At 37.8% G+C, this 72,089-nt stretch overlaps 3 protein-coding genes and 1 long non-coding RNA gene across 4 annotated transcripts in view; 1 reads left to right on the top strand and 3 right to left on the bottom strand.

Annotated features, from left to right (window-relative positions):
- Nucleotides 1-6,137, bottom strand: part of LOC104115870 (protein MICRORCHIDIA 7-like) — a 6,926-nt gene extending 789 nt beyond the window's left edge. Inside the window, exons 1-17 of the mRNA XM_018777574.3 lie at nt 5,586-6,137; nt 3,680-3,754; nt 3,517-3,551; nt 3,367-3,445; nt 3,060-3,152; nt 2,857-2,941; nt 2,672-2,747; nt 2,310-2,438; nt 2,050-2,148; nt 1,868-1,969; nt 1,539-1,700; nt 1,339-1,434; nt 1,080-1,131; nt 839-950; nt 463-757; nt 103-155; nt 1-8 (exon numbers count right to left, since the gene is read on the bottom strand). The exon at nt 1-8 is cut by the window's left edge and continues 56 nt beyond it. Coding sequence (XP_018633090.2) covers nt 1-8; nt 103-155; nt 463-757; nt 839-950; nt 1,080-1,131; nt 1,339-1,434; nt 1,539-1,700; nt 1,868-1,969; nt 2,050-2,148; nt 2,310-2,438; nt 2,672-2,747; nt 2,857-2,941; nt 3,060-3,152; nt 3,367-3,445; nt 3,517-3,551; nt 3,680-3,754; nt 5,586-6,066 — 2,032 coding nt within the window. The 5' untranslated portion in view covers nt 6,067-6,137. The remainder of the gene's footprint in view (nt 9-102; nt 156-462; nt 758-838; nt 951-1,079; nt 1,132-1,338; nt 1,435-1,538; nt 1,701-1,867; nt 1,970-2,049; nt 2,149-2,309; nt 2,439-2,671; nt 2,748-2,856; nt 2,942-3,059; nt 3,153-3,366; nt 3,446-3,516; nt 3,552-3,679; nt 3,755-5,585) is intronic.
- Nucleotides 6,138-19,209: 13,072 nt separating this feature from the next.
- Nucleotides 19,210-23,761, bottom strand: LOC138900919 (uncharacterized). Its single transcript, XR_011412268.1, has 4 exons — nt 22,710-23,761; nt 21,442-21,775; nt 21,031-21,098; nt 19,210-20,030 (listed from the first exon to the last, which is right to left on the bottom strand). It is a non-coding gene; the product is annotated as an uncharacterized lncRNA (long non-coding RNA).
- Nucleotides 23,762-27,434: 3,673 nt separating this feature from the next.
- Nucleotides 27,435-27,881, top strand: LOC117281366 (auxin-induced protein 10A5-like). Its single transcript, XM_070189622.1, has one exon. The coding sequence runs from the start codon at nt 27,435-27,437 to the stop codon at nt 27,879-27,881; it is 447 nt and encodes a 148-aa protein (XP_070045723.1).
- A 5,882-nt stretch (nt 27,882-33,763) lies between these two features.
- On the bottom strand, nt 33,764-34,976 carry LOC138901826 (uncharacterized). The gene is made up of 3 exons (XM_070189621.1): nt 34,805-34,976; nt 34,203-34,688; nt 33,764-34,086 (listed from the first exon to the last, which is right to left on the bottom strand). Exons 1-3 carry the CDS (start codon nt 34,974-34,976, stop codon nt 33,764-33,766), a joined length of 981 nt encoding a protein of 326 aa, XP_070045722.1.
- Nucleotides 34,977-72,089: the final 37,113 nt, after the last annotated feature.

Raw genomic sequence — 72,089 nt, 5'->3', positions numbered from 1 at the left:
GTTGTAAACTGCAGGACGAAAACAGATAATCCACACGACTATTCTCCATAAATTTTGTAAGCAAAGAGTATCAATTGTCCAAGTTATTGAGAATCTACTGACCTATTCTTAGTACTCTGATTCTCTTCTCTCAAGTTGGACACAGTATCTTCCATCTGTTTTCAATGAAAATGGGAAAAAGAGAGAAATTTATTAATAGGGAAATCCTAATGACTGTCGAGTAATAGTACTGGTCGATTGATCAGCCATTAAGAAGTAATACAAGAAGCGACCTAAATAAAGTAGCAACATCTTGCAGTAGTCGATAATATATGAATAAGAAAAAAGAGTTGGGAGTTGAACATGGACTAGAAAATAAATGCTAGATAATGAACTAATTGTAAATGGTTAGGCTTATGAAAAGAATGACAGAATTTTGTAAACAAGAAAAGAATGACAATAGCTTGTCTATTTGTAATTTACCTTCACAACTGAAATTCCAGGAGTTTGACCAGTTTGCTTATTTGATATACGCACTTGCTGAGTTTCTCCAGACATGGTCTGATTTCTCGCTTGTGTTGAAGAATGAACTGGTCCGTTCTCTTGTTCTCCTTCAGTGGATTTCAATTTAGATTTATCATTACATGTTGTGTGGCCGTTGGAGGAAAACCGGGAACAGGACTTGCTGTTAGCAGAAGTGTTTGTTTCTTTCTCAGGAGAGACACTGTTCTTTACATTGCGACGCTTAGCATAACCAATTAAATGGCAGTTTGAAGACCTATTATACAAGAAATATACTTAATGAAACTTTGTAAATAAAGTAAAACTTACAATGTTGAGGAAACTTAATAAAACATACCAATACTTCTTCTGCATAGCTTGTAAACGTGCTTCAAGTCTAGCAAGGACAATCGTGCGCTCAAAACCCTGTTTATCGTGAGCTGGTTCGACAAAATTAGCTTCTAAGACACCTGTTAAAGAAAATAGGAAAGTAGAAAGTGAATTATACAAGTTTAACACTATGAGGAAAAGAATGTCAATCAAAAGCCCAAAATAATATATCATGTCAATAAATCACTGATTCCTCATGAAAATAATACCTATCGCGCCACGACCATCACTTCCAGCAGCATTCCACACCCTCCAGAAAGGCTGACAAAGAAGAAATTCATCGGTTAAGCAGAGCAATCAAAGGTAATAAACATTGCATTATGCGAATTAAAACGTATTGGTATATCCAACTCTCTCTCTATATATATAGTGGATTTACAAAGGACTAATTCAGCCCGTGTATTGAAATTTTGCCTACACCAGTATTAAATCCATTTATGATGCCTTGAGCAAAAGAAAAAGTTATACCTTAATTAGCCGGTTCTTGTGATAAACATTAAAACCTTGAATATCAATGTGATGTTCTGCATCTTTCACAAAACCAATAGTTACCACAGCTACCGCCTATTATGAGAAAAATAGTCAGAGTTAAAAAAGTCTAAAGTGGCAAAAATACTACTCCTAAAATAGCAAATCAAGCTTGAAATTTTAAAGGAAAAAGATGTTACATTTGGATCCTTGGATGTTTCATCACCAATGGGTTGTGGTCTGTAGGTGATTTCCTCAGATAACATCATGTCATTTACCAAATTATGATGTTCAACGTCTTTTCCCCGTAAAATTATTCGAAATCCAGGAGTAAGCCTCAGATACAAAATTGAAGCATAACTCTGAGAACAAAAGATCAATACATAAGTCAATTCCAAAAGACTAGTATGCAATGCAATAAACCTTGAACTTTTTCCTGAACCTTGTTAAAGTAACCAATAGAATGTACGTGGAGTAGATCTTCAAGTAATAACTTTAATAGAATGGAATCCATAACTAGAATATTTACCCTCAAAGAATGCTGATAAGTTAGAAAATGCTTGGAGTTAGGATATTGTTTTGCCATCTCGATCTTCTTTTCATCTCGACTAACACCCTTGATTTGAATGTCCTGTAAAAGATAAAAGCATAATCCAGCTAAGAAACCAAAGATAGGGGTTTGGGATATGCAATACAAGAGAAGCAGAATACTTGTGGATCGGTGTCAAAGTCAAGTTCTGTGGATCCTTCTTCATCCTCCCAAAGATTGTATATGATAATTCGCGTTCCTTGATCGTTCAGTAATTCAAACTAGAACAAACAATAACAATAACATTAGGAGCAAAACTAATGAGCAGAAACAATAGTAGCAACCTTAAATGCGGAAACATGCATCAGAAGAAAAGATAGTTCACAGCTAACAAAAAATATTTTCATCCTTTAAAACTACATAAAGAGCGAATAGGAAATACCTGCTGGAAGAGATCCTCTTCACTTTCATAAGGAGACCATTGTACTATCGTTTCAGAAATTCTTTTCCAGTCATCAACTGAAGATCGAGTCAGCATTTCCCAGGTTTCTGCTCTCTTCACAAAATCAATCTTCACATTGCAAAGTGCAAAAACCAATTTTCAATATTTTTTGTTCCTACAACTAAATGATTGTTTACAAAATACAAAAACCAGCTATGATAACTATCTTTGTTGAAACTCTAATTTTCAAACAAAAAGTTAGTAAGGAAATTTGAAGTATCAAGCAAATATAGCGCTAATATGTTCTAGTTATCCAACAAAACAACAAGAATATGGTAATTGCTGTATCCAGGAAGTCATACCATTGGAACAACAATATCTTCTTTTCCTGTGCTCCTTAAAAATGTATATGACAACATTCCAACACTTTGTGTTGTGCTACAGAAAACAAAAAGAACATACTACTTAAAGAAATTGCAATCATAATCTCTAGGAAGACGACTGTATGAGAAACTAGCAAGCAACAGTTACTAGCACCATAAAATACCTTGTTCCGTCCCTTCCCTGACAACGCGAGAACACAATCACATCTGCCCCTAGTCTCATACTACTGGTTTTGAAACCATTTCCATCTTGCAAAACATTACAAAATAATAAGGCAATTGTTGCATACTTAGAACAGTTTCCAAGAACAAATTTTAGTGATATAACAAATATGGTTTAGGTATTGCAATAAATATATAAACTCACATTGGCCAATGGTATTTGCTAATTTGCTTTTTGCAGAATATCCAAGAGACATGCACTGACGCATTTTATCAGGAGTCATTCCACCACCGTTATCTGCAGTTTCATTTGTCAAAAGAATAAGCTCAAGATTCGAACAAGAAAGAGCTGCCTACCAAATTTAGAGCAAGAGATTTCATGTCATATCGATCAAATATTGGATCCACTACTATGGTCTCTAGAACAAGAAAGCGGAATCTCTCCAGAGAACCAACTACTCAAAAAAAGAAAAAACATGACAAGAATATACAAGGAAAGTGAATGAATATACCTTCAACCAATAACATTTTGCCCTTCTCTTTCTTGTTGTCAAGCACATCTACGCTGACATAGGTAGCTCCATTGCAAACCTGAGAAAAATATTTTAAGGAAGTGGAACAGAGAAGGCAACAAAAGGAACAGGAAACTATAGCATGTATACCTCGTCCATAGCATTGTCTAGAAGCTCAGCAAAAGCTGGTGCAGAGAACAAGATCATGTAAACATCAACAAAGAGAAATCTCCCACTAATATATGGGGAGAAATTGAGTTGAGGAATATGAAACTAAATCAAAGATCAAGCTTAAATTTGCGACAGACATTACCTCCCAAAGCCCATTTATGACTGGTGGCATTTGAATGCAAGAATTTTGGGTGAACCCTCACATGATCCATGCCAACTGCACGTATGAAATCATATAAATGAAGCTGCTAGTGATATTTTGGCGATACACACTAGGAAATTAATTATATAACCAAGTAGTCAACCATATCAATTGTTAGAGAGTATATATGCGCGCATTTTGGTTTGTGTAAAGATTTCCAAAGGGGTTTCTAGTGTCCTAGATTACTTTGTTTATTGCATTAAGGATTTAGTTCCAAGTTCATATTCTTTCATGTGATATCAGAGTTAGCCTTTGGCAAACCCATTCTCACACTCATAAGTCTGCATTAATGACAAAATTTGAACCTAAATCTGTCGTTAGAGAGTGTGGAATAACTTATCCTAAATTCGGACATACTAAGGAACTTAAACGTCATGTGTTACTTCACCTATATATTGTCTTAACGTTTTGAGTTGGATGCTAAAATTCTTTCACATGGAAATAGAGACAGCTCAGTAAGTCCAGCTTTAAAAGTTTTCTCACGACATGTTCTGTCGCTCTAGGTTTCCCTCCCTCAACTGATCATCAGGCCCTCTAGGATCTCTTTCTCTCAATTTAATCCTTCGAGCCTTCAACTTCGTTTCAAGCACATTTTTAGCTAGTCGAGGCTTATCTCTCTACTTCAGGCTACCTTCTAGCTAGGTATGATTTGGACCTTGTAGCCATTCAAAGCTACTTTCTCTACCTCGACAAATAAACTCGTTGAGCCACGATATTTTTTCAGATTGGTATTGTAAAGTTTTTTTGAGGAGCATATAATAAGCATATACTACCCCACTAATTGCTTAAGGTACAAATTAGATGCTCATGAGATGTTTTTGTTTTGATTTCGAGAGTAAGTTACGATGCCTTAATGAAAAAAGAAACTTTAATTTGTTATGCGTGCAACGCTCCTAAAAAAGCTATTGGGATATTATCTCCATTAATTTGCTATTTAAAACAACAAGTAGCATCAGGAAGCAAGACTATAAATGCCAATAATTGGCGAACACATCTACCAAACTCTGCATTCCATCCCAAATTCAAGTCATTCATGTCGCTACATATATACCTACATTGCACAATGACTTCAAAACTAATCAACCAGGACATCAATTAGATTAAATTATGTGGTGATGTCCAAACACTCTTTCCTTTACTGCAAATTAAACCTGCCACATAGGTAGAAGAAAACTGTGAAAAGCTAATTATGATATCTTGTACCTGGTTCTTGCATGAGTTTCTTTTCAATGAAAAGTTCCAAACTTTACAAATATAACGTCTTTATTTAGCATCTATCAGTTTTCAATTTGATGAACATGTAAGCTGAGAAACAGGAGTAACAGTCTGAAAGCTCTGAATTGTAATTAAATCTCAATAAATAATGCCTAAGTTCTGTCAAAGCCGCTGCTTTTAGCCACCACACTGCTACTTTTTTCATCCTTTATATTCTAACATGGTTCGACAAGTTGGTTCAATAGTAAAATATCCGTATACCAAATACTGCCTCTGTACAAAAAGGAATAGACCTTTCTTGAAATATTTTTTTACCATAAACCTATATTGTGTTTTGTAGTAGTACTTTTATAATACGTACTATAAAAATTTGTGATTTCTAGTTACTTTTTATAAGACATTAATTTCACAATTCAAGAGAAATGTTTTGATGCATTCTTTCTCCAACCCCATCATTCTTTTTTTTTTAGTTCATGCTTTAGTGCCCAACTAATCCGGAATTCACTTTGGCCCATTAAAGGGTGAAGCGCTCCATATATACCATGAATATTTCAAACCCCGTCATTCTTTTCTACAGGAAAGGAATACTTAGTAAAGTAATCAATCGGTCTAAGAACTTGTCAAATATTACCTGAATGAGCAGCAGAAAAGCCACCATCAATGCCTTCATAATCTCCAGCTTTCCAGAACTGCTTGCAACTTGTAATATTAGCAGGAGAAACTACCTGCTTTTCTCCAGCCACTACTACCAATTGATCATTGCGCGAAAAAGGCACGTCACGATACTCAGATTTTGGACGAACCGACCGCAAAGGAGCAATAAAACCAATACTACTAGCCTTGCCAGCATTAATACGAGACTGTTGCCATGCCGCACGCTCTTCGGGGGGAAGAGGATCAAGAAACCCTACTGGCAAAGCAGCTTCGGCTCTCATCTTTTTCAATGGACTAATTCCTTCCATATCATCATCACTATTATCATCAAAACAAGAACCAAAAAAGCCGTTGGTTTCACTGCTTACAGGAATCATCATAGCAGTAGTACTGTTTGTTGGAATATCTAAGTTGTCTGTTGGGTCGACGATTTCTTCCTTGATAGGGAGAGTACTCATGTTGTTAAAAAATATTAAGAATCAAGAACTAGGGTATTTGGATGTTGATATTGAGGGATGAGTAGTTTGAGAAGTTGGAATAAGAGTTTGAAAGGGCGAGGTTTGTGCGACAGTTTTCCTTATTTATGTGAAAAACTTAACCGTCTCCTACGTGGTTTAGAGTTATAAAGTTGGCGCCAATGTGGATTTTCCGCCCTGGAAATATTTAATGGTATTTTTTTTTGTTTCTATACAATATTTTTAATTTATTTACTAAAATTACCTTATATTTGTAATTTACCGCTATAATCATAGCTTCCTTGTAATTTATATACAATTCTTTTAAGGAGTCCCCTTCCAGCTATGGGTTTCCTTCTTAAAAGCGTGATCCACGCAACAGTTAAAGAAAAAAAAAAAACTACAATCTGCTATCCTCGACGGACAAATCTGTTCCCTAATATTGCATGATTAACCACTTCAAAAAGAACCCAATCGTTGCAATTGAATCCAAAATTTTCGAAGTTGAGTGGTCATTGTTTAAGGATGCTATAGGGCGGCAAAGCAATCTGCAAAATTGAGTCGTTGATTTTTCAATTCAAACAAACATAAATCGGTGAACATGAGTCGATTTGGAATTTATTCTCTACTTTTCTTTCTTTAACAAATCGAGTAAAAAAAGAATAATGTATGATACAACAACATGCAAAAAAAAACAAATTGCGTACAAAATTAATACAATTTTGACACATCTACAATAACATACAAACAAAAAAATAAATTTCATATAACTAATTATACAGTATACAACTTATCTACAACTTTCACACGTCATTCTTACCCAATTAAATACAACTACAACATCAACATCATATAATTTAAATACAATTTTCTTACAAATTTTATACAAATATGTCTTTTGTATGTATTTTGTATATGATTTGTATATATTTTGTATGTGGTGTGTTCTTCTTACTCTCTAGAATTCCAATCAAAACTTTCTCTTTTAATGCAATGTTTATACATATCAACAACTTTATGTAAAAGATAGTATTTATAACTTGAATACAAATTCATACAACGATTCATATTGTACAACTGTTTTTCAACTCTCATACAATATTCAAATAAACAATATATATAACTAAAATAGAATACAACTTAAATACAATTTATATACAAAATACAACTTTAACACATCTTCATCTTCGAATTTCAATTTGAAAATTCATCCAAAATCATCTCTAATTTTCACCAAACCCTCAAAATTGAGATATAAACTTCAAAGAATATTCTCTATCATTTACAACAACACCAAATCAAAATATATAAATAATAATTTTATAAAAATCGAATTCAAAATTAAAGTTTCGAGGTTTTGGATGACTTTCAGTGGCTAGTGGGGCAACGCATAATGACTGGTTCATGGTGATAAGCGACGACATCAAATCTATTATTGAATTCTCTGAAGAGAAAAAAAAAAGAGACAGAGAAAAGAGAATAGAATCGTAGAGATCCAAAGAAGAAGTCAGGAAGGGAAAAAAAATAGAAAGAGAGAAAGAGTGACGAAGCATCTATATATATATATATATATATATATATATATATATATATATAGAGCTGGGCAATAAAAAAGTGACTTGGCACATCTCACTCATATTCTTTCTATCCAATTTAATATATAAATGCCTAACATTTATTATCAAGTAAACAGCTGTTTCTACCTATTCAAAATTGAAACGCCTCATAAAGAAAGAACTGTTTCGTTGTGGTGGAACTTCAGAAGCCTCTTACATTTTTCTATCAACTATAAAGCCCAAACGTCTCATCACCAAGACAAAAATAAAGTTTGAAAAAAAAAAAGAACAGAGAAACCGTTCTGAAGAGAGGATGTGGAAGCACACTCGCATTTATGTCTGCCCCATTTATTTCATCCTTTCAGTTTGTCTGGTATTGAAGAATCTTTCGTAGAGCTTTTTGCTATTTAGTTGTTGTGTAAAGATATTGCTAATGGGTTTAGATTAATTTTGTTCTTTTGTCTTTGATACATTATCATACAATAGAAGCTCGTATATTTGAAGGCAAACCAACAACAAATGTTGCATATATAATCGGTCAAAAATTGTATATGACTTAAAATTTTCTTATACTTTAAGCTCTGATTATATATTTTGTATGTGTAGGATTTGAAGTTTTCTTCTTTTTCTTCTTATAATACATTTAAAAAAATATGTTTCTATCCTCTCTTTTTTTTGGGTTTAGTGTGCACTTGATACTTTGGGTATTCGTATTATGTTGGTCTTCTGTTAATGGTTATGCATATAAATTATAGATTATATCATATAATCTATACGGAAAGAGGAACACTAATAAAGTTAGTAATTTTTCTTGGATTATCTTTCCATGATGGTTATTGATATGGGGGGAGGGGTAGCGGGTGAAATTACTATCTTCTTTGTAGCTTAAAGGGGAATAGTCATTCTCTCTTTCTTCTTCTTCTCCGTACAACTTATTTTATTTTAAGTTTGAATCTTAAGTCCTTTAATAATTAGCACATTTTAAAAGTGAGAAGAAAAATCACATAATTGTTTATGTCTTCAGAAGATCTTATGTATTTTTTGTTTTATTTTTTGAATTATTTGACAGTTATCTTCTTGTGAATATGTAAAGTTAATGCGTCTTGGTTCCATGCATGTGAGAGTCCATTAGTAGTTATAAAAAGTATTGCTTTCTTTTTAAAGAAATTGTCACGACCCAAAATACGCATGTCGTGATGGCGCCTATCTCAATACTAGGTGTCACGATCCCAAATTCACTCTGTAGGATATCGTGATGACAACTAATCTTTAAGACTATGTAAGCCTAATAATTTTACAGAATAACTAAATATAAATCTGAAACTCAATCCTTAACATCTGAAATAAATAAGAACTGCAAATTAAATAATTACAACTCCCAAAATCCGATAGAAATAAGTCACAAGCTTCTAAAAATTTATTCTGAGAGTCTCTATGCATCAGACTCTAAAGAGAATAAGGAAAACAACATAATAAAAATAGAGGAGGACTCAGAGGTCTGCAGACGCTGGCAGATGTACCTTAAATTCTCCGCGTACAGACTAGCTAACTGATATCTGGTCTGGTAAGAAGTACCTGGATCTGCACAAAAAGATGTGCAGAAGCGTAGTATGAGTATACCGCAGTGATACCTAGTAAGTGACAAGTCTAACCTCGGTAGAGTAGTGACGAGGTCAGGTCAGGCCCTACTGAAAATAATAAAAGACATAGTGAAAGTTTAACAATATAACAATAATAATGACAATGGAAGTGAATCAAGTAAGAAATATATCATAATTTAACTGTACAGAATACAGGTGTACATCACTGAAAAGAAAAAGGAATTTACATATTTAGGAAAAAACGAAACAATCAAGACAAGTACACCAATGAAAAACAATCAACAAGGGCACTCCCGAGATACCGCCTTGTAGTCCTAAATTATAAATAAATTCACAATATTTCTTTTCCTTATATCACCGCGAGAGCCTTCACATTTAGTTTTAAAGAAATTATTTTTTCCGAAATAGCATCTTGCGTTTAGCCACCCTTATCACACACGCATGGCTTCTATTAGTTCCCCTACTAGCCACGCGTATCAAGCCCACCTTATCTCACCACATGCGTTTCAACACCCAAACCTTATACCACCGCATGCGCTTCAATATCACAATTCGCACCTCAAGTGCTCAATTATTTCAACTTGCTAAATAAATCAACAACAATATTATTTTCAACAATAAGGAGCTCACGGCTCAATCATAATGTATACAAAAATCTCAACAAAATACTTGGGAGTGAATAGCTCAACAAAAAAATAATATTTCACAAATTAACACCTTGCCTCAATACCAAATTTTAAATGTCAAATACTTCATATTAATAATAATTTAATTAAGACATTCAACTTTAAAATAATGAGCACAGAATAAAAGAAACAAAATTTTAACTAAACAGGTAAATCAATTAGCAGGAAAAAGGTAAGACAAATTTAAAATATAAAAATAGACCAATGATGATGAGTATAACATGATAAAATAATTTTAATTAATATGTGACAAAGATCTACACAATTTAAAATCAGAATTTTTCACATTTAGCTCGTGCACACACTCGTCACCTCGTGTACATGGCTTTCGACACATCACAATTTTCATAACAATACCAATCCTAAGGGGAATTTTTCCCAAACAAGGTTAGACAATTTACTTATCTCGACTTGCGTTAATTCAATCCACTAGTAGGCCTTTTCCTCGATTATTCAATTCCGAGTGACTCGAATCTAGCCAAAATAATTAATTCGATACAGTCAATACAAGTTACAGGAATTAATTCCATATGAAAATACTAGTTTTTCCAACAAAAATCCGAAATTCACTAAAAATGCCAAACGGGGCCCATGTCTCATAACCCGAAAAAAGTTATAAAATATGAACGTCCATTCAAGTACGAGTCCAACCATACCAAAATTACTAATTTCTGATAACAATTCAGCCCTCAAATCTTCAAATTTAACCAAGAGGGTTTTCAAGATTTTTCAATTTAAATTATCAATTAAATGCTAAAAATAGCAATAGATTCGGGTAATTTGACTAAAATTGAGTTAAGAACACTTACCCCGTTGTTTCCCTTGAAAGTCTCCCGAAAATCGCCTCACCCGAGCTCTTAAAATTCAAAAATGGGTAAAAATGGCCAACCCCCGAATTATATGTTCTGACCAGGTATTCCGCATTTGCGGACCAATTGTTGCTTCTACGGAGTCACATTTGCGACCGCATTTCCTCTTCTGCGAAAAAGCACTTGACAACTTCCTTTGCACCTGTGGAAAATGGTTCGCTTCTGCGCAACCGCAGGTGCGCCCACGCCTTCCGCTTCTGTGGTTCATTCCACTGCATAAGCGTCTTCGGTTTTGCGGAGTTTGTTCCGCTTCTGCGACTCTACTGGGCAGCCCCTTTGTCCGCTTCTGCTAGCCACAGCTCGCTTGTGCGAGTCCGCACCTGCGGTCAGTCCCTCCGCAGGTGCGAAAATATACGAACAAGTCCTAAAAATATCATACAAACTTAGTCGAAGCCTCAAATCACATCAAGCAACACTAAAAACACGAATCATACCCCAATTCAAGTCTAATGAAACTAAGAAATTCCAACTTCTACATTCGACGCTGAAACCTATCAAATCAAGTCTGATTGACCTCAAATTTTGCACACAAGTCATAAATGACATAACAGACCTATTTTAATTTCCAGAATCGGATTCCGACCTCGATATTAAAAAGTTAACTCCCCGGTCAAACTTTCAAACTTAAATTTCTATTTTATCCATTTCAAGCCTAATTTAACTACGGACTTCCAAATAATTATCCGGACACACTCCTAAGTCCAAAATCACCATATGGAGCTATTGAAATCATCAAAACTCTATTCCGGGGTTGTTTATATATAAGTCAATATCCGATCAACCATTTCAACTTAAGCTTTCAACCTTGAGACTAAGTGTCTCAATTCATTTCGATATCTCTCCGGACCCGAACCGACTACCCTGGCTAGTCATATAACAGCTATAAAGTAAAAAATAAGCAATAAATAGAGAACGGGGCTACAACTCTCAAAACTACCGGCCGGGTCATTACATCTTCCCCCTCTTAAACAAACGTTCATCCTCGAACGAGTATAAAGACATACTTGTAGTGGTGAAAAGATGAGGATAACAGCTACGCATATCATGCTCGATCTTCCAAGTCGCCTCCTCGATCGGATGACCCCTCCACTGTACTTTTACTGAAGAAATGCTCTTCGATCTCAACTTTCAAACCTGCCTGACCAAAATAGCTACTGGCTCCTCGACATAAGATAGGTCCTTGTCCAACTGGACTCAGCTGAAGTCTAACACATGAGACGGATCGCCGTGATACTTCCGGAGCATGAAAACATAAAACACTAGATGAACTGTAGTGAAACTAGGTGGTAGTGCAATTCTGTAAGCCACCTCTCCAATTCTCTCAAGAATCTCAAAAGGGCCCGATATACCTAGGGCTCAACTTACCCTTCTTGCCGAATCTCATAACACCCTTCATGGGCGAAACCTAGAGCAAGACCCGCTCACCAACCATGAATGCAACATCACAAACCTTCCGATCCGCATAAATCTTTTGTCTAGATTGGGCTATACGAAGTCGATCCTGAATCAATTTAACCTTTTCCAAAGCATCCTGAACCACGCCTGTGCCCAATAACCTAGCTTCACCTGGCTCGAACCAACCCACTGGAGACCGGCACCGCCTACCATACAGAGCCTCATATGATGCCATTTGAATGCTCGACTGATAAACGTTGTTGTAAGAAAACTCTGCAAGTGGAAAGAACTGATCCCAAGCACCCCCAAAATCCATCACACACGCACTAAGCATATCCTCCAATATCTGAATAGTGCGCTCGGACTGTCCATCTGTCTGAGGGTGAAATGTTGTACTCAACTCCACCCGAGTACCCAACTCACGTTGTACGGCTCTCTAGAACTGTGATGTAAACTGCGTACCCCAGTTAGAGATGATAGATACTGGTATGCCATGAAGCCTAACAATCTCGCGAATGTAAACCTGAGCCAGCTGCTCCAAAGAGTAAGTAGTAACCACATGAATGAAATAAGATGACTTAGTCAATCTATCCACAATCACCCAAACTGCATCGAACTTCCTCTGAGTCCGTGGGAGCCCAACAACAAAATCCATAGTGATCCGCTCCCATTTCCATTATGGAATCTCTAACTTCTGAAGCAATCCACTCGGTCGCTGATGATCATACTTCACCTGCTGACAATATAGACACCGAGCTATATATTCCACCATGTCTTTCTCCATCCACCTCCACCAATAGTGTTGTCTCAAGTCCTGATACATCTTTGAGGCACTTGGATGAATGCAGTACCGCGAACTGTGAGCCTCCTGGAGAATCAACTCATGCAAACTATCTAAATTGGGCACACACAGCCTGCCCTGCATCCGTAATACACCGTCATCTCCAACAGTGACTTACTTGGCATCACCGTGTCCTTAAGGACAAGCAGATGGGGTCATCAAAGATGAGAAACCACACAAGCCAAAACTCAGCTCAGCTCGGAAATATCCAATCTGACAAACTGGTTGGCCAAGGCCTGCACATCCAAGGCTAAAGGCCTCTCTGCTACCGGTAAATATGCTAAGCTGCCCAAACTCTCCGCCTTACGACTCAAGGCATTGGCCACTACATTGGCCTTCCCGGGATGATAGAGAATGGTGATATCATAATCCTTAAGCAACTCTAACTGCCTCTGTTGTTGCAAGTTAAGATCCTTCTGTTTAAACAGATGTTGTAGACTCCGGTGATCGGTGTAGACCTCACAATGGACACCATATAAATAGTGCCGCCAGATCTTCAAGGCATGGACAATAACCTCTAACTCAAGATCGTGGACAGGATAGTTCTTCTTATGTACCTTTAACTGTCTGGATGCATAGGCAATCACCCTACCGTCTTGCATCAATACTGCGTTGAGACCAATACGCGACGCATCACAATACACAATATAAGACCCTGAACCTGCAGGCAACACCAATATTGGGGTTGTAGTCAAAGATGTCTTGAGCCTTTGAAAGCACTCCTCACATTCCTCGGTCCACCTAAACGGAGCACCTTTCTGGGTCAATTTGTTCATAGGTGCAGTAATAGAAGAGAAACCCTCTACAAATCGATGATAATACCCCACCAAGCCAAGAAAACTCCGGATCTCCATAGTTGAGGACGGTCTGGACCAACTCTACACTGCCTCAATCATTTTCGGATCTACCTTGATCCCCTCGCATGAAACTATATGACCCAAGAATTCCATTGAATCTATCCAGAATTCACACTTTGAAAATTTTGCATATAACTTCTTTTCTCTCAAAATCTGAAGCACAGTCCTCAGGTGCTGCTCATGATACTCCCGGCTTTGGGAGTACACCAGAATGTTGTCAATAAACACAATGATGAATGAGTCAAGATAGGGCTGAAATACATTGTTCATCAAATGCATAAATGTTGTTGGGACATTGGTCAGCCCAAAAGACATCACAAGGAACTCGTAATGACCATACCGAGTCCTAAAAGCAGTCTTCGGGATATCTCGCTCCCGAATCTTCAGCTGGTGATAGCCTGAACACAAGTCTATTTTTGAGAACACCCTGGCACCCTGTAGTTGATCAAATAGGTCATTAATACGCGACAATGTATACCTGTTCTTTACTGTAACCTTGTTCAACTGACAGTAATCAATACACATCCGCATAGAACCATCCTTCTTCTTCACAAATAAGACAGGAGCACCCCAAGGCGATATACTGGGCTGAGCAAAACCCTTATCAAGCACCTCCTATAACTACTCTTTTAATTCTTTCAATTCTACTAGGGCCATACGATATGGTGGAATAGAAATGGGCTGAGTGCCCAGTAACAAATTAATGCCAAAGTCAATATCCCTGTCAGGTGGCATACCCGGAAGATCCGCTGGAAATATATCTGGAAAATCCTTTACTACCGGAACTGACTCCACGGTAGGAGTATCAAAACTAACATATCTCACATAGGCCAGAAACGCATCACACCCTTTCTCTATAATTCGTTGAGCCTTATGAAATGAAACAACCCTGCTAGGAACATAATCTAAGGTACCTCTCCACTCTACCCGTAGTAGACCTGTCATAGCCAACGTCATCGTCTTGGCGTAACAATCAAGGATAGTGTGATATGGCGACAACTAGTACATGCCCAAAATAAATATCGAAATCCACCATACTGAGCAATAATAAATCACCTCTGGTCTCAAAACCACTTATAACAATCAAACATGACCGATACACGCGGTCACCAATAATAGAATCACCCACGGGTGTAGATACATAAACAGAAGAACTCAAAGAATCACGGAGTACACCCAAATATGGGGCAAAATAAGATAACACATAAGAATAATTGGAGCCTAGATCAAATAAGACTGATGCATCTATATGACAGACCGGGACAATACCTGTGATAATAGAATCAGATGCAATTGCCTCCGTCCTAGTAGGAAAGGCATAATATCTGGCCTGGCCTCCCCCTCTAGTGCGATCTCTACTTTCCTGACCTCCACCTCTAGCTAGCTGTGCAGGTGGAGTGACAACTGGTGCAGTAATCATGGCCTGAGAAGCCTGAGGGCCTTGTGGAATAGGTGGGGCCTGCGAAATCTGTGGAGCTGAACCCCTCCTAAATCTGGGGCAATCCCTCACTATATGATGAGTGTCATAACACTCGAAGCAAGCCCTCGGAGGACATGGATGCTGGGACTGGCTCGGGCCTGATCGACTGGACTGACCGCTGAAAGCACCCCGTGCAGGAGGTACAGTAGACACTGGCGGTGCATAATATGGAACCTGAGGTCTGGGAGTAGCCGGAATACCGCTGAAAGCTGGAAGTGCTGAATGAATAGGACGGATCACATAGCCTCTTCCATAATGAGCTGCAACTAGGGCACATGAATTGTTATACGTGCCAGAATCCCGAGGCCTCTTAGCTTCCCTCTCTTCTCTCTCCCGGGTCCGCATACCCTCCAATCTCCTAGCAATTTCCACCACCTGCTGGTGTGCGATATCCATCTCCAGCTCTCGGGCCATACTAAATATGATACTAGGGTGGAGCCCCTCAATAAATTGATGAACACACTCTCTAACAATAGTAACCAAGGCAGGTGCGTGCTTGGATAAATCATTGAACCAGATTGCATACTCCGATACTGGCATAGAGCTCTGGCGCAACTACTCAAACTCTGAGTGCCATGCATCTCTGAGATTCTGGGGAATAAACTCTCCCAAGAACATATCAGAGAACTCGACCCAAGTGAGTGACGCTGCCTCTACCAGACTACCCAACTCATATGCTCGCCACCACTGATACACTGCTCCCTTAAGCTGGAATGTAGTAAAAGCGACCCCGCTAGAATTCACAATAACCATAGTATGGAGGATACAGTGACATTCCTCAAGAAAACCCTAAGCATCCTCTGAAGCCAAACCGCTGAAAGTGAGAGGGTGGTACTTCTTGTACCTCTCGAGCCCGAGCTGCTCCCCCTCCGAAACTTTTGCCCTAACCTCAGGCCGAACAGGGACAACTGGTTGTACCGGTATAACCTCTGGGGCATGGTCAACCTGGGCCCGTGGCTTTGGGGTACGAGCGTCGGGAGCCTGTGCTCCTCCCTCAGCCTGAGATATGGCAGGAGAAAGTGGAATCAACCTTGCTTGAGCTAGAGTGCCAAACATGCTCAAAACCTGGGCAAGAGTCTCCTAAAGTGCAGGGGTAGTAACAGACATCTCAGGTGCCTACTCTCCAACTGGAGCTACTGGTGGCTCCTCTATAGCAGCTCGTGCAGGTGCTCTAGCTGCACCACGTGGTATTCCTCGGCCTCTAGCTAGGCCTCTGCCACAGCCTCTTGCGGCTCCAACAGGGAGCGCGAGTGTCTGATCATCAGATCCAGTTGTGCGTATTCTCACCATCTGTGAGAGAATAGAAAGATAATGGTTTAGAATTTCGAAGTCAACAAATGCGCACGATAAGGAATCAAAGAAGTGAACATTTTCCTAAAAGTTCCATAGCCTCCCGAAGATAAGTACAGACGTCTCTGTACCGATCCACGAGACTCTACTAAACCTGCTTGAGACACGTAACACCTATGAACCTAAACCTCTGATACCAACTTATCACGACCCTAAATTCCCTCCGTAGGATATCGTGGTAGTACCTAGTCTCTAAGACTAGGTAGGCCTAATAATTTTACGGAATAATTAAATATAAATCTGAAATTCAATCCTTAATAGCTGAAATAAATAAGAACTGCAAATTAAATAATTACAACTCCCAAAACCCGGTAGAAATAAGTCACAAGCTTCTAAGAATCTAATATGAGTGTCTCTATAGATATGAGTCTAAAGAGAATAAGAAAAACAACATAATAAGAATAGAGGGGGACTCCGAGGTCTGCGGACGCTGGCAGATGTACCTTAAAGTCTTCGCGTACAGATTAACTAACTGATATCTAGTATGGTAAGAAGTACCTGGATCTGCACAAAATGATGCACAAAAGCGTAGTACCCGTACACCACAGTGGTACCTAGTAAGTGTCAAGCCTAACCTCGGTAGAGTAGTGACGAGGTCAGGCCAGGCCCTACGGGAAATAATAAAAGACATGGTGAAAGTTTAACAATATAACAATAATAATGACAATGGAAGTTAATCAAGTAAGAAATATGTCACAATTTAACTGTACAGAATATGGACAGATAATATATCACTGAAAAGAAAAAGGAATTTACATATTTAGGGAAAAACGAAACAATCAAAGCAAGTACACCAATGAAAAAAATCAACCAAGGCACTCCTAAGGTACCGCCTCATAGTCCCAAATCATAAATAAGTTCACAATATTTCTTTTCCTTATATCACTGCGAGAGCCTTCACATTTAGTTTTAAAGAAATTGTTTTTTCCGAAATAGCATCTTGCGTTTAGCCACCCTTATCACACCACATTGCTTCTATTAGTTCTCCTACTAGCCACGCCTATCAAGCCCACCTTATCTCACCGCATGCGTTTCAACACCCAAACCTTATACCACCGCATGTGTTTCAATATCACAATATATCACAATTCGCACCTCAAGTGCTCAATTATTTCAACTTGCTAAATAAATCAACAACAATATTATTTTCAACAATAAGGAGCTCACGGCTCAATCACAATGTATACAAAAATCTCGACAAAATACTTGGGAGTGAATAGCTCAACAAAAAAAATAATATTTCACAAATTAACACCTTGCCTCAATACCAAATTTAAAATGTCAAATACTTCATATTAATAATAATTCAATTAAGAAATTCAACTTTCAAATAATGAGCACAGAATAAAAGAAACAAAGCTTCAACTAAACAGGTAAAGCAATTAGCAGGAAAAAGATAAGGCAAATTTAAAATATAAAAATAGACCAATGATGATGAGTATAACAAGATAAAATAATTTAATTAATATGTGACAGAGATTTACACAATTTAAAACCAGAATTTTCCATATTTAGCCCGTGTACACACTCGTCACCTCGCGTACATGGCTTTCAACACATCACAATTTTCATAACAATACCAATCCTAAGGGGAATTTTCCCCAAATAAGGTTAAACAAGTCACTTACCTCGACTTGCATTAATTCAATCCACTAGTAGGCCTTTTCCTTGATTATCCAATTCCAAATTACTCGAATCTAGCCAAAATAATTAATTCGATACAGTCAATATAAGTTATAGGAATTAATTACCTATAAAAATACTAGTTTTTCCAACAAAAATCTGAAATTCACTCAAAAATCGCCAGCGGGGCCCATGTCTCGGAACCTGAAAAAAAGTTAAAAAATATAAATGCTCTTTCAACCACGAGTCCAACCATACCAAAACTACTAATTTTCGATAACAATTCGGCCCTCAAATCTTCAAATTTAACCAAGAGGGTTTTTAAGATTTTTTTTAACTTAAATCACCAATTAAATGCTAAAAATAGCAATAGATTCGGGTAATTTGACTAAAATTGAGTTAAGAACACTTTCCCCGTTGTTTTCCTTGAAAGTATCTCGAAAATCATCTCACCCGAGCTTTTAAAATCCAAAAGTGGGTAAAAATGGCCAACCCCCGAATTATATATTCTCACCAGGTATTTCCGCATTTGCGAACCAATTGCCGCTCCTGCGGAGTCGCGTTTGCGACCGCATTTCCGCTTCTGCGAAGAAGCACCGAACAACTTCTGCGACTCCACTGGGCAGCCCCTTTGTCCGCTTCTGCGAGCCACAGCTCGCTTGTGCTAGTCCGCACCTGCAGTCAGTCCCTCCGCAGGTGCGATGACCCCAGAAGCTGCAAATTTTAGAATTTTCCTATGTTTAAAAATTGATCCGATTTCGATTCGAATCACACTTGGAATACTCGGGATCCTGTCCAAATATATCAACAAGTCCTAAAACATCATACGAACTTAGTCGAAGTCTCAAATCAAATCAAACAAATTTAAAAACACAAATCATACCCCAATTCAAGCCTAATGAAACTAAGAAATTCAAACTCCTACATTCGATGTTGAAACCTATCAAATCAAATCCGATTGACCTGAAATTTTGCACACAAGTCATAAATGATATAACGGACCTATTACAATTTTCAGAATCAAATTCCGACCTTGATATCAAAAAGTCAACTCCCCGGTCAAACTTCCAATTAAATTTTTATTTTAGCCATTTCAAGCCTAATTTAACTACGGACTTCCAAATATTTATCTGGATACACACCTAAGTCCAAAATTATCATACGGAGCTATTGAAATCATCAAAACTCTATTCCGAGTTCGTTTACACATAATTCAACACCCGATCAACCATTTCAACTTAAGCTTTCAACCTTGAGACTAAGTGTCTCAATTCATCCCGAAATCTTTCCGGACCCGAACTGACTACCCTGACTAGTCACATAATAGCTATAAAGTACAAAATAAGCAGTAAATAGGGGAACAGGGCTACAACTCTCAAAACACCCGGCCAGGTCATTACACTAGGCAAGCCGACAACCTCAATAAAATTATAATTTTTTTTAACTTTGAAAACATGATATTTAAATTTAATAATAAATCCCACAATATTGATACAAATACACTCCCAAAACTCGGTGTCACTAAGTGCATGAGCATCTAGATGACAACAAAGTGTGACTGATAAAAATAATGTCTGAAATTATAGAACTGTACAATAACTGAAGGGGAAAGAGAGTCAATGTCTGCAGACGCCAAGCGGCTACCTTGATAGTCTCCAACAGGTGAAACTCTGGAATCTAGTAGCCGCCGTATCCGAAAGTACCTAGATCTGCACACGAGGTGCATGGTGTAGTATGAGTACAACCAACTCAATAAGTAACAAGACTAACCTTTGGGCTGAAAGTATTGACGAGCTTAACAGGTACAGTACAGTATAAAAATAACAGTAAAAAAATGTAGGCATGGTTTTAAATTCAACAGTTAAACTCAATACAAGAAAAATAGATCGTTTCTGAATGATATGAGGAATATGACATTTCTATATCTACATGCTAATGTACGTGCTGTATGTGATGCACCTCAGTGGAAAACCTTGTGTATTCGCAAAATCTCAAAATACTCAATCACTCAGTACTGTATATGGCCAATCCAGCCCAAAAATATAAATGCTCCAGGCAAGATCCATGCCTAGGGAAGATCTATCCGTAAGATAAATAAATAAATAAATAAATAATTAAGGCAACTCCATGCCCTAGGAAGTCCATCCCAAATATAAATATCAACTGCGCTCACTGTGGGGGGTGCAGAATTCGAGGAGCTCCTTTAGCCCAAGCGCTATATAAAGCCGATATGGCCTATTGCGGCATGCAGTCTGATCCCATAATAATAAAGCCTATAAGGCCTGTTGTGGCGTGCAACCCCGATCCATATAATAATAAATATAAAGTCAATATGGCATGCTGCGGCATGCAGCTCGATCCCATAAATATCCTTACAAATGGATGAACATGACTAAGTATGAAATTTTGCATTTTTAAAATAATTAATTCAACAGCAACACGACCCTGTGGGTTGTAAAATATCGACACGTAGCCTAAACATGATCTTTAATACGAGCCTTAGCTCAATTTCTCTAACACGTGGAGGATATGCGGATAATAACATGATTCTTTAATTTTTTCAACTCCACAGAATTTATTTAAGTCACAATTTCTATGGTGCATGCCCATATGCCCGTCATCTAGCATGTGCGTCACCTCCAAATAATTCACATAACACGTAATTTAGAAATTTATACCCTCAGAACCAAGTTTAGAAGTGTTACTTACCTCAAACCGTGTAGTTCTTTATTCCAATATGCCTTTGCCTCGCGAATCGGCCTCCGAACGCCTGGAATCTAGTCACAATTAATTTGATTCAGTCAATACAAATTATAGAAATTAATTCCATATGAAAATACTAATTTTCCAACAAAATCCAAAATTTCACTCAAAAATTATCAGTGGGGTCCACGTCTCGGAACTCGACAAAATTTATAAAATATGAATGTCCATTCAACCACGAGTCCAACCATACCAAATTTACCAAATTCCGACATCAACTCGACCTCCAAATCTCTAATCTTATTTTCAAATTCCTAGGCCCATTTTCTCGAATTTCACCTAACAAATACGTAATCTAGTCGGAATACTCAATGATAATTCAATATTATTGACTAACAATGATTACAAGTGACTTACCTCAAGTTTTCCCGTGAATTCTCTTTGAAAAATTGCCTCAACCCGTGTTGATAATGTCCAAAAAATGAGAAAATCTCGGACCCGTCTATTTTTGTACACTGTCCAGAGGTTTCGCTTCTGCGCAACCGCTTTTGCGGTCATATTGCCGCTTTTGTGCCTCCTTCGCTTCTGCGGACAAGAAATCGCTTCTGCGAATAAGCTGTCCGCTTCTGCGGTTTTGCCTAGCTTCCCCTGCCTCCGCTTCTGCGACCTTGGTGTCGCTTCTGCGAGGTTCCATCCGCTTCTGCGGACCTCATTCTTCTATGATGCCAGGTTCGCTTCTGCGAGCTCGCACCTGTGTGATAATTTCCGCAGGTACGATTGCATCAGTAGGCACAAATTCACAACTTTGTTCTAAGTCCAAATTTGATTTGTTAATCATTCAAAACTCACCCGAGGCCTCCGGGACCTCAACCAAATATACTAACGAGTCCTAAAACATCATACGAACTTAGTCGAAGCCTCAAATCACATCAAACCATGCTAAAAATATGAATCACACCCCAATTCAAGTTTAATGAAACTAAGAAATTCCAACTTCTATATTCGATGCCGAAACCTATCAAATTAAGTTCGATTGACCTCAAATTTTGCACACAAGTTATAAATGACATAACAGACCTATGAAAATTTTCAGAACTGGATTCCGCACCTGATATCAAAATGTCAACTCGCCGGTCAAACTTCCAACTTAAATTTTCTATTTTCGCCATTTCAAACCTAATTTAACTACGGGCTTCCAAATAACCATACAAAGCTATTGAAATCTTCAAAACTCTATTCTGGGGTCGTTTACACATAAGTCAATATTCGGTCAACTATTTTCGCTTAAGTTTTAAATCTTGGAACTAAGTATTCCGATTCATTCTGAAACCTCTCCGACAAGTCACATAATTATAATTTAACACAGGATTAACAGTAAATGGAGGAAATAATGCTGCAATATTCAAAACGACCGGCCGGGTCGTTACAGAAATAGAACTAAAAAAATGAGGAGGGAAATTCATGTTAAGGTGATTGTTTTAGACTGGACGTCGATATAGAATGCTTACAAGAAAATGTGATACTTCTTTTTCAGGAACAAGATACATACATTGGGAAGGATAAACAAGAGGGTAGCTGCTCAATGAGTTTTTGTTTTCCTTTTTTTTTTGGGTTAATGCATATTCTTGATACCATTAAACAAAAACAACATCATGTATGACAGCGTGACATGGCAACTTTCTTACCTTTTTCTTTTGACAGAATGACCTAAATGGCACCTATACTTGTGCCACTTTGTCATGCCGGTCTCCAAATTTAGCAATTTACCAATTGAACACTTACACTCCTTCAAACCGTGTATAATAAACGCTTATGATAGGAGGCTGTCAGTACGTGTAATACAATCTCCTCCACGTTGGCTGCCATATAAAAAAATAACAATGTGTAGATGACATGTCACATGGTAGATTAAAAATAATTAAAATTAAAATTAAAAATAAAAATAAAATTCAAACATAAAAATCATCTATTCTGATCGATGCTTTTCCCGTTTCCTCTTATCCTTACCCCACTGTCTTCTTATTTTATGTTTCTACTATCATATGGATTTTAGATCTGGAACTTTGGCCGGAATTTTCGCCGACAGTGACTCTTATATAACCGGCGATGTTCAATGAAGCTAACTTCGGCGACTTGTTGAGCTTTTTAGTCGTTGTTCGGTATCATTGCCGTTGAAGCAACACCACTAACCCCACCTCTATGTGCCGCCACTTTCAACAACCTCCGCAGAGACTACCTCCGACCATCGAAAATTATCGCCGGTGATTTCTTTCTCATCTCCAATTACCTGGTGCCTTCTCTCACCTATGTAATGCCCCAATCTATAATATTATATACAAAGAGAGAAACAAAATCGAATTTTGATTACAATTAGAGAGGGAACAAAAACTAGAAATTGGGTTTGGGGAATTCGAGGAGGGAAATTCAAGGTGTGATTATCCAAATCTGTGTTTTATATATATAGACAGAGAGAAATAAAATCAAATTTTAGATTGAATTTAGTAGTAACACAGAAGGGGATGAAAAGGGGGAAGAAAAGGAAAGAATGGAAAAGTGCAAACAATGATTTGCATTTGCAGACGGTAATTAAATCAAGAAAAACAAGAATCTTTTATTTTTTCCTTGGGGAAGAAGAAGAAGCGTATAAGGAAAACAAGAAAACAAAAAGGGGAGGGGTGGGGGAAGAAGCTAACAGGAAAAAGAAAAATGGGGTGGGGTGCGGAGAATTTTGTTTTTTGCTTTTTGCTTTTTTCTTTTTTTTTTTACATATTTTATTTTATTTTTCATTGTTATTTTAATTATTTCTTATTCAAAATATCATATTCACACTCGTTGTCCGCGTGAACTACACTTGTATTGTCCAGCTCAACCATTTTATTGTCACATGTGCTTGGTCAACGGTCAGAGAGGTTTAAAATATAGGTTTTGATCAAGTTAAAGTGTCTAGATGAAACTTTGTAGATTATAAGGACCGAGATGACAAACCGAAACAAGTACAAGTGTCTACGAGACTATTCTGCCTTTTTTTTTTTGGCCGTTTTCCTCTCATTTTTCTCATTTATCTAAACTTTTAGAAGTGTAAAGTCTACAATTATACAACTTTTCTCCTTCTCTATAATTGTTTATTTATTATACATTTTAATGATTCATTTATATGTTCTTTTATTGTTTCAAACTTCTCATCTTCCCTGCAATTGTTTATTTACTTGATATATTAATATCCATTTGTGTATTCTTTTAGAGTTCTCTTTTCATGGCATTTGATTTGATATTCTTTACTTTCTTTGGGTAAACCTATATAACAAATATCTACTAGAGGAAATGTACGAATGCATCTATCAAATTGGAATTTCATGTATTATATTTATCTTTTGTTGTGAATAATCTTTATTTCTCAATAAGGACAAAATATTATATCCATGGAAGAATGGGAAGGTAATAAATATTCAAAAACTATTGTAGAGTATTAATTTACGTGTATGCATGCATGTGTTCACGTATTTTGGAAAGTATATCTTATATAAAAGATATCTATTTCTTATTTATGGTACTATAAAAAATTTATTTCCAAAAAGAAAGAAATATCTGACCGCGCCGGATAATTAACTAGTAAAAATATAAAGGTCACGTTATACATGATATGCCTTTAAACCATCCCTACTTTTAATCCATAACCCTAGTTGCTAACAAGAAAAAACAAAAGATAAAAGACACTCGCTCTTTTCCTCGTCTTCTTCGCTGCCCCCCTCCCCTTCACCCTTTCCATCATCTTCTCCACTGCAAACCCTTTCCTTTACATCGTTTTCTCTATCACACCCTATTCCTATCTTCTTACAGAAATTTTCTCCTCACCTATTTTATTATTTTCTGCCATACCACACTGATTGTATCCTTTGAACTTGAATTGTAGTTTTAAATAAAAAAAATGCCATCTCCTTTGAAGCTCAAAGCTCCATGATTGTTCATGGCTGTACTTGTGTATTAAATTCGACGGCGTGAAGAATTTTGGAAGAAAAAATATTCGAGTCTACTGCTGGGTTCTCTAGAAAACCGACTTGGATGTTTTAAAATTTATTCGAATAACATTACGAATTCGTGCTTCAATTCCGATGGCTTCTTCTTCTTCTTCTTCTTCTTCTTCTTCTTTATTTTTGGTGGTAATTTTGGCGTTAAAATAGAGGCGTAGTGATGGACAGAAAGTGTTTTCTAGTATAGATTTTGTGTAACCGTTGTTTATACACACTTGTACAATATTATATAATTATGTATAAATATGTATAAGTGCATATATTTGTGTATAAGACAATATGATTATAATCTTTTATCAGTATATAAGGGAGTACATATATTGTCTCAGTATATAAGGGAGTACATATATTGTCAGTGTATAAAAGGCCTCCATGTAAGTTTGATACTTTCTTCTCTTTTTTTTTGTTTTTTTGGTATACATTATTATATATTTCATATACAAATTTATACAAAGTTATACATCAATATACATGTACTGCACATGTACAGTTAAACAAAAATTAAAAAAATTTATATTTTTTTCTTACTTTTTCTCGAACAATCTATGTATAAAATCAATTTCTTAGTTGATTTTTCCTCCAAATCACAAATTTGCACCAAATTGTTTCAAGTTCTATTTTTGATTTCTGCTATTTAAAACTTGTGGAGGAAGAAAGTTTAATATTTGGCAAAGATCCTTCAATTACATTAAGAGTTCTAAGATGTATTCTGTAATCACTATTATCATTTTATCGTCGAAAACAGTCTCAGTCTCCTGTAGAATTGTAGATGTTGCTACTGCTTCCAATCCTACACAATTTTTCATTAAGAAATGCAAGTTCAAACGTGTTTCCAGAAAACAAATCCCACCATTGAAGTTGATTGTTTCAATTGGGATCTATGCAAAGGATGAGAATTTATGAAGAAGGAACAATAACTAGTAGTTGGTGGTGTAGAAAAAGCTCTTTTCCGGATATTGGCCTATTATCTTTAGGCTATAGATTTGTAAAGTTGTGATTGGGCTACTTGATTACAATATATGTGTGAGCTGTACTTATGTGTAATTCTCTCTATAATTTATGGCCGTCAAAAAGGTTCTTGGAATCTTTGACGACGATCATCGGAAACCATTTTCGGCGATCTATTGCAGATGGATGTGTAAGTCGCCGGAAATCATAGATTTTCCATATTTCGTTTTCTCATGCCGTGTGAGGCAAGGTAGGTATCAATTTTAGGCTAGATTTTCATACTTATGATCCTGTTTTGGATGTTTCACTTTCAATTCACTGTTAATTGGTTTGTCGTTTTCAGTTACGCCAAGATTGTTTGATACAGCCTCTACCGGAATCACTTATTGGCAAGTAGTCATACTTTTTCTTAAACTCGAGCACTTTTTTTATCGCAAACTTTTGATTAATTTAGACTTTCTTACTGAAACCGAATTGTCTTTCATCTATTGGCTATTCGGCTAAGTCTTCTCTATTTCTGCCTAATTTTTACTAGTACCTATTAACATAATACATTCTCATTATAATAATGGCTCAATTATTAGGAGCGTTTATATTGTAAGTAAACATCCTTGAACAGTTGGATGGTTTATACTAACAATATTATTTTTGTCAACACGGGCCTTACATTATCAAATAATTAATCTCAAGTCTCAAATTCTATCTCCACTATCATGAATAATAAATATCACCGATAATTTCAATTTTTTAGACAAGCTAGCTCGTTGTTGTTTGTGGATGTGATGATGTTGTTTTCTGTTATTGTCTCACATTAAAGATAACTGACAAGTGGCATGGCTTATAGTTTTGAAAAAAATAAAAATTGAACACAACTCATTACCCGTTGCCGAACATCTGTTACTCAACATTTCCAAGTCAGACAAATTAGTCTCTTTGTGTCACCCTAAGGTTAATCATAATAATAATAACATAACAAGAAACGTTGATAATTCCCCTCAAGCGTTGACAATCAACATTGGCCTTTTATTTTAAGAGAAAATTAATTTCAACTCTTTGTAATTGCCCTTTCGTATATATATATATATACATATATAGAAAGGCAAGAGCGAGCTTATTACATCTTGACATTCTCCCCTACTTCCTTCCTAATCCCTTTTTACCACCCCTACTTTCTACATTTCTTTCAAATCTTCTTTTGTATACATTTATCAAGTGATCTTTTTCTTTTTTGTTCTCTTCAACTGTACGTAATCCTCTTGCATGAATATCTCTTATTTGTGTGAACTTATATTTACATGAGTAACACCATGAGGCCTAGGATGAAGATCCAGTTTCACTTGGCTTACGACAGAGGTTAGCTTAAATCCTAGATACATAGATTTTACGTAGTACGTGTTTTTTTCTCATTAATTTCTGTTGGGAATAAAAACAAAAATGGATTTCAACAAAGCTGAAAAAGGAAAGAAAGGATTAATCCCCAAAACATGGGAGAGATGTAAATCTTTTGGTCGAAAAAACTCATCAGAAAATCGACATGCTCTGACGACAAAAAAGACCAGAAAAAGAGCTCGAGTGGCTACAGAAGGTTGTTTCTCGGTCTATGTCGGACAACAGAAACAAAGATTTGTGATTAGGACTGAGTATGTGAATCATCCCATCTTCAAGATGCTGCTTGAAGAAGCTGAATCAGAGTTTGGTTATAACAGTAAAGGTCCTTTGGTCCTCCCTTGTGATATTGATATTTTTCTCAAGGTTTTGATGGAAATGGACTCTGATGAGATTATTGGTCATCATCGTCATGGTTGTAGCTTTGCCAGGACTTATAGCTCTTATCACCTCACTCCAACAAGATTTGTTGCCATGAATGAGCTTTCCTTTTAACCAGATATATATATATATATATATCAAGTTAATTCTCTGATGTTTCAATTGAGTACAATAAATTTGTCCTTGGGTTATGTGACCGTGCCAAAAGTATATGTACTATATGAACGTGTATGTTTTATATGTCACTTCACTTTTCTCTTTCTTTTCAATGGGAGATTTGTTAAAGTAGTGTCATGCACCCTTTTTAGGAAGCTTGCTAGTTTAGAAGTATGGCTATCCTTCTAACTTTACCCGTCCTCATCAATCTGTCCTTCACTTCCTAATTTCAAGGGAACATGACCTCAGATGGGTCACTCTAAATTGACTACAAGGTCAGTTAATACGCCTGTGTTTACATTTTTACATAGATTTTATTGTTCCAGAATCTTTTTCTCCCTTCATGTGTAAAGTTGCAGACTAGTATTTTTATGTCCTACCACGCAAGTGGGTATTCTAAACAATGGTACCATACAGAAAAGTAGTGGTATTTGTGTTAGAGATTGTTGTGCTTCACTTCTGATCATGTTGAATCAATATATGTTGTTTTTGTTTCCACTTTTTCTTTATAATTCTGTGTACAGTACTGAGCCAGAAAAGTTAGGAAAATATTGCCTTTTGCTTCTTGACAGTTAACCATATTAAATTTTGATTAAGATACCTATGCATTATTGAACATTTTAAAATGTAAAATTATCTTTCTAGCAGCATTGTGCAAGTGTTTTCAAAGAGCTAGGTTCGTATATATTGACCCTGGATTACTCCACATGTAATTTGGATTGGATGTTTACACTCTTTCACATGATTTCAAATTTGTTTTTCGCTATAGTCTACCGCTCTGGGTTTCTCCTTCTAAAAGCATCACTCCCTCGAGCCGATCTGAGCTTCTCTCTAAACATTGAATTATTACTAATTTGGATTCGAACTCACTCCTTAGACTATTAAGCCTCACGCTCAACCTGTTTTCTCCCTTTCAACCGTGGGGTATTATTATTTGAGAATACATTTGTTTCTCATCGATCGATTGTACGTACTGGATTACAAAGAGGTTTATAATGATCTTGAGTACTTCACTTATTGGTTTTATGTTTAGGTTGATGCTTAGATTCTTCCATATTTTAGTTATGTTCAATTTTCTATAAAAGAACATTGAAGAGAAAAACGAAACAATCTACTTATATATGTACCTAAGGAATACATGGCTCATCATATATATATATATATATATATACACTCAATACTATCTATTAGTATTATTTTGTTTGTCTTGATGATTTGTAGAATATATAGATATCTTGTCATCCAACCTAATGAAGCCTTAATTTTATCTGTCTATTCGTTTATGTTATTGTTTTTCCAATGATTGTCATTTCTAAATGAAAATTATTGCCAATAATGAGCCATTATTTGTGGTATCCATCGTAATCAAGGATGATACCGTGATAAACTATATGAGATGATGACGTTAAACCAATCCTTCTCCCCCCTCCGAAGTGCTTAGAAAAAGATGAGCTGGCGCAAGCTTTTACTTGCTACTATTTTTTTTTTAAGATAAAGCCAATCACCCAGGTTTTCATCTTCCATGGTGTTGGGGGGTTTGGCTAGATCCCTACCTTGTCTATTATATAAACAAAAAGTGTACACCGAGGGGGGCATAAACCTTACCTCATGAATACCTTTTTACATAAAGAGAGAAAGAGTCTATGAGCAAAAATACATATTAGACCATTTCCTCTCACTATACACCGAATTAACATATAAAAAAAATTGGATTTTTCATATCTAATTCTAAGCGACGGAACCTGCCACATATCCATGAAGAAGGGTCCTCTGGCCGCTTTTGGAGGCTGACTGAAGTTCGTATGAATGATGCCTTCGTTAGATGCGGTGGCCTCTTTAGCGAACCAATCTGCCACTTGATTTGCTTCACGAAGGCAGTGGTTGGTAGTTGCCCTGCATCTTTCCAGATTATCCATTAAGTCCTCGGCCACTTTTTTTTAGTTTGTTATTGTCCAGATTCTTGGCTTGGAGCATGTCACAGATCATCCTAGAGTCAATTTCCACAATGAAGTTCGAGAGTCCTTTGTTTTTGCACAAGTCACACCCAAATTTGATAGCTTTCAGTTCTGCCTCACTGCTGATATTACAAAGAATAGGTATCGAGAATGCCATGACAAATCCTCCCTCTTCATCTCTAAGAATCCCTCCAATCCCTTCTTTCCCATTACGTTTGTTAAAACTTCTATCTGTGTTCAACTTCAATTTTTCATGGGGAGGTATCTCCCATAACACACTCTTCCATATAGGGATAGGTTTTAGATGCTCAATCATATCACAATTTTTGTACCATTGAGTATGGGTCTTAATTGGAGGATATTTCCTGTTGATCGCAGCATTAGTGTTCCAAATAATTTGCGACTTCATCTTGTACTGGACAAATTTCTTTCCTTCACCGAACTTGCAAGAGGTATAGCTTTCCACAATTCCCAGCAGATAGTAATAGGAAGAATGTGGAGGGTCATCTTATGGACCATATTATTTGGTTTCCTCTGCCACCATTGAGTGAGAACACTACTAATGGAACCGGATTGATGCCGGATTCCCAGAGGATTTCCAAAGAATTCCCATAAATCTTTAGCGGCCTCACTATGCATGAAGACATGATGCAAGCTTTCACAAGGAGGAATGCTACAATAGTTGCACCTTGACGCATGTTGATTGTCAAACTTCCTAATGGTGTCATCAAAGGGGAGTTTTTTCTGAATCATTCTCCAAACAAGGAATGACATTTTGAAGGGAATGCAATCATGCCACACTTTGCCCACAAGGGGATTTCTTTGCTTAATAGTTCTAACCATGTGCCAAGCCGATAAATTAGAGTAGTGCCCATTTTCAGTAAGATCCCAAATGGCCAGGTCATTGTTGTTCTGCTTCCTTCTAGAGATGCTGATGATATGATGAACAATGTGATTGGGCAGAAGAAGCTGTTCCAATTTGTGAATATTCCACTCATCGTTCATAAAAAAAATAAGAAACTTGAACATTACCAGATGTGTTAGTGTGATTGACTACTTTAGCAAGTGGTCCTTTACCTGTCCAGTTGTCCCACCAAAAACTGTAGTTACCTGTGTTAATATTCCAAAGAATATTCTTTTCCTCTTTGTCTCTCGCATAAAGAAGAGCTTTCCAGGAATGTGAGTTGCCCGAGGCGATAGCTTTATAAGTTAGGTGGGCTCTACTACAATATTTAGCTCGGAGGTAATCTGCCCACAAAGAAGGACAGGTTCTAAATCTCCACCATCTTTTAATGTTATAAATTTCGTTGATGTCTTCCATTCTTCTGATTCCAATACCACCTTCTTCCTTAGGGACACAAAGATTTTTCCAAGAATTCCAGTGAAACTTATTCTTGTCACCCGTGGACCCCCAAAGGAATCTTGCTAAATGCTTTCCAATCAGATTAAGTGTAGCTTTTGGAGGGCTCATGGCAGAGAGGGTGTATAAGGGGAGGGATTGTAACACATTCTCAATTATGACCACTTTACCTCCGTAGGATAACAATCTTCCTTACCAACTACTGATCCTCTTAATAATCTTTGCAACCATCTCCTCAAAGTAACAGATTTTCTTCCTTCCGACATATATAGGGCATCCCAGATAATTGACAGAAAATTATTTGTCCATGAATCTAGTGGTATTTATGATTCTATTGATTCTCCCGGCTTTAGTATTCGGAGAAGTGATGAAAAAACTTTTGTTTGCATTAAGCTTCTGGCCCGATGCCCTTTCATATTTATGAATTTATTCCATTATCAACCTGATTGTCTTGTTGTTCCCAGCTGAGAAAATAATAATGTCATATGCATAAGCCAGGTGATTAATTTGAGGCCCTTTTGCTGGCATGGTGAACTGAGTGAATTTTTCATTCTCGTGAAATTTGTTGAGCAACCTAGTCAACACTTCTGATTCCAGGATGAATAGTGATGGAGACAGAGGGTCTCCCCGTTTTAACCCTTGGGAGGAAGTAAGGAATCCGTTCTTGATGCCATTTATGATAATGGAATACCACACATTGGATAGAAGATTTCCAGTCATGTTGATCCATTTCTCGGAGAATCCAAATTTCCTCATCACAACATTAATGAACTCCCATGATATCCTATCGTAAGCTTTTTCCATATCTAGTTTAATAACAATATTTCCCCCCTTTTTGTAGTTGCTGATACTCTGGACAATTTCCTGAGCTAGAGGGACATTTTTCGTGATCAATCTATCTCTGACAAAACCGCTTTGATTATTAGAAATCAGTTTAGGCATAGGCCGATTCAATCTCCTGGAAAGGATTTTAGAGATTATTTTGTTAGAGACATTGCTAAAACTGATAGGTCTTAGATCAGAGAAAATCTCCGGAGCATTAAATTTTGGGATAAGGATTAGACAAGTGGGAGAGTAATACTTAGTGATTTGAGCACAAGAGAAGAAATCTTGCACAAATTGAGTGATATCCTCTTTGATAATATGCCAACAACTCTGATAAAAAGCCCCATTGAAACCATCTGGGCCAGCAACACTATCAATGGAAATATTGAAAATTGCCTCCCTTATTTCCTTTTTTGTAGGCATATTTGTTAGGTGGTCATTTTCTTCATCAGTGACAATATTAGGGATGCATTCAATGATATCCATCTTGCCATCCTTTTTCGGAAGTTTAAAGAGCTTCTCATAATGTTTAATAGTAGCTTTCGTACTCTTTGCTTCGCTTCTAATCCACTTCCCTCTATGGTTTTTGATTCTGTGGATCTGAGTCTTCCTTCTCCTTTCTCTAATAACACTGTGAAAGTATTTTGTATTACAATCACCTTCTTCAAACCATTGAATCTGAGCTTTTTGTTTTAATAGAGACTCCTGCATAGCTTGCCATTTAATGTACTCTGCTTGGCCTTTGTTGAGGTTTTCTCTGCTCGTCTCTGAATTACACACTTGATCAAGCTCTTCTAAGGTTTCCACTTCTTTTTTCCTGGACCATTTTGATAATCTGTTACTAAGAATTTTCAATTTTTGATGCAGTCTCCACATTGGATTACCTTGAACAGGTACGTCCCAAACTTCTCTAACCAAGTTGTGGAAGACGGGCTACTTAGTCCAGAAGTTAAGGAAACTGAAATAACTGATCTTCGTCGTTTCGTTGTCCTTACTTTTGAATAGAAGAGGTCTATGGTCAGATCCCGACTTGTTGAGATGTTTGACAGTGTAGTTCTGAAAAATGTGGGCCCAGGTGTCATTGATGAAGATTCTATCAAGTGTCTTCCAGACTCTTTTCCTTCGTCTCCAATTATTACACCAAGTATATTTAGGACCAATAAATCCCATGTCTACTACCTCACAGTGATCCATACAATTCGAGAAATCACAGCTTCTAGACATTCTATGAGGATTTCCTCCCAATTTCTCCTCTGGATCCATGATAACATTGAAATCACCCCCAATATACCATGGACCATTGATAATTGAATGTGTATCTTTAAGACTGTTCCAAAGTTCTTTTATCTCCTTAGCAGTACATTTAGCATAGACCACTGTTATGTTGATCTCCTTATTATGTACAACATTAGTGAGATTCATAGTGAGTTGTTGTTCTTCATTGGCTAAGATAACATAATTATAATCTTGTTTCCAAAAACACCAAATCTGTCCATTCGTGTTAGCTTGGCAATGTTGAAATCCCAAGTATCTCATATAACTTTCAATCTTCTTCTTGTTGACGAAAGGTTCCATGATGGCTACAAAGTCTATGTTGCTGATGTGACATAAATTTTTCAATCTAGGTAAGGCTTTCTTAGACCTTACTCCCCTTATATTCCATATAATTGCACTAATCATGGAGAAAAGAAAGGAGTGGATCAACTTTGACTTCTTCCCCTAGAGAAAAGGTTCATTTTTTCTTTGTTTTTTTTTTCTATTTTCCTATTTCTGCTTCTGCCTCTTTTAACAGGGGATATTCCATGTCTGTTGGAAATCTCTTTTAAATGAGCTTCAGCCGGATCATCGGGTTGTTTGTTGAGAGTTTCATCACTATTGTCTGACATAGACATGTTAGAATTCACAGTTCCTTCCTCAATCATCTTGCCATGGTCTTGTATCCTCTTCTCCTCAATGTTGTATCCACCAAAGTTTACCACAACTTGAATTCCCGGGTGTTTTTTGATTTCAGATGGTAAGGAATCTGATTTTGTATTAGAGCTTTTTTGGTTATCTCAGATTGACACTCTCCGAGTCATGTAAGGAATCTGATTTCGATCTGTTGGCCTCCCTCATCTTTGTTGTCATTGCTATTCTTACCTTCAAAAGGATTGCTTTCATCCACTTTTTCAATAGTATCCGACTTGGCATTAGACGTCACTTTCTGAGTGTTTACTATATTCATCGACTTGTTGTTCTCCATCACTCCTAGCTCCTTGAGGCTATCTTCAATGACAGCATTTGTAGCTACTGTTTTACCTCCAGTAGCATTCTTAGATGTGTTTTTCCTATTCTTTTTCACATGTTTGAACATTACAGAACTTTTCTTTTGGGGCATTATTTTCTTCTTCTTCTTTCTGCCCTCTTTCATATTCTGGGCATAGGCAATGCTAGGTTCTTCCTTCTGGACCTCGATAGGGGGCTGTGATATATTGTTGTCATGAGCATCATTTGTCCTTACAACGTTCTTTTGGGCAATTTCTTTCTTGTTCTCATTCTGTTTTTCTTTAGCAGTTTTGTGTGCTTTCTTTTTCCTATTCCTCTTAGTGTTAGGAACTTGCCAATTCTCCTCTTGATTGCCTTCATCTGTTTTTAATTCTTGGCAGTCAGTGATTTCCTCATTTTGTTTCCCTTTACTTGATCCCCTGCTTCTGCCATCTTTTTTTCATTTTCCTCTCGTTTCTTTTTTTCAACTACCCAACAATTAATCAAGGAATGTCCTATCTTCCTGTAATGCTTGCAATATTTAGGGACATTCTCCCATTCAATTTTTTTAACATAGTCACTTAGAGGGATGTTCTCATCTTCAGCTCCCACAAATACAGAAGTATGTAGGGTTTTAAGTAGATAAATCTCCACTCTCACCTTTGCCATACTTGGTCTTGTTTTGGATCGTGTAGCAATGTCCAGCTCAAGCGGGGTTCCTGACGGACCTATGACTTGCTTGGCATATTGCCAAGTATATATATGGAATGGTAGTTCCAGCAGCAATGCCCACACAGTAGCGATCGACAAATCTTCATCCGATTTAAAATTCAGAGTCCATTTTTGTATTCACATTTGAGTGCCTCCGATTTCCACCACCCTTTTGAATCTTATCACATCAAAATCTTTATCATTTGTAAAGTTCAAGAACACATTATAATTATCATAGACTCCAATTTTGACTGTGCCTTTCAAAGCAATTTTCTCAAAGAATTGAGCCCTAATTTTATCAATTTGGGGCCTTATTTTCAGAAATCTTCCAACCAGCGTCCGTTTGCATTCCTCCGCCATCACACCATAGTAGTCTTTAGCTTTAAATATTATTGTTCGCATTCCATTGTGGGTGGTTTTTCTTGCAATTACTGCTTCTTGTTCTTGCCGGTTTAGGGTCGGGGCAGAGCTGTTCACTGTTACCACAACGGCTGCATACAGTTTCTTTCCTTGAATTTCTCCATGGGGAAGCTTCGCCGCATAGGGGGGGTCGATTTAGTGTTCCAGACACGCCACATGGCCACCGCCTGGGGCCTCCATGGGTGGCGCGTGTTGTTCACAGAGTTAACAGAATATAGCCGTTGAGAGAGTTTAGTTTTAGAGAGAGAAATAAAAGTTAGCTAGAAGAATATAAACTAGTTTTTACTTGCTACTACTTGTGATAAAGAATAGGTGGAATTTTTGATATTTTATCAATTTGATCCGAAGGACATTCAGAAACATCACTTCTATAATGGAACTCGAATTGATGCCTCTGTACACATTTTGAACCAAGACATTTTGGATTCTCGCGGAAAAGAAACAAATGAGGAAAAACAGTACTCTCCGTTTCAATTTAGATGAGGTAGTTTGACTCGCCACGGAGTTTAAGAGAAAAGAGGGAGATTTTTTAAACCCGTGCTCTTAAAAGCGTAAGGTTAAAAGCTCTGTGACACTATGACATTTGTGTGGTTATAAAAAATTTTCATTAAGGGTAAATGAGAAAAATAAAAAATTTAAAGTTGAATTATTTCCAATTACAAAAAAGTGTCATTCTTTTTTGAACGGACGAATAAGGAAAGTGTGTCATCTAAATTGAAACGGAAGGACTAAAAGGTAATGTAATTGTGGCAGTTGGTTAGCCCTCCACGTCTCTTTTTCTTGTTGCTTTATGGAATGGGTTTTCGTGGCAATTTACAATGTTGAAATTAAGAAAGTATCTTTTTTAGATCTCTTACGTGTAAAAATATATTCTCCATGTGTAAAAAAGAGATAGGGTCATAAAACTAAAAATAAGTTTGTAATTGTTGGGCTAAAACGGCCCAAAAATACTCTTAACATGATGTGATATTATCCGCTTTGTACTGTAAAGTTGATCGTGTAAGTGTCTTATTATGGAGGTGTCCTAATCTTCAATAACTTGACATCACTTTTTTGGTCGATGATTCTGATAGCGAGGATGATTCTGCCCAGCTTCAAATACTTCGCCTTTTCCTTAACACGTACCAAGTTGTATCCGAGTTGCAGTTGCCTTTAAATTTAAAGAAGTTGGTACTAGACGCCCCTCCTATAAAACTTATATACAAATACAAAGTAACAATAATACAATAAATAACAATTTATAAATTGGGAGGAAACATGCGAAGGAGAATGATATAATAATTTCAGCAGGAGAAGTATCACTTAGCAGCCATTTAATTTATCAACAATAAAATGAGCAATTGCTAATATGAAAAGGACACGACACCACCCTTCGTGCTTTTACTCTCATTTGGCACGGCATCACCCTTCGTATTTTAACTCTTTCTGAAAATGACACGACATCACCTTTCGTACTTTTACACTCACAAATGGTACGGCAACACCCTTCGGACTTTTACACTCACAAATGGCATGGCAACACCGTTCATGCTTTTACACTCACAAATGGTACGACAACACCCTTCTTGTTTTTACACTCTTTCTTACCATGACAATGGTATTATAAATAATAAAAATGGCACGACATCACCCTTCGTGCTTTTACACTCTTCCTTACCATAAAAATAATAATATAATGCAGGGATATGGACTTATCAATCAATTCAATACTAGAATACCGACTTCACCTTCCGAAATATTCAACAATAATTAAATGAATAATAATTTCACGAATAATGATCAAATAATCAATAATAAACTTAAACAAGAATGTCTTAATTAAATAGAAAATTATTCATAATAAACAAATTCCACCCGCATGCTTTGACTCAACCACAACGCATAAGTACTCGTCACCTCACATATACGTTGTACCCGCAAATTAAATCACCTAGCAAATAGACAAATAAGTCATACTACCTCAAATCAAGGTTAACCACGACACTTACCTTGCTTTTCAACCAAATTCAAGAATCTAATACACCTTTGCCTAGCGAATTCGTGTCCTAAATCCTCAAATCTAGTCATAAACAATTCAATATACTCAATATAAATTGTAGGAATTAATTCCATATGAATTTACTAATTTTCCGAATTAAAATCCGAAATTTATCTCAAAAATCGACAGTGGAGCCCACGTCTCGAATCCCGGAAAACTCACGAAATCTGAACACCCGTTCTCATACGAGTTCAACCATACAAAAGTTATCAAATTCCGACATCGGATTGCTTTCAAATCTTCATTTTACACTTTTGGAAGATTTTATAAAAATCTAATTTTTCTTCCATAAATTCACGGATTCATGATTTAAATGAGTATGCAAGTACGAAATATAATTCATATAATATAAGGAACACTTACCACAATATTTTCCTGTAAAAATTGCCCAAAAAGCTTCTTACCCGAGCTCAAAATCGAAAATGGTGGAAAATGGGGCGAAATCCTCTTTTGAGAACTTAAATTCTGTTTGCCCAGATTTTTACTCATTGCGTTCGCGGGAATTCATTCGCGATCTCCTAGAACAATTTCTACCTATCCATTTTACTTTTCGCGATCGCGGATAATTCTTTGCGATCGCGAATCATGTTTTTAGTTTCCCAGAATTTTAACTCTACGCAATCGCGTAAATGGTCATGCGATCACGGAGAACATTTTCTTAACCTTACGCGATCGCGTACTGACTTGTGCGATCGCGTAGCACAAATGGCGTGCCCAGCTTCTGCCTTCATTCCTTCTACGCGAACGCCGCTTGGCCCTCACGTCCACAGTGCATTGGGAGCTAACATTCTGCGACCGCGTGCCTATCTTCGCGAATATGAAGGGTAAAACTCACGGCTCACAATTTCCTCTTCGCGATCGCGGGAATGGCTTCGCGATCCGAAGCACAATGCACCAGATGACAGTTAAAGCTAAAAACCAGATTTGTTTCAAAGTTCAAATGGTCTGTAGGTCATCCGAAACTCACCCGAGTTGTCGGGTTTCCAAACCAAACATGCACACAAGTCCAAAAACCTCATACAAACTCGCTCGCACTAACAAAATACCAAAATAACGCCTAGGACTATGAATCGGACACCAAATCAAATAAAATTTTTAAGAAAACTTTAAAACTTCTATTTTCACTACCGAATTTTCGAATCACGTCAAATCAACTCCGTTTCTCACCAAATTCGACAGACAAGTTATAAATGATATAACGTAGCTATTTCAATTTCCAGGATCAGATTCTGGCCTCGTTATCAAAAAGTCAAATCTGTGGTCAAACTTTGAAAATCTTTAGCCTTTAAATTTTTAGTTTTCGTTAAATGGCCATAACTTGATCTAGGGACCACCAAATAAAATTCTGGGCATACGCCCAAATCGAAAATCATGATGCAGACCTACTGGAACTGTCAAAACACCTATCCGAATCTGTTTGCTCAAAAGGTTGACCAAAGTCAACTCAGTTGAGTTTTAAGGCTCTATTTCATATTTTAATTCATTTTTCAAATAAAAACTTTCCGAAAAATTATACATACTATGCACGCAAGTCAAGGAATGATAAACTATGATTTTCGAGGTATTAGAACATAGAATTTATTATTAAATTTAAAGATGACCTTTTGGGTCATCACATTCTCCACCTCTAAAACAAACATTCGTCCTCGAACGGAATTAGAAAAGTACCCGAGCTGGTAAAAAGTGTGGATATTTACTCGGCATGTCAGACTCGGACTCCCAGGTAGTTGTCTCAATCGATTGGCCTCTCCATTGCACCCGAACTGAATGATAACTCTTAGACCTCAATTGTCGGACACGCCAGGCTAGAATAGCTACTGGCTCATCTTCATAAGTCAAATCTTTGTCCAATTGGACTGAGCTAAAATCTAACACATGGGACAAATCACCATGTTATTTTCGGAGCATAGACACATGAACACCGGATGAACCGCTGATAAACTAGGTGGTATTGCAAGCATGTAGGCTACTTCGCCCACCCTTTCAAGAATTTCGAAGGGTCCTATATACCTAGGGCTCAACTTGCCCTTTCTTCCGAACCCCATTACACCTTTCATAGGTGAAACCCAGAGCAATACTCTTTCTCTAACCATGAATGCAATATCACTAACTTTACGGTCGACATAACTCTTTTGCCTAGACTGAGCTATGAGAAGTCGATCCTGAATAACCTTGACCTTATTCAAGGCATCCTATACCAAATCGGTACCCAACAACTGATCCTCTCCTGATTCAAACCAACCAACTGGCGATCGACATCGCATTCCGTATAATACCTCATATGGAGCCATCTGAATGCTCGACTGGTAGCTATTATTATAATCAAACTTCGCAAATGGCAAGAACTGATCCCAAGAACCTCCAAAGTCTATAACACAAGCGCGAAGCATATCTTCCAATATCTGAATGGTGCGCTCTGACTGTCCGTGTGTTTGTGGATGAAATGTTGTACTCAACTCAACCCGCGTGCCTAACTCACGTTGTACAGCCCTCCAGAAGTGTGAGGTATACTGCGTACCTCAATCTGAAATAATAGACACTGGCATACTGTTTAGGCAGACAATCTCACGAATGTAAATTTCAGCTAACCGCTCTGAAGAATAGGTAACTGCCACTGGAATGAAATATGCTAACTTGGTCAACTTGTCCACAATGACCCAAACTGCGTCAAATTTTCTCTGAGTCCGTGGGAGCTCAACAACAAAAGCCATAGTGATACGCTCCCACTTCCACTCAGGAATTTCTAATTTCTGAAGTAAACCACCAGGTCTCTGATGCTCGTACTTAACTTGCTGACAATTCAGACACCGAGCTACATATGCAACTATATCCTTATTTATTCTCCTCCCACCAATAATATTGCCGCAAATCTTGATACATTTTGGCGACACCTGAATGAATAGAATTCCTGGAACTATGGGCTTCTTCTAGAATTAATTCACGAAGCCCATCCACATTAGGCACACAAATACGATCCTGCATACGCAGAACTCCATCTTCCCCCACAGTAACCTGTTTGGCATCACCATGTTATACCGTGTCCTTAAGGATAAGTAATTGAGGATCATCATACTGCCGCCCTCTGATGCGCTTATATAAAGAAGCCCGAGCGACTGTGCAAGCTAGAACTCGATTGGGTTCTGAAACATCTAACCTCACGAACTGATTAGCCAAAGTCTGAACATCTGCAGCTAACGGCTTCTCACCAACCGGAATATACGCAATACTGCCCATACTTACAGCCTTTCTACTTAAAGCATCAGCCACCACATTGGCCTTTCCGGGGTGATACAAAATGGTGATATCATAGTCTTTCAACAACTCCAACAATCTTCTCTGCCTCAAATTAAATGCCAATTGAAAATTTCCATTTTCTCCTTTTAAATAATTTCGGTTACACAAAATCATAACGAACCCCACCCCGGTAGGAAATATAATTCACAATTTGTAATTAATTATCCAAAAATTACATCAAAACTTACTGAAATGAGTAACAGAAAGCCACCTTTAGCCTTACAGCTCTTATTAGTGACAAATATGGAATAATAGGCATTGTCATCTCTATAGAATCTCCCAACAGAAATAAACACATAAGTAGATTATAAAATTACGAAGCTCACTCATAAGTGGAGCACAATAGGAGAACTCGTCTTGATGCTCAGAACCGAATCAAGTTAAGAAAATTATTCCTTTATTTTAAATCGAGGTCGTACATGTAATGACACCATCTGATGTAACGACCCAAGCCATACCATAAAACAAATATATTAATGGTTGGGCCTCCACCTCTAGGACGTCTTCTACCCGCATGTCCTCCACCCCTAACTGGTCGTGTGGGTGGTGTAGTAACTGCAATGGGGAACGTAGCCTGAGTGCTTTGATGAAATATGTCTCTCCCAAGTCTGGGATAATTTTCTCATGATGTGCCTAGTATCACCACATTCATAACAACCCCTCCTTGCGGGTTTGGCTACTCATACTGAGTATGTGCCAGATAACTGGAATAACCATTGTAGGAAACTCATGTCGGTGGTGCATTCAAAGAACTTACTGGAGCACCCCGAATAATCCGATGTACGGACTAGGTTGGCCAACTGCCCGAGCCCCCGCCATAATGATTTATACTCGCAGAATAGAATCCACTGAATCCCCCAAATACGTTCTAATATCCTGGAAATTTCTACCACTAGTGGAAATGAAGTATCGGCCTGTAACTCCCATGTCGTACAAAATTTTACGATCATAATTGAGTCCTTTAATGAGTCTGTGGACTTTCTCCCTAGCTGTAGGAAGCAAAATAGGAATATGATAGGCTAACTTATTGAACCTGGTGGCATATTCTGACACCGTCATGGTGACCTGACGCAACCGTTCAAACCCTATACGCCACGCATTACGGAGAGTCTGGGAAACAAACTCTTTCAAAAGCATTTATGAGAACTGAGCCAAGTGGGCGGTGTTGCATTGGCTGGTCTGCCCTCTTCATAGGCTTTCCAAGAACACTTGTGGAGAATTATCTCTCCCAAGGCCAATTTCTTCTTTTGTTATGCTGACTCAACACTGCTGAGCTGACCCATTTCTTAACATACTCTTTGATTCTTCTTTGGGGTAACCTTTACCCTATTTATATACAACGATCACAAAAGTAGAGCTCCATATAGACAATTCTTAGTACGAACCACATCGTCTAGAATCTCGTCAACCACTGTACTTCCTCTGAAGCACTGCAAAATCTGCAGCCATGACGTCCACGCTGAGTAGACCTTCTATAAATTTAAAGTTGTTTCCCAACCTTATCCTCTACAAAATCTCAGGCCTTAAACATGTGTAAATGTTTTGGGAAACCTTTCAGTACCACACCCTTCGTGCTTTTACACTCACAAATGGCACGGCAACACCCATCTTGCTTTTACACTCTTCCTTACCATGACAATGATAATATAAATAATAAAAATGGCACGGCATTACCCTTCGTGCTTTTACACTCTTTCTTACCATGAAAATAATAATATAAATTTGGAAGAGTATTTAAATGCGGGAATATGGACTTATCAATCAATTCAATACCAAAATACCGACTTCACCTTTCGAAATATTCAACAATAATTAAATGAATAATAATTTCACGAATAATGATCAAATAATCAATAATAAGCTTAAACAAGAATGTCTTAATTAAATAGGCAATTATTTATAATAAAAAAATTCCACCTGCATGCTTTGACTCAACCACAATGCATAACTACTCGTCACCTCACATATAAGTTGTACCCGCACATTAAATCACATAGCAAATAGACAAATAAGTCCTACTCTCTCAAGTTAAGGTTAACCACGACACTTACCTCGCTTTGCAACCAAATTCAAGAATCCAATACACCTTTGCCTCGCGAATTCGTGTCCGAAATCCTCAAATCTAGTCATAAATAATTCAATATACTCAATATAAATCATAGGAATTAATTCCATATGAATTTACTAATTTTTCGGATTAAAATCCGAAATTCATCTAAATAATTGACAGTGGGGCCCACATATCGAATCCTAAAAAACTCATGAAATCCAAACACCCGTTCCGAAACGAGTTCAACCATACAAAAATTATCAAATTCCAACATCGGATTGGCTTTCAAATCTTCATTTTACATTTTTGGGAAAGTTTATAAAATTTTGATATTTCTTCCATAAATTCATGATGTAAATGAGTATGAAATTATGAAATATAATCAATATAGGATAAGGAACACTTACTCCATTATTTTCCCATGAAAAGCGCCCAAAACGCTTCTTACCCGAGCTCAAAATCGAAAATGGTGGAAAATGGGGTAAAATCCCATTTCCGGAATTTAAGTTCTGTTTGCCCAGATTTTTACTCATCGCAATAGCGGGAATTCATTCGCGATTGCGTAGAACAATTTCTACCTATCCATTTTACTCTTCGCGATCACGGATAATTCTTTGCGATCGCGAATCATGTTTTGGTTTCCCAGAACTTTAACTCTACGCGATCGCGTAAATGGTCATATGATCGCGGAGAACATTTTCTCAACCTTACGCGATCACGTACTGACTTGTGCGATCGCATAGCAAAAATGGAGTGCCCAGCTTCTTCCTTCATTCCTTCTATGCGAACGCGGCTTGGCCCTCGCGTTCGCGAAGCGCAATGCACCAGATGACAACTGAAGCTAAAATCCAAATTGTTTTCAAAGTTCAAATGGTCTGCAGGCCATCCGAAACTCACCGAGCCCCCGGGGCTTCAAACCAAACATGTACACAAGTCAAAAAATCTCATATGAAAAATTTAAAATAAATTTAAAACTTCTATTTTCACAATCGAACGTCCGAATCACGTCAAATCAACTCTGTTTCTCACCAATTCGACAGACAAGTCATAAATGATATAACAAAGCTATTTCAATTTCCAGAATTGGATTCCGTCCCCGATATTAAAAGGTCAAATCTGTGGTCAATCTTTGGAAATCCTTAGCTTTTAAATTTCTAGTTTTCGTTAAATGGCCATAACTTAATCTAGGGACCTCCAAATTAAATTACGGGCATACTCCCAAGTCCCAAATCCCGATACGGACCTACTGGAACTGTCAAAATACTGATTCAAGTCCGTTTGCTCAAAATATTGACCAAAGTCAACTCAGTTTAGTTTTAAGACTCTATTTCACATTTTAATCCATTTTTCACATAAAAACTTTTCGAAAAATTATACGGACTATGAACGCAAGTCGAAAAATGATAAATAGTGCTTTTCGAGGTCTTAGAGTACAAAAATTATTATTAAATTTAAAGATGACCTTTTGGGTCATCTCAGTCTCTCACACTTGGAAGGACACACGTCTTCTCACATTTAATGACCCGAACACGTGTTGTTTCGTTATTCGGCAAATATTTTTGCCTATTTTTGAGGTAATCATGACCATGATTTTTGCCGCATATATCTTCTCCACTACTCCTCATTTCTACTCTTTACCTTTTACAACTTTTTCTTCTTCTCTGATTTATCTTAGACCTCTACTGCAAACTTCAACTTTTTCGAAAAAGATTTCTTCACAAATTTCTCACTGCCATGTCATCTAACATTGTTTCCTTTGGGAATTCTAGCCTTCTCTTCGGTGGAGGTCCAAAGAAGAACAAAACCAAAAAGGTTTATGTCGAGTCTGAACCTCCAACCGTAAACACCACCATACCTCTTAAACTTAGTACGAAGTCTGAGCTTCAAGAACAGGAAGAACCTGTAAATCCCAAAAATGACATATTCTGGCATGTTAATAGGTATCCTTCTTCTATCCATCCTCCTAGCATTCCTGCCATGAAGGCGGATTGTAATTGGAACATCTTTGAAATCCTCACCCCTAGCGAGGTCGAAAGGGTCACCTTCCCCAAACCAGGATTCATGTATGTTTATACATACCTTTTGCCACGACCCAAAATCTAACTAGTTGTGATGGTACCTAACCCAACCCGCTAGGTAAGTCAATTAACAATAACACAATCGAAATGGAATTAATGAGAAATAAATAATGAAATAACTGAATTTATACAACAACCCAAGGACTGGTAGTACAAGTTATGAGCCACTAAGACTTGGATTTACAAAACTGAATTGAAATAATTACAACATCTATTTGGAATGTACATGAATAGAATTCGAATCTAAAGTTACCAGGTACAAGTGATAGACATAACTGGAACACGGGTACAACTTCAATGCCAGCTCCCACTATATACAATAACATCAACTCCAAGATCTATATGCAAGGTGCAGAAGTATAGTATGAGTACAACCGACTCCATGTACTCAATAAGTATCCTAACTAATCTCAGCGAGGTACAAGAAGCAATAACTATAAATGATACTCACGAACACCTATACATTTCATAATTTCAACAAGTATAGAATAGATATATGATCAAATCAGGAAAATCTCAGGTATAACCGCTCTGTTGATCAAAATTCTTTATTTTAAAGTGTTCTACTCAGTCTACAATCCAGCATATAAAGAAGATATGCAAGTAGATCAGATAAACAATCAAGGAAATTTACAAGTAAAAATGAAATGCAATAACCAAATATTAGTCCATTGCGGCGCGCAACCCAATCCAATAATAATAAGCCAATAAGGCCTGTTGCGGCGTGCATCCCAATCCAATAACAATAACCAGCTCTCCCAGAGCTCACATTAACCAGAAACCCGTCGACTTCTCACAATGCGTGTGTACACCATCAAGAGAGAATCATGAGAGGGTGACCCTAGGGGGATGGATCCGTATCCACATGTTGCACGGATAACTCATGTGTTGTACGGATAACTCACGTGCTAATAATATCAATCCGCACGAATAACTCACGTGCTGCACGGATAACTCATGTGCTATAATATCAATATCTTGATCTGTACGGACAACTCATGTACTATACGGCTAACTCACATGCTAATTATATCAATCCGTAAGGACAACTCACATGCTTCACGGACAACTCACATGCAAATATCGCAATCTGCCAGGTGTGGTCACATGCACAATATCATAATCCGCCCGACGTGATCACATGCATAACAACACAATCCCCCCGGCGTGCTCACATGCATAACAACACAATCCGCCCAGCGTGGTCATATGCATAATAACACAATCCGCCTGGCGTGGTTACAGGCATAACAACACAATCAGCTCGGTGTGATCACATGTATCAAGTCCAAATCATATCACAAAGAAGAAAGTATACAAGAACACATGTATATGATGAATAAATATTAGATTTTATGCTCTAGGACTGATAAAATAACATGCTAAAGCGTAGGCATGTGCAAAATATGCTATCATAGCTCAAATCGGAAATTTCGTCACAGAATTAGCAATTACCAAGTTTATTCAGGGAATTAGCCTCTTTGTAACCTCAAGCATGGCTCAAATAGTTACAAAAATGTTACCAATATGAAAAACATCATAGCTTATAACTTAACAGTCAACTTTAGGCATATCATAGCCTAAGCAATACCCCGAACACGGATAAATACCCCAGTGTTCGCACATTGGCTCACACTCCACATATATGCGCACCTAGAGCCCGTAGCTATCACAAATAATTCAGGCAACTAGTGCGTCAACCATGTTTAGATAAGATACTTACCTCAAACAAGCAAAAACTCAAAAATATCAAATAGTGTCATAGGACACAAACCCAATCGATAAAGGTTGAATCTTTAATCAAAACTCAAAGTCCACCAAAATGTCAAACCCGAGCTCGCACATCGGAACTCGACAAAACATATAAATTCTAAAAACTCATTCAATTGCGAGTCCAATCATACTAATTTGACTCAAATCCGACTATGAATCGATGTTCAAAACTCAAATATTCACTTTAGGAAAGTTTAGACAAAAACTCCCAATTTCTCTTTTAAAATCACCAATTAATTGCCAACAATCGAAGATAGAATCACGAAATATAATCAAAATCGAGTAGAAAATACTTATCCCAATCTATGTGGTAAACATCACCAAATATCGCTCAAATCCGAGCTCCATAACTCAAAATATGAATAAATTACGCAACATAAATAGACACTGCCCAGGCATCTTCGCTTCTGCACTCTTTTCGCTTTTGCGCCAAAATTAGCGCACCTGCGCCTTTGTAGATGCGATGAGATCTCCGCATTTGCAGACTCCTTCTTTAGCTCCAAATTGTGCTTCTGTGCTATGCCAGCTGCACATGTGGCTCCGCACCTGCGCCCAAATTTCCGCAGGTGCAGTCACAACAGAACCCAGCAAAACCCAACATCAATAAACATGTTTCGAAATGATCCGAATCACTTTTAAAACACACCCGAGCCCCTCCGGATCCCTTCCGAACATACTAACATATCCCAAAACATAAAACAGACCTACTCGAGGCCTCTAATTAGTCATAACAACACCGGAAGATAAATTGCACCTCAAATCAAATTGAAGAACTTTTGAACTTTCACCTACCAAAACTCGTGCCGAACCATATCAAATCAACCCAGAATGACCTCAAATTGAACATAAATCTCAAATAATATAACAAAGTTATTCAAGTTTGCGAAACCACAATCTGAATCCAATATCATCATAGTCAACTCCCAGTCAAACCTATAAACTTTCCAAACCTTCAAGTTGTCATCTATCACTAAATAGTGTTGAAACCTTCTAGAAATACCCAAATGCAAATCTGGGCATACACCCAAGTCCAAAATCACTATCCAGACCTAACAGAACCGTCAAAATTCTGATCTGAGGTCAAATACAAAAAAGTCAAACTTCAAATAGCTGAACGGAATACAAATGCTCAAAACGACCGGTCGGGTCATTATATTCTCCCCAACTTAAACATACGTTCATCCTCGAATGTGCCAAGAGTCATTCTAAAGCCATCAAATCAATGTGTAAACTCACCGTGGAAAAACTCGGGGGTGATCCCACGTCACCCCAATCCACATAAGTCCTACAACACAACATAACTGAAGATCCTTACTCAACCTTAGTCCATAAACCTTAAAACCCAATTTCCAACATCCGAAATTCATTACAAGACCCAAATCTCGCATCTACACATTGTATAAGTCTGAACAAGTTGTATAAAACCATAACCATAACCCAAGATGTAATCACATGATATACCACATAACTCGCATACTCGTAGCAATAATTTTCGATCACAGTAGCTGCTAAAAAATAAACCCGGTATGGTTATAAACCTCATATCAAATAAAACCTCATGCAAAACCTTTGTGCACTGCCGATGATGAAAGAAACATATAGAAACTCATAAACCACTCATCAGATCAACAAGTCATGAAGCTCTCTCGCCCAACCAGAACCATAGACCAAATTCTAAGCTGACTTCCGATATTATTCTTCCAAACATATCGTAATAAAATTCTATAGCAATCACTTCAGGCCCAAAGACTTCATCTCATAAAATATAAGCTACTCCACTGACATGCCACACCAATACTACCTAGAGCCACACACCGTGAAATCCTTGACCCAATAAGCAACAACTCAAATGTACACACAAATAGAAAGTGAAACAAATAACAGAGCTGACTCGCAAGCTCAATAGATACCACCACAAGCGCAATGCTATGAACCCATCATACATAGTAGAACCAAGACACCCGAATCTAACACGAAGGATCATATCTCAACATGATTCCGCCGTAGTGCGTGACTTAATCCAAATACCGATCCACATAAAATACCTCGAGCCATAATGCTCAAAATCAATAACCATACACAAATCAACAACAAACGCCCGAAGTGTGGCCATAACCATGGAGAAACATATAGCATAATATACCTCAAAGAGTAAAGGTCATAACCAAGGTGCAATTGACCATTTAGCACCCCAAGAACCATCTCGCTCTAATTTTGCCACAATGCCTAAACAAAAATGCAAATAACCAACAGACCACAACCCATCGTAGCATTGAAGAGTAACACATAGAACATATCAGAACAAGAACAAGCTCAACTCTAACCGGATGACACATCCCTTAACAATAGCAGTGCTGAGTCAACAAATCCGACCCGATGTAGAATACGCATCCTCATTAGGCCTACCAATGGGCCTCCATCTCAATTTCGATCCTCCCAAAATAGATATATAACTTTACCAAAGATCCGCTGAAACCTATCCATGACACATACCATCAACTGTCTAACTCTGGTCATATCTTTATAGTTCGCAACTAAGGAATAGTCCCCCTGTGAGACTCCCAGTCTCCAAATCACGAAATATAGAAATTACCATATCTGATTCTGATTCGATCACTCAAATGATCGACACATCTCTCATGCACAATATTCTTATGAGAATTACTTCCATAATCCTTCCGTGCCACATAGTAAAATCTGAACAGCAGCAGTCAATCAACCAGGCGATTACCGCAATACAAATGAAACACCCATAAGTAAAAACACAAGGCACCTTCTGAAATGCGCACCCTTCTCAAGTAGAATACATACTCGATCAGTCAGAAACCTTCCACTTGATCCAATCTAGGAGAAAATCACAATACACAACATACTCATCATGCTGATAGAAAATATCAATCTCAAACCGTGGTAGAAATCATCGAGAACTCTACGAAACCCATATGCACATAACAAAGCCATCGGAATTGAATCCCTCTAACTCAACCAAGTCACTCAGGTCTCCAAACCCAAGAGTATTTCCACAAAACACCTGTAGAGACTTACCACATCATAATAACCAAAAGAACCGATTATACATATTACTATGCTGATCCGATCTACCACCAAGTTGTCCTATTTCTCCGAGTTCCTTCTGAATTGCCTTCAAGTTAACACTTATCCTTGCCATTACATTATGACCCTTAACCCACCACTTACCACAAGAGATCTCAACATGAATCCATATCGCCCTAAAGCCCATAAGTCGCTATATTCCCTCTTAAGCACCCCAAAGTACCATAATCGAGACACCCACTCTGAAGAGACCTTTTGTGAATCTAAAGCTGTTTCTTTAACCTCTCAATGCTGAAATGTAGAACCCATTATGATATAGAAATTCCGCAAGTCCCGGCACCATCCAATGCAAATCTCAGATCTTAGCCATATATAAATCCAAAAATTTCATAAATACCACATATGAACCTTGAATCCATTAGAATCTACTCGAGAGTTATCCACCATATTCTAATCTCAAATGCACCACCCAAACAAGCCGAACGACTTGTGCTCCATAATCACACCAACACCCAAAGAAGTAAGCCCATCTTAATGCAACCGAGTAATGCTTCCTCCCTGCGCACTACATCTGTCACAAATAACAACTCAAATCATTCCATGTTTTTCATATACCCATAAAGTGGAATATAACCCGTATCCAACAATTTTTGTACTCAAGTTATCCTCGATCTCAATCTCTACAGGTCATAACTGATTCACAAGTATTCCCCAAGCCAAAACCAATACAACACATAGCCATGCAATCAAATCGCCGATAGCAGACTCCCCCACTTGGCTCAGAGCCATAGAACAGAACATTCAATAACTCACAATTCCCATACTCTATTACTGCCATAATCCTACAATGAAATTGAACTAAATCCCTCGTAAGCTCATGTAACACAAACCACAAACTACCTCAAATCACTTGCTAAGCTCACATTCATCCTCGTGACAGTCAAGTCAACTTTCCCAAACGATCCAAACCCAAATCGCAACACATATAACCAACTCGTAGAAGGAACTCTCCACAAAACATCATGAGAATCACACACCCGAAGATTACCCTGTAGGTGATAACCCACCTGCTTAGACTCAAACTGGCATCCCTCTATGACTTCATTCTGGTCGCAACCACCATGCAAGTGCTAAATCCTCCCGAGTCTAAACTCGTCAACAAAACATAAGAATCTACTTTATCTCAAAAATGAACAACATGAAAGACCCCTCAACAAGCATATAACTCGAAATCGTACAACACATCAAGACAGAAAACAAGCACCCAATAGTCCTTTTCATATCTCAAGCAAACTTTTCTCGTCACATCCAAGCAATTTGAACACATCAGTAGCCATATCATACTCATTATATAGCCATCCAACCACTCATTGAGCCATCGATCCCACTCCTGGGACACTACTGTACATATAAGTCCAATAGAATATACTCGCACAACTGAAACCACCGAGCTAAAGTTTTGGCCAAATCCTGGCCTTAGTCCTCCAGACTGGCCCAAAACCACAACACTGAGTACACATCTTGCACCTCATCAATGGAATCACAAGCCGTCGACGCACAACTAATACCAAGTGCTCAACACCACATACAAGTGAGTGGGAGGAATTCAAAGAGATACACTTCAAGCTGAATCAATGTCGCATAGTGGGGAAAGAAAGATGAGAAGTTTATCCTAGATGCCATGTAGCCTATCGAATATAGGTATGGACGTCATCATATCATATGCAAGAATCTACTAGACATTTTCTCATGACTCGTAGAACCTATGAACCTAGAGCTCTGATACTAACTTGTCACGACCCAAAATCCAACTAGTTGTGATGGCACCTAACCCAACCTGCTAGGTAAGCTAATTAGCAATAACACAATCCAAATGAGATTAATGAGAAATAAATGATGAAATAATTGAACTTTTATACAACAACCCAAGGACTGGTAGTACAAGTCATGAGCCACTAAAACTTAGATTTACAAAACTGAATTGAAATAATTACAACATCGGTTTGGAATGTACATGAACAAAATTCGAATCTAAAACTACTAGGAACAAGTGATAGCCATAACTGGAAAGCGGGTACAACTTCAATTCCAGCTCCCGCCATACACAACATCATCAACTCCAAGATCTGCACGAAGGTACAGAAGCGTAGTATGAGTACAACCGATCTCATGTACTCAATAAGTATCCTAACTAACCACGGCGAGGTACAAGAAGCAGTGACTATAAATGATACTCACCAACACCTGTACAGTTCATAACTTCAACAAGTATATAATAGATATATGATCAAATTAGAAAACTCTCCGGTATAACCGCTTTGATGCTCAAAATTCTTTGTTTTAAAGTGTTCTACCCAGTCAACAATCCAGCATATAAAGAAGATATGCAAGTAGATCATGTAAAAAATCAAGAAAATTTGTAAGTAAAGATGAAATGCAATAACCAAATATCAGTCTGTTGCAACGCGTAATCCGATCCAATAACAATATGCCAATAAAGCCAGCTGCGGCATGCAACCCGATCTAATAATAATAACCATCTCTCACAGAGCTCACAACAACCAAAAACCCGTCAGTTTCTCACAATCCGCGTATACACCATCAAGAGAGAAACATAATAGGGTGACCCTAGGGGATGGATCCGTATCCACACGTTGTACGCACAACTCACGTGCTGTACGCACAACTTACGTGCTAATAATATCAATCTGCATGGACAACTCACGTATTGCACAGAAAACTCACATACTATAATATCAATATCTGGATCTGCACGGACAATTCACGTGCTAATAATATCAATCCGAATGGCCAAATCACATGTTGTACGGACAACTCACGTGCAAATATCATAATCCGGCAGGGGTAGTCACATGAATAATAACACAATTCGCCAGGCATGATCATAGGCATAACAACACAATTCGCCCGGCGTAGTCACAAGCATAACAACACAATCTGCTCGGTGTGGTCATAGGCATAACAATACAATCCGCCCGGCGTGGTCACATATCCAGTTGAAATCATATCACATAGAAGGAAATATACAAGAACACATATATGTGATGAATAAATATAAGATTTTATGCTCTTGGACTTATATAATAACATGCTAAAGTGTAGGCATGTGCAAAGTGTGCTATCATAGCTCAAATCGCAAATTTCATCACAAAATTAGCAACTACCAAGTTTATTCAGGGAATTAGCCTCTTCGTAAGCTCAAACATGGCTCAAATAGTTCACAATAATATTACCAATATGAAAAAATCATAGCTTACAGCTTAACAGTCAACTCTAGGCATATGCTAGTCTAAACATTACCCCGAGCACCGATAAATACCCCGGTGCTCACACATGAGCTCAAACCCCACACATATGCGCACCCAGCTTTGATGACGCCCAACACCGCCGCTAGGCAAGCCAACAGTGAACTAACCACATGATTTCTCTTTTTAATAAATTTTTCCTTAATTAAAAGATTAAGAAGTAGAAAATTTAAATAAATAAAACGAAAGCAGCAGAGTGCAGTCATAACCATAGTAATAATCCAAAACCACAAAGTCTGCTAGTATGTGCCAAGGCCTGGTGTCACAAGTGTATGAGCACTAATAGATTATACAAAACTCTAGTTATTGTCTGAAATGAAAATAGACTGAAATAAAAGCAAAGGAGAGACTCTAGGTACTGCGGGATGGCTCAGGAAGCAGCTCACCATTAGGCCTCCGAGTAACGGGGATGCACGCCTGTGTGATCACCAGATACACCTACCTAAGATCTTGCACGGTCAGTGCAGAAGTGTAGCGTGAGTATATAAACAGCATGTACCTAGTAACTATCAAGTCTAACCTCGAAGAAGTAGTGACGAGGGTTCGACATTGACACTTACTATGGGCTAACAATAAAAATAAAGAAGCTCTAAATAAGCATGGGTTATGTATATAACTACAATAATTCAATAACAACCAAGAAATAAATAATTCCTTTACAAATGCTAAATCTCAATAACTTTCTGTCTGATATTATTTTAACCTCTCAAGCCATGAAATGATATCAATAAATAATTAAAATCCAAATATTATCATGCACGATTATGCCGAGGACGTACGACCCAATCCAGAATAACATGTACACTGCCGATGGTCGTGCGGCACAAACCATAGATGCATCTATCTATTGCCGAGGTGTTCGGCTCATTCCACAAGAAGAGAGGATGCTTTATAACTATTTGACTCAAACGTTATTACAAGGCTAATATACAATGTAGTAATATTTCTATTAACGGTCAAGCAATTCGTTCTAAATTCAAGCAAGTGAAATTCTGTCCTTTACAATTCCTCTAACAAGTCCTAATATAATTTAGGTACTTTAATTAACAAGTAGGGTGCAAACTTTATAAGTAATTTATGATTTGGGTCATAAACTACCCGGACATAAGCATAAATAGTAGCTACACACGGACTCTCGTCATCTCGTGCGTACGTAGCCCCCACAATTATAAGCAAATAGTAATTTAAATCACCTATGGGGTAAATTTTCTCTTACAAGATTAGGCAAGAGACTTATCTTGTCTCAAAGCTCGCTTTCGGGTATCAAATTCACTCTAAAGCCTCAACTCGGTGCCAAAAATCCGAAATTAGTCTAACGTTGTATAAATGAATCAATATATGTTCCAAAGTTCATAATTTAACTATTAGGGTAATTACCCAACCCAAATTGAAAGATTCTTAAAATTTACCCCTCGGGCTCACGTGCCCGGATTCCAGAAATTTTTGAAATAAGTTATTACCCATTACTTCACGAACTCAAATATATAATTTTCACTCAATCCCATAACCATTTTCGTGGATAAATCAAATATTTATCAAAACCTAGGGTTATTCATCTAAACCCATAATTTTCACACTTTACATGTTAAAATCTACCCATAATTTATGTTTTAAACTTATATTATGTAGAAATCAGTTATCTCAGAGTGGTAGGTGAAAACCCCTCTACAAAAGATCCCAAATTGCCCATTGAATGAAAGAAATGAGTCAAAAATGGTTTAACTCCTGACTTAAATGAACCCTTTTGCCCAGCGGTATTTTTGCACTTGTGGGAGGACTTCCGCTACTGCGGGGCCGCTTTTGTAGATCACGCTTTACCACTGGCCCATCGCATCGGCCAAGTCCCGCATCTGCGAGCCCACTTCTGCGGCTCGACTCGTGCATCTGCGACCACGGTCAGACTGCCTCCCTCCGCATCTACGGACCCCTCCACTGCAAAAACGTGTTCGCTTCTGCAAAAATACTACGCTTCTACGAAGCTCGCTAACCCCTCCTCTTTCCGCTTCTACGAGTAAGGCGACGCATGCGCGATGCCGCTTCTGTGGCCATTCCACCGCAAGTGCGAACCCACTAGATGACAGGCATCAGCAGTTCTTCTCCAAAGAGCTAACAAGTTGAGTCGACCCTCCGAATCTTGTACGGGGGTCCCGAGGCCTCGACCAAACATTCCAATAAGTTCGTAAGCATAAAACGGACTCACTCTCACTCTCGGAACGTGGAATACAACATCAACACTAAAGATCACAACCCAAAACCAAATGAATTCAACTTATGAATTTTCAAATTCTTCCAACTCACTCCGAACGCGCCAAATCATACTTAAACTACTCAGAATGACTCCAAATTTTGCGTGCAAGCCTTAAATCATCATACGGAACTATTCTCAGGCTTGAAATCCCAATTGGATCTCGATAACACCAAATCCTACTTCAAACCAATTTAAAGGACTTTAAAACCTTCAATATGCCAACTTCCAATATTAAGTGCTGAAACGCTCTTGGGTCATCCAAAACCCGATCCGAACATACGCCCAAGTACAAAATAATCATACAAACCTATTGGAATAGTCAAATCCCGGTTCCGAGGTCGTTCACTCAAAACGTTGACTCAAGTCAAACTTAGCCCTCTTTAGCCAACCTTTAGTAACTAAGTGTTCCGATTTCAACCCGAACCCTTCCAAATCCTGAAATTTTACAATATAAATCTTCTTGAACCTCAACTAGCGAACCTGCCTGTCAACAATGGAAATTGGCTCCTACTCATAACCCACGCTCTCATCTAACTGAACTGTGCTGAAGTCTAACACATGAGACCTCTCGGCATGATACCTCTGGAGCATAGACACGTGGAAAACTAGATGAACCCCCGATAGACTAGGAGGCAAAGCAAGCTCATAATTAAACTCCCCAAATCGTCTCAACACCTCAAATGGTCCTATAAACCTTGGGCTCAACTTGGTGTGCGATGTCGCTCCTGAATCAACTTTACCTTTTCCAAAGCATCCTTCTTTAAATCAGTACCATATAACTTAGCCTCGTTGGGCTCAAACCATCCGATGGGCGAACGACATCGCTGGCCATATACATCCTCAAATCGAGCCATCTCGATGATGGACTGATAGCTGTTGTTGTAAGAAAACTCGGCCAAAGTCAAGAATCGATCCCACTACCCTCCGAAGTCAATCACGTATGCTTTGAGCATTTCCTCTAAGATCTGAACTGTCCGCTCCAACTGCCCGTCGGTCTGCGGATGAAAGGTTGCGCTGAACTCCACCCGGGTCCCCAACTCACTCTATACTGCCCTCCTGAATGTAAATATAAGCCAACCTCTCTGAAGAATAAGTGGTAATAACTAGAATGAAGTGTGCCGGCATGGTTAACCTGTCAACAATGACCCAAACTACATCAAACTTTCGCAAGGTCCGCAACAGCCGAACTACGAAGTCCATAGTAATACGCTCCCATTTCCACTCAGGTATAGTCATCTGCTAGAGTAGGCCACCTGGCCTCTGATGCTCATACTTAACCTGCTGGCAATTTAGGCACCTCGCTACATACTCAACTATGTCCTTCTTCATCCGCCACCACCAATAATGTTGCCTCAAGTCGCGATACATCTTCGTAGCACCTGGATGAATAGAATATCTAGAACTGTGTGCCTCCTTTAGGATCTGCTCCCTCAAGACATCAATATTTGGAATACATAGACGGCACTGGAGTTGTAGAATACCATCCTCACCAATAGTCACCTCCTTGGCACCACGCTGTAGTACCGCCTCTCTGAGTACCAACAAGTGCAGATCATCAAACTGACGAGCCTTGATCAACTTGAATAGTGAAAATTGGGCGACAACACATGCAACAACTTTGATGGGCTCTAAAATATCCAACCTCACAAGTCTGTTAGCCAAGGAATAAATGTCCAAATCTAGTGTCTTCTCCTCTGCTGGAATGAATGCCAAACTACCCATGCTCTCCGCCTTTCTGCTTAAGGCATCTGCAACTACATTTGCCTTGCCCGGATGATAAAGGATGGTAATATCATAATCTTTTAGTAACTCAAGCCACATGTGCTGCCTCAAATTGAGATCCCTTTGCTTGAACAAATGCTGTAAGCTGTGATGATATGTGTAAACCTCACAGGATACCCCATAAATATAATGCCTCCAGATCTTAAGAGCATGAAAAATCACGGCCAACTACAAATCATGTACATGGTTACTCTTCTCGTGGGGCTTCAACTGACGTGACGCATATGCAATAACTCGCCCCTCCTGCATCAATACATAAACCAAACCAACACGCGAAGGGTCACAGTACATCGTGTATATCCCTGAACGAAAGGCAACACTAACACCGGTGTTGAAGTCAATGCGATCTTGAGCTTCTGGAAGCTCGCCTCGCAATCATCGGACCATCGGAATAGAGAGCCCTTCTGGGTCAATCTAGTCAAGGGTGCCACAATAGATGAGAAGCCCTCCACAAACTGACAATAATAAGCTACTAACACTAGGAAGCTCCTGATCTCAGTCGTTTTGGTAGGACTAGACGAACTCTGAACTTCCTCGATCTTCTTAGGGTCTACCTTAATACCCTCGCCTGATACAACATGCATGAAGAATGCCACAGAATCCAACCATAAATCACACTTGGAGAACTTAGCATATAGCTTATGTTCCCGCAAGGTCTGAAGCACCACTCTCAAATGCTGCTCGTGCTCCTCCATGCTACTTGAGTAGATCAAAATGTCATGAATGAAGAAAATGACAAACAAATCAATATATATCATGAACACCCGGTTCATCAAATCCATGAACATCGTCGGGGCATTAATCAAGCCAAAGGACATCACTAAAAACTCATAATGGCCATATCTAGTCTGGACAGCCGTCATCGGAACATCCGAATCCTGAATCTTCAACTGAAGGTACCCCGATCTCAAGTCAATCGTAGCGAACACCCTGGCACCCTGCAATTGGTCGAACAAATCATCAATATGTGACAACGGGTACTTGTTCTTCATGGTGACTTTGTTCAAATGGCAGTAATCAATGCACATCCGCATAGTCCCAGCCTTCTACTTCACAAATAACACTGGTGCACCCGAAGTTGATACACTCGGTCTGAAGAACCCCTTTGCTATAAACTCCTCAAGTTGTTCCTTCAACTCCTTCAACTCTTTCAGAGCCATGCGGTATGGTGGGAAAGAGATAGGCTGGGTACCTGGAGCCAAATTAATATGGAAAGACATTGGAGAACTCCTTGACTACGGGCACTGAGGGGCGATACTGTACTTCAATAATCGTATTTTATAGCATCCCAATGTGATTCACCTTACGTGGGTATTTTAATTCCGCACAATTCATGAAATTCTCTTCAAATCATTACTCAATCGAAGGCCCAATCGTCATCCTTTATCTATCACAATTACACCCTCATTGTACTTATCAGGGTGACATTCCATCTCTTCTAAATGCCATTAGTCTTAGGATTCTTTGATTTCATTCAGCCTATACTGAGCTTTCTATAACTTAGAGAAACCATTAGCTCTCTTGTTTTCACGGGCTTAATCCGAGGACTTATCCATTTTTTTGTCATTTTCTCACTTGCCTTTTCTTATCCTTACTCTTGTCTTCCTAAAACCTTGTCGCTCTACCATACTTTAGCTTACGACCTACATATATCTTGCAACCTTCCTTCAACTTGCTTGCCCCATAGATTTCCTTATGTTATTCTGGAACACCAAGCGATATATCACATCGTCTCTAACTCTTATTTGCTCTCCCAACTAGGTCTCTCAATACCTAGAAACCATAGGCTGCAAAAGATACCATTGACGATGCCACTATCATTCCTGGATACTGAATCCTAGCACTTCTAACCTTCTATCTGTAGTATGGATTATTCGCAACCTTCTGCATTTGAGTATCTCGTACATTGTTCACATTTACCTTACTTACCTTAAAATCTCGTATCACGTCTTCTATCTCTTTCATGACCTCGCTTTAACATAGGTATAATTCACATCCACAACTTGAAGCTCTAATATAATACTTGCACCTCTGGTGCATACAAAATCCAGTGAGAGCTTCATACTGACTTCTTATGAGGCTGGTACTTTTCTGACTGGCTTTATTGTAGAGACGTTATAGAATATGGCTACTGTACTATCTCTTTTGTACCTCTGATATTAAGAGTGATTCTGCAATGTCCTCAATCACGATTTCTATAATTTTCTAGGTCCAATTATCAAACTCTTGATTTACTTTATTGATGTAACTCTTTAGTTTCCTCTTCCTTCTGATCAGCCTTTATGTAGACGTAAGCTATCTTCCGATTTGCGGCTCATGGTATGCGTTATTACTTTAGCCTTTCATAGACGCTATGGAATATCCGTGATTCCATCATCTAATAATTCAATCCCTTCTCTATGACCTAGAATCAATTATTTCTTTTAACTTATACCAGAGTCTTCTACAACTGTATGATTGCCAACAAACATGTTGCATGGATGATACTCCAAAAACTTGAGTGCGTTCATAACGTAACTAACTCTAGATCATTGATTGAATAATTCCCTTCGTTCTATCTCAGCTTTCTTTAAACATAAGCGATTACTTTTCCTGGTCTTTCTACCCCCTTGTTGCATGCATACATAGCTTATCTTAGTTCCCATGCATGTCAGAATTTTGTGCAATTCATATGGTCTCGAATATTACTTTTGGTTTCATTTCCCACTCATTAGCCAAGCTAGGTGCCACTTCCTTATGGAGTGCATACAATGTTGTTGTGAGACTGTTGTTGCAAGACTATTTTCTCTTTTGGTCATTGTGCTTAGGTTGAAGCCTTCTTCCTTATTTCCTCAGCTAGTCTTTCGTTCTAGTATTTAGGGAGATCTTCTGGCTCTTGTAAAGTTACAAGCTTATCACATCGTATACTTGACGGAATTTTTGATGTTCTTCCCCGCTTATAATTATCCATAGTTACTTATTTCCACGGCCTTGTGCTTGTAGGGTTGCTTCTGGACTAATATTTTGACTGTCTTCCCAGTAGCACTCTCTTTTATTCCCGTAATACTCATACGGTACTTTTAACTACCTCAATTCTTATCTGAATATTTCTCAAGTATTACAATGACATTACTGCGAGGCTGAATTCACTATATTGGATTTTACTATGTTTATCTTGCACGATCTAATGACTCGTCTGTAACCTCTTGTTTAGCCATAACTAGGCTCTTCCTGAGTCAATTACTAACTACTCGTTGGCCCATTCTCATAACAATATTCCACGTAATGTTTCTTGGGTTATTTTCTTTGTCTTAATTTACGTCTCGCACTGGCTCCTTTTCTGTCAATAACATCTCGGGCAGGGACACTTACTTCATTTTCTTCAAGTCGTGTTTGCATAATGTTCTGGAATCGTAACATATATGTAGGCATTGAATAAGTTCAATCTCATCCCTTTCTCATTTTCATCGCATTCTTCCTTTACCATTCCATAATTACTAGAACTACTTAATTCTGACTTAATGCCACACCACTCCATATTCCCCCCTTTAGGGAAGAACTAAGGTTTAGTGCTACGACGATCTACCTATAGATGTTTTACCTCTTCATCTTTGGCATCTTTTCACATCATCGATGACCCTTACTCGCCTTGCGGTAATCCTTCTGTACCAAGGATAACAAAATTCCTTACTCACAAGGGTGACACTTAGTGTAACTGGCACACATAGTCCCTTAAGCTTAACTGTGCTTACCTTTCTTGCTTTAGGGAAGCGTTTTCCTAAATGACCTTTAAAGGGTATTCTTCTGTCGTCCATTCTATTATCGCCGGGACGCAATCTCTGAAATTCTCATGATGCCGACTATTACTCAGTCCCTAGTTCATGTTGAGTTTACCTTGTTCACTAGCCCATACTGATTTCTTATTCCTCTAGGGTCTAACTTTTCCTTTGGGTAGTCGCGTTGGAGTCACGAACTTATTTCTCGAAATAAGGATATGACTTTATGGCCTATACTCTTTTGTTGTCTCAAGGCCTGTCACCTCTTTTCTTTTCCTCCACTTGACTATAGACTCTGTAATACTGTTATCTTTTTGATCTACCGTTGTCATCCATGTATCATATCTTACTCATAATTCTTTCTTAACTCTCTTCTTATCTCCCTACTAACATCTCTGTCTTATCACTTCATTCTGAAAATTTCAACAAGACATTCTCTTGCTTTTAGCTCCCCTTGCTCTATCCACTAGCTCTTCGGGTTGCCTAACATTCTTTCTCTACTAGGGACGTAAGCCATACTAAGGTAATAATTATCCCTTCAAGGCTTCCAGTGCCTATCTTTGTAGTACATATATCTAGTTGTACTATTTTAGAGTGCACCCTCTCGGTGTCTCACAAGGATATCTATTGGCACATTTGCAATATTCTTCAGAAATGTCAACTAACGCAAACAATACATTCACCGTTTTGGGTTACTCTAACCCCAGCCGGATCTTGATATCCTATCCTTCTCTTAAACTACACTTATTAGCTTCCATATGGCATAACTGAGATGGGTGTGGTTGATTGTACATACCTCTATTACTGTTGAAAGTAACTCGGATTGCTTATATTTCTCTGCTTGAATTGTAAATACTGTTAATCTTCATTAACTGGGTACCTCGTACCCTTCTTCACCTTGCTTCTTTTACTTGCTGAAACTTGTGTCTATCTTCCGATTCTCTTATATTTTTTACCATACGAGGGGATAGATATTCTTTTCTTAAGGCTCCTTATCATGAAGCTTACACGTCTTAGTACACATGTTCTGCTGAAGACCTCACATTTATTCATCATAAGCATGATGCAAAATCGAGTTCTTCTGACTCAACTCTTCCACAGCCACATTCAATCTCTTACCAAAAGTCTTTCTGGATATAGGTATCTTTGTATTACGAATAAAATAGAATTTAGGAGTTTGAATTCTTACAACTGAGCTCTACCACACGATTTAGAGTAAGAAGAAAGAGTGACAATCCTTAATGCCCTGTATCCTCCTGCTTACAAGTGTGGTGCACAACACATATATAAACAAGACTCTACTAGACACGGCTTGTAGACTCCCTAGGACAGAACTGCTCCGATACCACTTTTATCACGACCCAAACCGATGGGCCGCTACGGGCACCCGGTACCTTACTCAATCGAGTACCAATGTAACTTATCTTTCTCATTACATCAAAATAGGTTAATGGGCCAGAACACTCGACATAAAATGACCCAACCTAATATACTGACTTATACATATCACGTACGGGCCTATAAGGCCAAACTAATCACTTGTACAGTGAACATAGGCCGACAAGGCCATACAATATTTTATATACATGACATATGTCTACAAGCCTCTAAGAGTACATAAACATCATAAGGTCGGGACATGCACCTGACATACCAATCAATACATGTCTAAGTCAAACTAACCAAATAAGCAACTCCGAAGCAAATGGAGCGCACCAACATCTTCTGCTGAGCTTATAGCCAACTTGGAGGACTCTCAACCTGTCTATCGGGACCTGCATGCATGAAACGCATCATCCCCGGGAAAAAGGGACGTCAGTACAAATAATGTACCGAGTATGTAAGGAATGAAAATCAGTAAACAATAGTCATGAGAGAAACATGGAGTAAAAGACTCAACATGTATATCTGAATAGATCTGTGAATCCTTTAATATTATAATGTCATGCATATGCGTATAAATGTCAGACTATGCATGTGTATATGCGTTCATAAAGTCATCAAGCCTCTGAGGGCATCCCATCATATCATCTCGGTCATTGTGGGCAAATCATCAACATATACCAGCTGATCAGGTAGTGGTGCGTATATAACGCCATAACCTTTTCACATATTCCATATATATATATATATAATATACGTGTATATAACGACATATGGTCATGAGTCAATGTACATGTATAAATGCATAAGAAGTACGTTAATAAGATTTCTGAGATCCGTGAACAAAAGAAATAATAATAATTCTCATGGGGAATCAAGAATATAGACACCCTAGTACTTTTATGAATATAGTCATTTATGAAAATTGTGCATTTACTCATTTTGTTTGTATCGTATAGATTATGCCAAAAACAAAGAAGGGATAGCCTTAACATACCTGAGTTGATTCTCTTTACAATCCCTCTAACACACGTTAATTTTGACAAAACATGTGACGGCAAGATCGGAGTAGGGAAAAATTCGTATGATATTCTTGAGAAAGATTGCATCGTACTCCCTTATAATTACAAAATCTAACATTTTGAACTGTTGAAGATGCAATGAAATCAAATACTATGAAATCTCACGTTGAATTCTTGAAGATGCATATTTTGCCATTTGATATATGCTTAAAGTATAGATGCTTTTTGTTGATACTTCATCTGTATTGTTGTACTACAAAACATTTGGCTCAACAAGTAAAGCTCCAAATAACCATGAAGGAATATTTGAAAGTGCAAAGCTCCATACAAGGTAAAGTATTTTGTTTGGTTAGCTTCTAGGGAAGCTTGCCTTACGTAAAGAAATATTTAGAGAAGGGGTTTACAATTAAGTAATCATGTGCCCTCTTTGTCGTGATCACTAGGAAGACAACAATTGCCTTTGTATTTGTTGCAAGGTTTCTCGACAACTTCACCCCCATTTTGCCATCTTTTTTGTGATTTTAAGAGTCACTTAGTTGCTCTTATATGGCTTCCACATTGGGGTTGATATTTATCCAATAATTATCCACTTAATTCCTTAAGTAATTTATTAATCTTCCATTAACCAATAATTACCCAATTATCCAAATAATTAGAAATTATCTTAAATTACTTAAAATACTACTCACTTTTAACACATTTTATACACCTTACTATTATGCTCATATGGTACCTTGTATGGCATTAGTCCATAAATACCAGGTATTATAGCTCGGACCGTATTTTTATTCCAAAATGCCAAACATTGACCAAATTCATTTCCTTCGATTTGCTTACCCTCTCACCTTCACGAATCTACTCATCACTTGTTTGAAGTAGTACAATACTTATAATCTCAAAATAATCTCATTCCGAACTTTCATTAATTTATTTATGGCGTATTTTCACGTACGACAATATGGGACGTAACAATTCCAATGACAATCCATTGCTTGAACACTTTATCCTTCAACTTTTCAATTAACCCAACATCAACTGCAGTAAATTCTCAAGATATGCAACTTTCTTCTTCAAAGCAACATTTTCTTTCACCTTCTCAATTCCTTCGGCCACATAATTTCAAGATCGACTATCCTTCATTGCAAAACATTCTTTTCATGTCAGAAGACTATCTTTTTCCTTCTTTAACTTGCAGATCAGTTCTACAATTCTAGGAGGAACCTCATCATCCTCCCATGCCCAATAAGAAAAATTTCCCCCCTATCCAAATATCACAAAGAATTAACCCGAAATAATCATTTACCCGTAAACTAATCTTATTCCACACAAAATTAATTGAGACTTACCTCCGGCATTGAACACCTGGAAAATAGTCTCCCAACATTGAATGGAGTCCAAGCAACAAAATAGCTAGCAGCCTTTCCACAGTAACAATTTCTCTTCGACCCAGCTGAGACACTAGAACACTCAGACATTTTCTTTACGGGTGAAGATGTTGAAGATGACAGAAAAATTACCCTAAACCTAAACTTATTTCAAAGTTTAAGAGGTGGCTAGAAAAATTGAGTTGAGATTAATGAAACAGAAGAAGAAGAACAAGAAAAAAGGAAAGAGGCGATGGGGAGTAAATTAAAGGAGGTGGGGTCGGTAAAAAGGGGTGGGGTTTGGTAAGAATTGGTTAACATTAATTGAGACTTATTAATGGTGGCAGAAGGCTAAAGTAAGGCCCCGTTAGCCTAGAGGGACAATAATACCACGATTGAGTAACGACAGGGACACAGAGGGGCTCAATATTTAACGGAGGGTATTTGTGCACCTGGAAAAGACTGCTGGGACATTTTAGGCCCTTTTCCATTTTTTAATCACTCAAAATTAAGAAGAATAAGAACGGAAACAATAGCATTACAGACAAGATTTTCTGAAAATGTTGGCACTCATACAAATAAGGCAGCAAATCAAAACTGGAATCATGCTTCTATCGTTATATTGATTAAGGTATTAAATAGGACATATGCTTTCTTTTACATATAAACATGGTATCTATAGTGTAAAACAATAAATTGGCACTATTAGCACTCAATAAAGATAGACACCAAATCCTGAATATGTTTCATAGAATCGAGAGAATCGAAAAGAGGAAAACAAACACTAACCTTGCTGGGTGCAGGGAAGTAGGGCATGAGCCGTGGATCTACTCCCTTAATCACGTCCTAAGAAGTACTTGGATACCTTTGTTTTGGTTCTGAGCCAGCAGAAACGAAATAAGAAGGCAACAAAAGTAGTCCTTGAGAGTTATTTAATAGTTAAAGAGTGTTATTTGTGGTGTTTCTTATGCTCTAGAACATGGGTTTCAGCTAAGAGCCAAAGATAGTATTTATAGAGGAAGGTTAGGGTTCTTTGAGAAGTAATTTTAGGCAGGATTTTGAATTGAGACTTTGAATGGAATTTAGAGTGTCAAACGGTAAGAAGACCTTCAAGGACTATTCTATAGCAGATATGTGCAGAAGAAAAGAAAGAGAGAGGGAGTAGATAGAGGTCTTCTTAAGTCAAAAATGGCAAAGATAAAAAGAAAGAGAGGCAGATCCTATATTTTACCTCATATATTTGCAACTTTAGTTTCAAAATTTTGGTCAAAATCATACGCTTTTTTCACCAGAGATTGCATGAAATGGGGCGGACAAGGGTTGTCCTTGACTGGTGAAGGCCAAATTTTGGTTGAAAATAGAGAAGAGGACAAATGTTCTCTGCCATGGAATAAAGAGGAATGTGCGCGTGCTACTTGGGTTAAGTCTTGCATTGAGTTTGTCTATGGGTTTATGTAAGTTGCGCTGATCGGATGAGTTTTGCTTTTGGGCTCAAAGGAGTTAGGACATGATTTTTTTTTTTTCCTATACAATATTTTAAATTTACTTATCAAAATTGTTTTAAATTTGTATATTATCTTCCCTAAAACAAGAATTACTTACAAATTATATACAATACATTATTAGTACCTTAAATTAGGTGATTTAGTTATATCATTTTCCTATTTTCTTTCCGCTCTTCTTTCAATAAGAATGACACGACTCTTCTCTAGTTTTTGGGTTGAGATTAGCTCCATTACTTAATGCTCCGGTAGTAGTTTCAAGGTTTCAATAATCAACTTGATTGATGCCACCATTTTATAATAGTGAAAGTACCGTATTACAAAAAGAATCAAAACAAATAATGAACATTTACACTTGATCATCTTGTCTAGGTTCAACCAGACAGTAGTAAAATTTGAAACACAACAAAGTGCAAATTATGTGCTAGTTGTGTTTTTACGTAATCTGTAACATCATGTTTTGATTCGATGGCGGAGATTATCAACTGTAGACTTCTTATTGGAAGCTGGGGAAAGTAGATAAGAAACTCTATTATTGACCGGATCAGGCCGATGGAGTTGTAGATACGTCGATGGAGTCATGATTTTCGAGGAGCAAGTGGTAGCTCCGATCAGAGGTGTGGCCTCTGGAAATTTAATAGTGTGATTATATTTCTTCCCATCCACCGTCTATGACTTATTATTTTTGGCAAAAATAAAAAATAAAAATAAATAAATACAGATACATGTTTATCCAACAAACTGACTGCTCTTCCAGTTCTATCTCTAGCTTTTACTAGGTATTTGTTTTGCTTTTGCAAAGAGCATTTAGTTTAAATAAATTCATTACTTTGCTTCACCTCATTTCTGTAGCGATATGACCGGTCATTTTGAGTATTTTATTCTTTTCCCCCTATTGATTGCCTCCTCTATGTTGTATTGTGGTTATATGACTTGCCGGGGATGTTTGGTTTTGGTTCGGGTCCCTAAGTTGAAAGTTTAAGTTGAAGGAGTTGACCGTAGTTTAACTTTTGTGCAGATGACTTCGGAATGGAGTTTTGATGGTTCCAATAGCTTTGTATGGTGAATTTGGACTTAAGAGCGTGTCCGGATATTGATTTGGATGTTTGTAGGTCATTTCGACTTGAATTAGTAGAAGATAGAAAGTTGAAGGTTTGGAGGGGTGAGAAGTTTGATCGGGGGTTGGCTTTATTGATACCGGGGTCAGATCCCAATTCTGGAAGTTGAAATAGGTCTGCCATGTCATTTATGGCTTATATGCAAAATTTGAGGTCAATCAGAGTTGTTTAGGTATGATTTGGCATTAGTTTTGGATGTCGGATGTTCATAGTTTTAATAGGCTTGAATTGGATTGCGATTCGTAGAATCGATGTTGTTTGATGTAATTTTAGGCCTCGAGTAGGTCCGTTATGTGTTTTGGAACTTGTTGGTATATTCGTACGGGGTCCTGGGGGGCCCGGGTGTGAATCAGATTGAAATCAGATTATCTTTGGACTTGGTTGTTTTGCTAAAGTAACTGTTGTTCTGGTGTCATCGCACCTGTGGAGGATTTGGCTGCAGGTGCGGACACGCAGGTTCACGTTGTTCATCGCAAAAGCGGAAAGGGGCCAGCCCTGGCCTGGGTCGTAGGTGCGGACACCTGGGCGAAGGTGCGCATCCGTAAGCGCGACCATATCTTCCGTAGAAGCGGAACTGTGAAGGACTAGAGGAGGACCGCATGTGCGGTTGATATTCCGCAAAAGCGGGCTCGCAGAAGCAAAGGGGTTGGGCCTTAGTTAGAACCTCACCTGCGATGGATTTTTTCGCAAGTGCGACTTTTTGACTGTAGAAGCGAATATCGCTGGGCAAAAAAGGCTTGAGTCAATGGTTTATTTCATTTTCCATCTTTGGACCTAGAGAGCTCGGTTTTTGGCAATGTTTTGAGGGATTTTTAAGAAAATTATTGGGGTAAATGATTCTAACTCGTATTTGGTTACTATACATGATTCTATTATTATTTTTATCATTTAATTAGTCATTTGAGTTGGAAAATTTGGGAAAAAGGTGTGAAACATCTTAGACTAAATTTTAGGGATTTGAAAGGTGATTTGAAGTAAAATTTGAGTAATTCTTGTATGGTTGGACTCGTTATCGAATGAGTGTTCGAATTTTATAAGTTTGGACAAGTTCCGAGATGCGGGTCTGGGGTTGACTATTTGAGTTGACTTTTTGTTTCTCTTTAAAGATTACAACTTTATTGTTCGAAATAGCTTCCTATAGTTTGTATTTATGGTATGAAATTATTTTGACTAGATTCGAAACGTTCAGAGTTGGATAATCACGGGTAAGGCTTACTAGTGGATTGAGTTAGCGACTTTTGAGGTAAGTGTCTTGCATAACTTTGTGGGGGGGGGGGGAATTACCCCTTAGGATTGGTATTGTTTTGTGTTAATTATGATATGTGACAGCCATGTACGTAAGGTGACGAGTGTGTGCATGGGGCTACATGTGGTAATTGATCGGTTTTAGCTATGAAGATTCTTTCCATGCCTTTAAATTGAATTGCCATAACATTTTATATTAATCATCATTAGTCTATCTTCACATGCTTTAGTTGACGTTGTTTAAGACTTGTCGTATATCTTACTTGCTAATTGTCTTTACATGCTTAGTTGAATTATTGTTCGCTCAATTCCTTATTCATTATTTAATCGTTGAATTCCTTTACTTGAAGTTGTTATTCTTGAAATATATTATAGTTGAATTTTGGTGTTGAAGTTATAAAGGGTGTAATTTACATTGAGGCAAAGTTGTAAAGTTGTTGAAATACCATTTTGTTGAGTTATTCACTTTCAGTTGCTATTGTTGAGGCTCTTGTGGCTATTGTGGTTCAGCCATGGGCTAGTTCTTGTGGAAACACTATTATTGTTGACTTCTTTATCAAGTTGTGATATCGGACACTTGAGGTGCGATTTGTAATACGTTGTGATATTGATATGCATGCGGTGGTATAAGGAATGGAGTTGAAACATATGCGGTTAGATAAGGTGGGCTTGATACGCGTGCTAATAGGGGAACTACTTGAAGCCACGTGGTGTGATAAGGTGGGCTAAAACGTGGGAAGCTATTCCGGGAAAAATGATTTCTGAAATTAAATGCAAGGCTCCCATGGTGATATAAGGAAAGATTATGATTTAATTTGTGAAATGAGACTATGACGCGATACCTCAGTAGTGGTTCTTTTTTATACCTTTCGATTACATCACATTTGTTTTGTTTGCATTGATTCCTTGGCATTTTATTCTTTGTTTTCTTCTATGATGTCTTAATTGCCTTAGCTCAGTATAGTTATTCTTGTTATATTTTTTTATTGTATCATTTCCATTGTTTTTCATTATCATACTAACATATACCTATTTAGTTTTTTTATTTGTTCCAGTAGGGTCTTGACTTGACTTCATCACTACTCTACTGAGGTTAGGCTTGATACTTACTGGGTACCATTGTGGTGTACTCATGCTACGCTTCTCCATATCTTTCTGTGCAGATCCATGTACCTCTTACCAACCTAGGCACCAGTTAGTCGAGTTCGTATTTGGAGACTTCAAGGTATACCTGCCGGCGTCGGTAGGCCTCGGAGCCACCCTCTATATAGTTCTATTTCATTTTCCCTTTTTATAGATACAATTGTATATACATGTTCAGTATACTCTTGTAGATCTTGTGACTTGGTATCGCCGGATTTAGGGAGTTGTGTTCTGTTGAGTAGCAGAGTTTTTTTATGATAGTGGCTGGATAATTTGAAAGTTGTATCATTATCTCAGTTAAATTCTGTATGTATGTTAGGCTTACCTAGTCTTAGAGACTAGGTTCCATCACGACATCCTACGGAGGAAAATTGGGGTCGAGACAGTTTCAAATTCCATCACACCATGGAGAGGTTGTCAATTTTGTACATCAACATACAAATTAAAAATAAAGATCCAACAAATTTATTGAAAATTTGAATATCTACAACAACATACATACTAAAAAAAATTCATACAACTAATTATATAGTACACAACTTATTTACAACTTATCTACAAATTTCGTACATCATTTCTACCCTATTAAAATATAATTACAATATCATACAACTTAAATACAATCTTCATACAAATTTTATACAATATATCTTTTGTGTGTATTTTGTATATGATTTGTATATATTTTTTAAGTGATGTGTTCTTCTTCCTCTTTGAAATTCTAATCAAAACTTTCTCTCGTAATACAATTTTGATACATATCAGCAACTCTATGTAAAAAGATAATATTTATAACTTAAATACGAATTTCATACAACGATTCATACATTATACAAGAACTTTTCAACTTTCATACAACATGCAAATAAAAAAATATATAATTACAACAAAATACAACTTAAATACAATTTACATTCAACTTTAATACAATTTCGTAAGTATATTATTTGTCATGTGTTCGTCTTCGAGTTTCAATCTGAAATTCATCCAAAATCAAGTCTAATCTTCACCAAACACCCTCAAAATTGAGATATAATTGTTTGCAACACCCAATCCAAATAAACAATAGTTTTTGAAAACCCAAATTCGAATTCAAAACTTTAAAACTTTTTAATGGCTGTCAATGGTGGAGAATGTAACGACCCGACCGGTCGTTTTGAGATCTAGCGCATCGTTTGGTAGTTTGAGGCCTTGAGTAGTTTCACTTTGGGTATTATGACTTGTACATGTGTCCAGAATTAAATTTCGGGATGTTCGGAGTTGATTTGGAAGGAACATTCTAATTTCGGAAGCTTTAAGTTGAAAGAATTGACTAAGGTTTGACTTTTGAGTAAATGACTTTAGAATCAGAATTTAAAGGTTCCAACAGGTTAGAATGATGATTTTTCTTTTAGGAGCATGTCCGAATGTCGATTTGGATGTCTGTAGGTCATTTCAGCATCAATTGGCGAAAGTTGGAAATTGGATAATTTTGGAAGTTTGACCAGGAGTGAACTTTTTGATATCGGAGTTGGATTCCGATTCTGAAAGTGGGAATAGGTCAGTAGTGTTAATTATGACTTGTGTGCAAAATTTGAGGTCAATCGGACTTGATTTGATAGGGTTCGGCATTGAATGTAGAAGTTTGAAGTTCTAAAAGTCATTAAGCTTGAATTGGGGTGCAATTCATGGTTTTAACATTGTTTGATGTGATTTGAAAGCTCAACTAAGTTTGTATTGTATTTACGGATGTGTTGATATATTTGGTTAATGTCCCGAGGGCCTCGAGGGAATTCCGTATGGTTAACAGATTGAATTTTGGACTTAAGAAATACTGAAGCTAGGCAGCAGCTGTTGTGAAGGCTTATGTGATGTCTTGGTCACAAAAGCGATGTCGCATAAGTGAGGTCGAGCTCGTAGAAGTGAAAATTGGAAGGTTCAAGGTAGTGGTCGCAGGTGCGAAGATACTCCCGCACCTGCAAATCGTAGAAGCGAGAATTAAAAACGCAAAAGAGGCTGGTCCGTAGATGCGTATTTTGGCTCGCAAAAGCGAGGTCGCAGATGCGCAAATATGTCTGCAGAAGCGGAAACTGGGCAGAACATAAAGGGATCGAACCTGGTCATTTTGTCATTTTCATTTGTGATTTTTGGAGCTCGGTTCTTGGGCGATTTTGAGGAGTTTATATCATGTAACACAAGGTAAATAATTTCCCACTTGTTGTGAGCTTAATGTAAGGTTTATACGTGGATTTAAGGAGGAAAATTTAGGAAAATTGTGGGAGTTTGGTAGAAGACCTATAATTTATAATTTTAGATTTTGACCACGATTTTGGAAATAGAATTAAGAATAAATTACAAATTTGAGTTAGTAATGTTATGGGTAAGGTTTATCTCCAAATATATTCGAAATTCGAGCACGTGGGCCCGAGGGTTGACTTTATGGACTTTACGAGCGGAGTTGGAGATTGTTCAAATTGATTAATTATGCGTATTAGAG

Source organism: Nicotiana tomentosiformis, chromosome 11 (genome assembly GCF_000390325.3).
Source record: "Nicotiana tomentosiformis chromosome 11, ASM39032v3, whole genome shotgun sequence".
NCBI lineage: Eukaryota > Viridiplantae > Streptophyta > Magnoliopsida > Solanales > Solanaceae > Nicotiana > Nicotiana tomentosiformis.
Note: the sequence above shows the minus strand (reverse complement) of the source record. Positions and strands in the feature narration are given on the sequence as shown.

Coding starts and splice junctions, on each gene's coding strand:
- LOC117281366 (XM_070189622.1), top strand. CDS start 27,435: ATGGATTTCAACAAAGCTGAAAAAGGAAAGAAAGGATTAATCCCCAAA.
- LOC138901826 (XM_070189621.1), bottom strand. CDS start 34,976: ATGGCAAAGGTGAGAGTGGAGATTTATCTACTTAAAACCCTACATACT. Junction 34,689..34,804: donor AGGACATTCCTTGATTAATT/GTTGGGTAGTTG, acceptor AATTAAAAACAG/ATGAAGGCAATCAAGAGGAG. Junction 34,087..34,202: donor TGAAAGCAATCCTTTTGAAG/GTAAGAATAGCA, acceptor ATACAAAATCAG/ATTCCTTACCATCTGAAATC.